General features: G+C 40.1%; 2 protein-coding genes across 6 annotated transcripts in view; both read right to left on the bottom strand.

The window, feature by feature from the left end:
- LOC118805267 (60 kDa lysophospholipase-like) overlaps nt 1-6,235 on the bottom strand; it is an 11,781-nt gene extending 5,546 nt beyond the window's left edge. The window contains exons 1-6 of the mRNA XM_036565956.1: nt 6,137-6,235; nt 5,694-5,786; nt 4,699-4,837; nt 1,269-1,407; nt 1,014-1,139; nt 418-513 (exon numbers count right to left, since the gene is read on the bottom strand). Coding sequence (XP_036421849.1) covers nt 418-513; nt 1,014-1,139; nt 1,269-1,407; nt 4,699-4,837; nt 5,694-5,763 — 570 coding nt within the window. The 5' untranslated portion in view covers nt 5,764-5,786; nt 6,137-6,235. The remainder of the gene's footprint in view (nt 1-417; nt 514-1,013; nt 1,140-1,268; nt 1,408-4,698; nt 4,838-5,693; nt 5,787-6,136) is intronic.
- An 18,996-nt stretch (nt 6,236-25,231) lies between these two features.
- Nucleotides 25,232-70,985, bottom strand: ptp4a3a (protein tyrosine phosphatase 4A3a). Of its 5 annotated transcripts, none has more exons than XM_036565951.1 (6): nt 70,878-70,985; nt 46,609-47,130; nt 43,058-43,150; nt 35,751-35,881; nt 27,824-27,898; nt 25,232-26,333 (listed from the first exon to the last, which is right to left on the bottom strand). In XM_036565951.1, the coding sequence occupies exons 2-6, from the start codon at nt 46,711-46,713 to the stop codon at nt 26,216-26,218; spliced, it is 522 nt and encodes a 173-aa protein (XP_036421844.1). In that variant the 5' UTR covers nt 46,714-47,130; nt 70,878-70,985; the 3' UTR covers nt 25,232-26,215. The 5 variants fall into 5 exon arrangements, with proteins under 5 accessions (XP_036421844.1, XP_036421845.1, XP_036421846.1 ...); XM_036565952.1 differs by having other exon boundaries at nt 46,609-47,127; XM_036565953.1 differs by lacking the exon at nt 70,878-70,985 and adding an exon at nt 70,740-70,861.
- Between the last annotated feature and the right edge of the window lie 1,104 nt (nt 70,986-72,089).

Genomic DNA, 72,089 nt, shown 5'->3' with positions numbered 1-72,089 from the left:
ACATTTTTCCAGGTGAAAAGTTCGTATTTGTACCTTTTCATAACTGAATGTTTTAAAACAGAACAGTAAAATAAAAGCCTGGAGACGAGACGGGGTGTGTGGAGTCAGTACAGCTTAGAACATATCATTTCAGTGGATTATGGTTCAGTTATGTTCCCTGACTAAAGGTACTGAGATGTACCCTTGAGGGTCCCACCCCAGTGACAGGAGGGGCACTGCCCCAGTGACAGTTTAGTACCTTTATTTCTGAAATGCCAGAAATAGCAAGAAAAAAATAAAGACAAACACTGCGCAGGAGCAGTTATTAAAGGACCTACATAATAAGCAGTCATGTGTTTTCAATATGGATGCATAATTCAAACAAACAAAACATAATATAAAACAAACTGAGGTTAATGTTACTGTTCTTCAGCCAACCTTATGCAGCACTTTTCTGTCAGAAAAGTACCCAGCCATGAGCATAGAACCAACAAAGTTATCCAGACCGTCAGTCCGAGGATGGAAGATGGGCATCTACAGAGAGATACAGTGGAAGAGAAGGAGGAATCACAGTTTTATATGAAGTATATGTGGCTTGTAGCTCCCAGAAACAAGAGGAGATATTGTTTGGAAAGTGCAGATTCTAATCCAGACCACATTGGTGTCTGTAAGTAGAAGAGGAGATATTATGATTTGAATTTGATGAAAAAAGTCATGGTTGTGTGTTTAGTGTTGTGTTGCAGACAGAAAAAAAACCCTCTACTCATTTTTTTGCAATCTTTGATGACAAAAAGTTCCGACTCAAGTCTGTCGATACAGAATGGAAGTTGAATGTGAATGTAACTGATTGTGTTTATGTGATTATGTAATTACATTTGAATCAAACTGCTAAATTACATGTTCTGAGGGCTAAAGGAACCCTGCACATACACCATGTCCTCCAGACTCACTCATAAGAACAAAAATATGTTAAAAATGTGCAAATATTTAAAAATGCATGATAAAAACAATTATTTGTGGGCTGGAAACCTGACCTGAGCTCCCGTCACGATCACAGGCTTGTGGAGATCCCTCAGAATAAAGGACAGAGCAGAAGCGGTGAAGGCCATCGTGTCCGTGCCGTGGATAATAACAAACCCATCAAACTTTTCCATATTAAGCTAAAAGTGAGAGAGAGATGAAAAGAGAAAAAGAAAGGGAGAGAGAATGAAAGGCAGATAAAAACCCAAACACAACTAAATGATTATAGTTCATGAGAAAATAGTGAAGGATGGGTTTTTGTATTTCACCTGAATTCTTTCAGCCATGGTTCCCCAATCATCAGGGACCAAACTTGAGGAGTCAATTGGCTTTGGTAGGGTATCAAGTTTGTAAAGGATCTTGTACTGTTTGTCTTTGGTTCTGGGGTCATCATCAGCCAACTGGTGACTGAGAAAACAAAGAACAAAGTGACTTTACAAACAAATTTCTCTCAGATAAATGAAAGTCCTCCAGTAGAACTTTCTCAGTTTGTGCCGTGTCCCCCGCTAACAACACAAACCCCAAAATACCAACCTTTATAATAATAAACTCTTCAGAAATAACCCAGTCGTTTAATCATGGCTGTGTCCATAGCATAAGCCCCCCTCTCTTTTTTTTTTTTTTTACAATTTTCAATATTGTACTGAAATTCATACTAAATGTGAGCCTCAAACAGCTTTTCTCGTAGGCTTTGTGGAAGTTTAATGTCACACTTTTACATCCTAGGTTGTATTCAGTGAGGTCATTTAACCCTTTTCTGGTCTGGAATTGGCCTTCAGCCTTTTCTCTGTGTTTCTGTCTGACATCTTTCTTCCAGGCTGATGTTTTACAGTGCGGGGGGTGGTCTACATGCAATGCTTGACATGGTTTGATCGTGCCTACTTGGACCAACGAGCAGTGGCTGCCTGGGTTCTTCAGTCTGACACCATGCGGCTGCGGCAGTTTGGGCTTTGAAATATTTGTTGTCCTTTGTCAGATTAATAGCCTTGTTGTTAGAATCATTTGCTGCCCTTTAGATATATAGGCCTAGGTATATAGGTTAAACTCTTAAACTATTTACTATATATTCCTGAAAAGTTGTCATAATCTTGTAAATCTATCATGTGAGCTTCCTATTTATATTAATATCAACTAAGACTTACTGGATGGGCACCGTTTGTTTTTTGTCCCTTCCTTTGTCTCCTGTTTTTATCATCTAAGGCCCATTCGCAAACACAAGGCCTGCAGGCCAGAAAGGCCCTAAAAATTATTTTGATATATATATATATATATATCATATAGATCATATAGACCCTCATATATATATATATATATACATATAAACATATATATATATATATATATATATATATATATATATATATATATATATATATATATATATATATGTATTAGCCGATTTCACCATGAGCAGCACTACAATCCCCAGCATGCACTGCAACGTAATTTCCACTGACAGCCCACTCCCAACAACAGTCTATGGGACAGCAGTTTTCTGCCCAACTGCACACATCATATCACCAAACACACCAGCTGCGTTCAGCTGCAGTTCAACCAGCATAAACACTGTAAATACTATAGACACTCAGCAGCTCAGAAACTGATTAAGAATTAATGAACTTTCAGACAGAAAAGATGTCGGGTGTTGAGTTCAAGCACACAGGTAGGTTTAAAAGAACTACATCCTGGGGACATTTAAAGAGATTTAATGGTTGTTTGGCGAATGGTATTGGGTTCATTTCTGACTGATTCCAGGTTGTTAACATAATGCATTATAAGTACTGTTCATAACAAATTATAAGAGCTCATATGTCGTATTTGTCCGCTCTAAGTAAAGTGAAGCGTACTGTACTAAAGCCTCCTCCAGTGTTCAGAGTGAGGCTTCAAGTTGAAGTATTTACTGAAGGATTTACTGAAACACTAAAACATTCACAGTAAAGCTCATTACAGGCTTCAAATGTCAGAGTTTAAACTAGAGCTGCCATCAGTGTTTTACCCAATGTGGGAAAGGTAATGTACACCACCGTTAGCTTGGTATTTGTCTTTACTTTACGCTCTCCAAGCTGGGACTGACTTCTTTGGCACTGACATTATAACATGTTATTAACACTATTTATAATGCATTATATTAACAATTCATAATGTATAATAAACATAATAAATACAATAAAGTGTAATTCATTTTTTTAATGTTTATAATCATGTTTATAATGCCTTATGAATGCATTATAACATGTTATAAATGTGTTTATAGATGCTTACAAATGTGACATTCATAGAAAGTGTTACCAACATTTCTTTCTACCGAAGCAAGTGGCTACAGTAAAAAGGCTCCGTTGGCTTAGACCTATGGCCACTTAATGTACTAATAGTGCTCTAAATCATACTTAAATCATTCTATAGGTAGATGCTCTCTAGACAACACATGTAAGGTAGAGCAGGACAGCTTAACATATTTAGATTTTTCCTAAATAATTTTGAACAAGGTTAATATATTATTATGCTACTACAATTCAGCCAAAAGCAGCGTGAGTGTAAATGTTACAACTCACCCCAAAGTGTGCCGTAGCACCCCTGAAGATTACTAACTGATGTATGTTCCCTTCCCTTGAGTGTTCAGGAACTATTAAGTTGTTATACATGATGTCCTGTTTAACTGGGGTATAAATATGAGATGACTGCAGGTGAAAATTAGTCATCTGGCTAAATGTGGTACATTTACATTAGGAAATAATGTAAATAATTAATGTGTACTTGTGCATTAATAAGTGCTATTACTCAAATTTTTAGCAACATACAAATATTAAAAGGACTGTAAATGATTTTCATAAATATATTGAGGTATAATAAGTAATACAGTATATCTTGAAACATTACAAAGTCACACCTTTATAATACAGGTCTAATTATTTTAATGATTAAAAGCAATATGTATTAATGATTTAATAATGATCAGCAAGGAAAAGTTTGCGCATAACAAACTAGCAACATAGATTGAATTCTTGTCTTATGCCCCACAAAAAGTCTCAAGAAACATGTAGCCCCACCCACTTAGATTGTGATTAGTAATTCACATGAAGGATCTCTTTGCAAATGGTGCTTGGACCCCTCTGATGATTTAATGATTAGGTTTTCAATTGAAACAAATTACTTTTTCATATGTCACTAAATAAATGGTTACTAGTTGAAACAGTGCCATTTATTAGTTTATATATAGCTTTAATATTGTTGTTAACCAAATTTAACAAAATACAGTATTAACAATGATAATTACATGATGATAATATTCAGGTTTATTAGGACCTGTTTTACAAACTGTTACCCAAACCTTTAATTTACTCGCAAACATATTGTGGTTGTTGGATCAAAACCTTGTATCCCCAAAATAATAACTTTAGGAGAAGGAAAAAACATACTTAATGTCACTACTTTTAAGTCAATGGATTCAGACTTTTTTCAAAGTCATTTTGGGTCATTTCTTTTGGTCCATTCATGCATTTAATTGTGCATTTAATTGTGACACCTGGTTTTGTTTTCTTAGACTAAATATACTTCAACTGAAGATTCACCATTTTTCCCATTTTTCAGTGAGAGATTTAGCTATTAATCCACAAATATATACAATATATTTTCATACATAATATATATAATACAATACATGATGTATAAAATAACCTTTTAAAATAAGGTTTAACTCACTATAGTGTGATGAGACCATCCGGGGTGATGATGCGTTTCCTGACTTCCTCCTCTGATTCTCCTGGGTTCCTCTCGTAAAGGATGGTGTGGGCGATGAGAAAGTCTTTGATCCCATCCAGACCCTGTGGAGCGAGTCTCCCTTCATACGAAAATAATGACATTTTTAAATCAATTCACCAGTGGATCACAAAATACACAACTCCTGCCTTTAAATGAATCAGAGATACTTTGTAAAATGTGACTCAAGGAAAAGCGGAATTAAGTACTTTAAAATGAACTCAGATATCAGAAGTCCTGTGAGTTAATCTGGCTGTTACAGAAAAACAGAGCATATAAAAAAAAACCTCTCTGCACAAACTCTGAAAGCTTCTTAGAGCTTGTCTGCATGATTGGTTTGCTTGGATTTAAGATATTGTTTCAGAAAATCCAGTTTTCTCTCATTTCAGTGTAACAATTAACACAAATCTGTACAGAAAGTATTGGAGTGTCATATCTGCCCCTGGGAATTCCGCTCCTCACCTCCAGAGGTCCCTCTCCCCTCAGCTCTGAGAGGCCCTTCACTCCTCTACTGTTTCAGCTCATAAGTAGGATTTGTAAGCAGAGTTTTGTGTGTTTGTCACTCTGAGTCTGAGTCTGCAGGTTGTCTCTGTTCTCTCGGTAACTGACCCTCTGCTCTGTTTAATGATTATCATGTTTTTGTTTGATTGTGTGTTTCTTCTCAATTTGAAAAGTATCAATTTTGACCCAATTTTGAGATTGACAAATAATAATGTCATGTACTTGGATCCCACTGATTCTGAGTGTGTGGAATTACTCAGAGAAAAAGTAGATATTTTACTGTGAAATGCTAATAACTTAATACAATTCAGACACTTGAATAAAGTACTTCAGTAAGTGTCCTTTATGGAACTTATGCTCATTTTGCATTCACTGAAACAAAGACTTGAGACACACAATCCAAAGAACTGCAAAGACTTCATAAATGATTAACTTACCAGTATCATCTTTTTTCATTCCAAATGTTCCTCCAGTGTAGAGAACATACACTTTTCTCTCTACTGCCATGGTGCAAAACTGGGAAAAGATCTCTACAATTCATTTAATACAACAGTGATAAGAAAGTTACAGTAAAAACATGATTTGAAAAATGGTAGCATTGTGAATAAGAGCAGGATTAAGACCCAACAGTATTTCAGTGTTTCAGTTTCATTCTTTTTCTATTGAAAGTGAAAGTAAGGACCTTTTTCAGGTAGCTTTCTTTCTTTTATCACATCTTTCTGTTTACATTTTACAAGGAAATTTCATTTTTAAAGGTCTATTTTCTATTTTCTTGCTTAGAAAATTAATGAAAGCATACATGGATTAAATGGGCATAAACTTACAGAACTGCACAGTACAGAAATATGAAATATGCAGAAGAAAAAATAAGCATTAATACCTTGTACCTGTGTCCTTGGTCCCACGTAGAATTAGGCTGTGTTGAAGGACTGTATGAGGACTTTAAATAGCAGCCTGCAGCTCCACCTATTTAAAAAAACAGAGGGTCATCAACAAACTATACACAAGGAGGCGTCAGCAACCTCATCATAATGCTGACTATTGATGGGTGGAGGAGGACAGCAATGTGACAATAGACTCTCTGGGAGTTAAAGGGGAATTCCACAAATTTTTAAGAAATTCTACATAATTCAATCGTTGAAATACAAACAAAGTCATTCAGAAGAGAGAAACTTACAGGCTCAGATTTCTTTACAGTGGTGCTGATAGGAACCAGGGGTCGCCACCCTGCTAGCAGTGCACTACACAGGTGTTTGGGGTGCTGGACATCTGGAGCAGTGTCAGACCCGGGTGATGTCATCAGGGTCGAGCATAGGGGCCAATACCTGTAGTAAGAGGACCAAATTCGGGCCACATCCGGCATGACATATGTGGCCCACATCTAGAAATAAAAGACAGGTAACTGTCTGGAAACTGGTAGAATTATTAAAGAAACAGAATTAGCACTGTAACTTGTTAAATACCACACAGTGAGGTACTATGTGATGAGATTAGATTAAGAGATCCTTATTAGTCCCACAACGGGGAAATTTCACCTCCACATTTAACCCATTTGTGCAGTGAAACACCACATACACACTAGTGAACACACACACTAGAAGACAGTGAGCACACTTGCCCAGGGCAGTGGACAGCCCTATCCACAGCACCCGGGGAGCAATTGGGGGTTAGCTGCCTCAAGGGCACTTTAGTCACGTACTGTCGGCTCAGGGGATCGAACCGGCAACCTTCCGGTTGCAAGGCTGGTTCCCTAACCTCCACCCCACGACTGCCCCAGTACTCTAATATTTTAGCCAGTTAAGATGCTGTTGTCTATATCAATGGCTGAGACATGAAAGACAAGACACAATTATGGAAAATAGGGCAGGTAGGGGAAGGTTAGAATGTGGAGACGGAGAATGTTGAAAAAAGAAAATGGTTATTTAATATTTTGAAAACGACTGACCTGGAAAGACGGCTTTAAAATGAATGAACACTGAAGGAAAATGACACTTGAAAGTGGCAACAACGCAACATTTGTGTGCCGACTGCTGTAAAAATCAAGAGTGTGATTGCGTGAGCAGTTTACTGTTCCACATAAAAAAACATTGATTATTGAAGAAAATGTATTGAAATGTGAACAGAACATGTAATCTTTCTCTATCTATTTACTTATATTGTTGGAATTCAACAATCAGGACAACTGCAGTGACTAGACTGACGATTGAACTACACTGCACGTCCTGAAGATCCTTGTTGCCCAGGCTGCCGGAGATGCGGTTGATGTTGCCATCATTGTTGAGGGCAATGAGGTATTGACAAAATGTGACAACACAGCAAGGCTTGCACAGCTGCAGATGTAACTGATGTGTGTCTTGAAAAGGAAACTAAATGTCACAAGTACATTGGATTGCATTGTCAACTGCATAGTTTTTATGCAATTATTTGTGTTTTTGTACTGCATATTACTTCTTCTGTTTATTGTAAACACCAAATTTAAACACCAGACAGCATTTAAACCAGAAAACTGCTCGGGTGTAATTAGATTTTATTAAAAGTATCAATGTTAAGATGATGGTTATGGGATAAGGATTTCAGGGACGAGCATGTGCCAAAATAACAACGACAACTAAAAGTTTTAAAAACTAACTAAGCCTGAAAGCTAAATGAAACAAAAAATTAAAACGTTATCCTATCTCCCTGTTTCAAAACCAGGAGAAAAGCTGATAGAAAACAATTGGTGCTCGTCCCCGACTTTTCACAGAGCTTCACAGAATCTCATAAAGCTTTCAGAAAATGAACAAGAACACCAAAGTGAAGTGAAGCCAATGTGACACAGGATGAGGGGATGTAAAAGAAAACTTGCTGACCACCGACTTGGGAGCATCCTGTTACTCTTGTATTTCTCCGGTACACATTCTTTTGCAGTGGGCAGTTGTGGATAAGATGATTCAGACCACAATAACGCTGTGAGTTAGAAAACAATCGAGATGGTAAGGAGGAGCGCAGCAAACCGAAAACAAGAGGCACAGTGAGAACAGTGGTCAGCAGTCGTCAGTGGAGCTCATGTTGGACTTATGTTCAGGTTGGTGAACCATCTCATGAGAATAAATGAGAAGAGACACTTTAACGTAGCCCATTTTGAATATACTGAATAGACTGTGGAGCCTGATGAGATCTGACTGGGTAACAGCTATGAATGTCAATATGTGTGGTTTTAATGTAGAATGATTAAATACACTAAAAAAGTTTATGACATGTTTATAAACAGTTAAATTCTAATGAGTTGGCAGTACAGTACATGCTCACTGTAAGACAAGAACATGCAGAGAAAAGGTATTTGAGCAGGTAAAGTCCAGATTTAACTGCCTACAGCATCTCCTAATCACTCCACAGGGACTGTAGGGAGAACAGGAGGAAAATGACAGGAGTTGAAGATTCATAGATGGTAGATCTGTGAGGAACATTGATTCACTCCCCATTTTTAATGCGCATGTTTTGTTAATGTCAAGAATTGTAAAGGCAAGAGGACAGAAAAATTCCCACAGTTCCTGTACACAGCAAATACTGCACAGGTTTGGGAAGCACACATTTTATATCCTTTATTTGCTTCCAAATACAAAATGATGTATCATTTCATTCTTTTACATGAAGTAACTCATTTTCCAACATGTTATATAAGTTCATATTGATGTTGCAGTTCAAGGTTGAAAGAAGCAGCATCTTTTCCAGATGCACACATGGGCACCAACTTGGGTTAAAAAATGGTTCGGATTTTCATCGTAATATGATGACCGAAGCTATTCCTTTTGTTTTTGTCATACATTTTAACTTTTGTGAAAATGAAAGTAGATAATGTGATTGCTGTCCTGATGAGATGGTCCTGACCACAATAGCGGTCAGTTAGAAAACAATCGAGGTGGTAAGGAGGAGCGCAGCAAACCGAAAACAAGAGGCAGCACAGTAGTGAGGAGAGTTTTGATGCCAACTTGAAATTCTTCTGAAATTAAATCAGTAATTGGTGTCAAACATGTCCCATCAATACAGCTATGTTTTTATTTTGTTTTTGTTTTTATTTTGTTCTAGTACTTTCCCACAAGAACAGTGGTCAGCAGTCGTCAGTGGAGCTCATGTTGGACTTATGTTCAGGTTGGTGAACCATCTCATAGGAATAAATGAGAAGAGACACTTTAGCGTAGCCCATTTTGAATGTACCGAATAGACTGTGGAGCCTGATGAGATCTGACTGTACATATGACCTACATGCGATAGGGTAACAGCTATAAATGTCAATATGTGTGGTTTTAATGTAGAATGATTAAATACACTAAAAAGGTTTATGAAATGTTCATAAACAGTTAAATTCTCATGAGTTAGCAGTACAGATGAGTACAGGAATCAGTCAGAAACTCACTCATTAACTGTGTGAACGTGATCTAAATCAAAGGTTTTCCCACAGTAAGGATGTTACCCTAATCACCTGTGTGAATGGAACTGTAATGGTTACTCGTTTCTGGCCTCCTGTGAGGGGTTAGCCAAGCTTTTCCACTCACACCCTATTCAGAATCTGCTCAAATGCAGAGAGTAGGTTCAGTCATGCTCACTGTAAGACAAGAACATGCAGTGAAAAGGTATTTAAGAAATGAAAGTCCAGATTTAACTGCCTGCAGCATCTCCTAATCACTCCACAGAGACTGTAGGGAGAACAGGAGGAAAATGACAGGAGTTGAAGACTTCATGAATGATAGATCTGTGAGGACCATTCATTCACTCCCCATTATAAATGCACATGTATTCTTCATTTCAAGAACTGTGCGGGCAAGAGGACAGAAACATTCCCGCAGTTCCTGTACACAGCAAATACTGCACAGGAAGTGGAGTGTGAGGCTACTCTTGACCTCCCTCTCAAGTTTGGTGTTTTGCATGTGCTCCTTTCTGCCAGTATGTTCAATAAAGAGCATTTCTTGCAGCAGAATCATGGCCATGCCTGTGTTTCTGCCAATGCTCCACTGGTGTCAGAAACAGGCTAGTGCCCCCCAGTTATCTAGAAGAGAATGGTGCTACTTGAATTCGAAGATGAACAGCAAGAAGAGCAGAGTCTGGTGAAAGACCACGATAACTGGGATGAGGCTGTGAGGCTCCACAGGGAACACGGCCTGGCGAGGCACAACGGCATGGCAAGACCAGAGGCTGGAGCAGGCGCGGGAAAGCTGGCCTGAGGAGGCTCAGTGGCGAAGTTCACGCAGTGAGGTACAGTGGTGGGGATGGTGTGCAAGAGGCCGGTGAAAGTGACAGTGACGCCATCAAAGGCTTCAGCATGAGAACGCCATAGCAAGCAGTGGAGCAGTTGGTCAGTCACTGCTGCAAGAGAGAAAGCATCGCACCAGGCAGTGCCATTAGCCTGACAGGTAGTCAGATGCAAGCCAAAGAGTTACAGCAGCAGCCACAGGCGGTAGGCCAAGTGTGGTGTGGACTACAAATGAGAGAAGCCGTCACATAGCTGGAAGGCGATGAATGTCCAGCTCAGGTCAGTAAACAGTGGCAGAGGCGGATCCTGGTATAAGTGACATCTACAGAAGACCAGAAAAGCAGAAACACTGCCAATTAAAAGAAAAACAACCCTCATCTTGCATCTGCAAAAAATAATGATGAATGAATAAATGAAAAATAAGAAAACACTGAGAAAATCCCTGAGGCCTTTGAGATAATGTTCTATGGGTAGACCAGACTGAAGTGTAACTTTCTGGACGACACAGTGGCCTCCTCAAAGTTTTAAACTTGGACCCAGCAGAGATGCTATGGCAGGGCCTCAACGAAGCAGTTCATGCTTGAAAAGCTACCAGTAAATCTCCATTAAAGCAGCTCTGCAAAGAAGAGTAACCTTAAATTCCTGATGTAAAATGATAGAAAATGGTTGCAGTTCCTAAAGGCCATGAAACAAGTTATCGATGTAAATGGGGCAATTTCTTTTTCACATTGGTCATTCACATGTTGGGATGGAGACAAAACAGATAAGGTTAAAGAAAATCAGGAAGGGTGAATACTTTTTCACAGCCCTTTAGCAGCCACGGAGCAAAATCAAACCTCAATGTGAAACCAGTGTGGCACAAGATGAGGGGATGTAAAAGAACGAGAAGCGAAAGAAAAATCTAACTGGCCAGACAGACATGGGAGAACTCTGTTGGCAGTTGTGGATGAGATGATTCTGACCACAATAGCGCTGTCAGTTAGAAAACAATCGAGGTGGTAAGGAGGAGCGCAGCAAACCGAAAACAAGAGGCAGCACAGTAGTGAGGAGAGTTTTGATGCCAACTTGAAATTCTTCTGAAATTAAATCAGTAATTGGCGTCAAACATGTCCCATCAATACAGCTATGTTTTTATTTTGTTTTTGTTTTTATTTTGTTCTAGTACTTTCCCACAAGAACACTGGTCAGCAGTCGTCAGTGGAGCTCATGTTGAACTTATGTTCAGGTTGGTGAACCATCTCATAGGAATAAATGAGAAGAGACACTTTAGCGTAGCCCATTTTGAATATACTGAATAGACTGTGGAGCCTGATGAGATCTGACTGTACATATGACCTACATGTGATATTATTAAAAACTATAAATGTCAATATGTGTGGTTTTAATGTAGAATGATTAAATACACTAAAAAGGTTTTTGACAGGTTAAATTCTCATGAGTTAGCAGTTTAGATGAGTACATGAATCAGTCAGAAACTCACTCATTAACCGCCTCAGCCGAGCTTTTCCACTCACACCCTATTCAGAATCTGCTCAAATGCAGAGAGTAGGTTCAGTCGTGCTCACTGTAAGACAAGAACATGCAGTGAAAAGGTATTTGACGCTGAAGTGCGACTGAATACATATTAATGACCTATTTTGTTTTCATAATCATATTTTGTTCTTTTGTGAAAATAAAAGTAGATAATTCGTTCACTTTGCTCTGCTGAGTAAAAAAACTGAGTAATAATGTAAAGTTTTTGTTTGTTAAGTAATATCATAGAGAACTAAGAGCCTTCAGAAATATCATTTTCCTGTTTAGATAGATAGATAGATAGATAGATAGATAGATAGATAGATAGATTCAACATTATTATCATTCCTCAGTACAAGTACAAGGCAACAAAATGCAGTTAGCATCTACCAGAAATGCTTTAATACATAAACTTCAGATCATTAGTGGGACGTTGATGGACGTGTTCATTCGCAACATAAAAAAGACGGTAACACTTTCTATGAATGTCACCTTTGTAAGCATCTATAAACACATTTATAACATGTTATAATGTATTCATAAGGCATTATACACATGGTTATAAATATTTATAAACAAGAATTACACTGAATTACACTTTATAGCCATGTTTATTATACATTATAAATTGTTAATATAATGCATTATAAATAGTGTTAATAACATGTTATAACATCAGTGCCAAAGACGTCAGACCCAGCTTGGAGACTGCAAAGTAAAGACAAATACCAAGCTAACGGTGGTGAACATTACCTTTCCCTCATTGGGTAAAACACTGATGGCAGCACTAGTTTAAACTCTGACATTTGAAGCCTGTAATGTGCTTTATTATGTATGTTTTAGTGTTTCAGTAAATCCTTCAGTAAATACTTCAACTTGAAGCCTCACTCTGAACACTGGAGGAGGCTTTAGTACAGTACGCTTCACTTTACTTAGAGCGGACAAATACGACTTATGAGCTCTTATAATTTGTTATGATCAGTACTTATAATGTATTATGTTAACAATTCATAATGCATAATAAACATGGCTATAATGTATAATGCATTTTTATAAATATTTATAGCTATGTTTATAATATCTTATGAATGCATTATAACATGTTATTAATGTGTTTATAGATGCTTACAAAGGTTACATTCATAGAAAGTGTTGCCAAAAACACACTGTGACATCTGTCTTTATTTTATGTTCCAAAGAAGATCAAAAACATGTAGTTCTGCTTGTTTGTCACTCTCTCTGAGGCTCAGTTATACTTTAAATCCTTCTAACATGGACACGAACAAAAACATTTCCGATATGTAGGTTTCATCACATATTTACACAGGAATGAACCAAATACATTAAGATATAATAACGTAAATGTATCAAAATAAACAGTGAGTGGGGTTTTAGTTGCTCATATTGTGTATAATTTGAGTTAAATCAAACAATTAAATCATTGTCAACAACCTATAATAAATGACTTGAATCCTACAATTCAATCTAATTACTTAATAATTATTATTACAATATATTAATTATTACAACTATTAAGCAATTATTACAAACTATTAAATGATTATTAATTTAGTGTTTACTGTTATTATAAAGTGTTACAGAGGTTTTTTTTTATATTATCGAAGAAGAAATATTCTACACACTAGTGGAGAACTTTCATACCCAACGCAACCTCACTGTGCTCAACACAGAGCTGAGAACATTTTGGAACTGCCGTCAAAAACTACACATCAGGTGAAAAGAACACAGTCATCACTGAGACCCAATAACCTTCAACATACGTACATGTAACGAGAAGAAGTTCAATTTACCAAAGAAATTAATAAAAAAAATCATCTATTTAAATTAATCAGGTCGAGAAGGGTCAGTTTACAGTTACGTGCTCCTCATTGACGAGGATATAAGAGATAATATTATGCTGATGAGTGAGACGCCTCTGTTTGGGGTAAACTCAGTGCTCACACACCAGGACTGAGCAGCACTTAAGATCATATATAGATCATTCTACTGAACTGGGTCAAAAAACATTTGGGACTTTTAACTGATCTTGGACTTTAGACTAAAATCCTTTTGCTTTGAATGACCCTATATGTGAATTATGTTAATTTTATTCAAACACATATTTGAACATTTCAATTTGTTACTACCAAAACAATCATAACACCTAAACTTTACCAAATGTTTCAGTAGTGACTGTTTTAGCTCATTTTGAGCAGAATTCAAAAACACCAGCCAGAAGATGACTAGCAAACACAGCTTTGACCAGTTGGACATTTATAAATTATCATATTTTAATTGAACCTCTTAACTGCAGAAAATATGTGTTTCTGTAATGACAATTCTTAAGGTTCCACATTGATCTTGAGATTTTGGGACACATTCACTTCAAAACAATGGGATCTGCTCACCATGTGGCCATGAGGGACAGAGATGCAGCCTCACTTCCTGCTCTAAAATACAGGGGCATGACTAAAATATGACTCCGCCTACAGATTAAAACTCTTTGTGTTTCGATAATAACATAAAAACATACAACAGTGTTTTTTTGTATATAGTTTTTTTTATTAAAAGGCATAATAAATCTAATTCTTACAACTTCACTTTAAAAGAAATCAAAAGTATGTTTTAAAGAAACAAAACAAAAACAAAAAAATTATGTATCATTTTCAGAAGTGTAAATTTAGGGGTTAGGGTTTCCCAACAGAAAGAACCTTATAAATTATGATTTTGTACATCGTCGCTGTCCAAAGAAAAACACGTATCTCCAGAAATGGTAACTTTACAGGAGAGGGCAGAAATATTCTTCACTTTTAATGTAAGTTAATGGAAAGAGATTGTTTTCTAAGCAATTGTGGTGCATTTTAATTGGTCCATTCATCTTGAATTTTTCACACAATGTAAAGAATGGCTGTTCGGCTCAAATGATGCAAAAAAGTGAAAATCTCAAAAAATGGAGACATGTTTTTTTTGGACAGTGACAATATGTTTAGTTTATTACTATCTCTATTATTGCTTTGGGTTTTGATAAATCAGAACATTATAGTAAATGTCTTTTTTTATTACTGTGGGAGTGCAGCATGAATTAAAAGACATAGAGAGAGAGAGCGAGAGAGAGAGAGAGCGTGATAAACTTAGACCAACATGAGAAATGTACACAAACAAATTTAAAAAGCTGATGCCAAACTTTGAAAAACATACACAAATAAAAAATTACAAATAATCCTTGGAGAGGGCCACTGACCACTCCCATGCCCCCACCCTAGTGACCTCCGCCCTCTCTACATCCCCACCCTAGTACTCCCCACCCCAAATACCCCCACCCTTCTGACCCCCACCCCACATTCCCCCGCCCTTCTGACCGCCACCCCACACACCCCCACGCTTCTGACCGCCATCCCACATACCCCCACCACTTTGACCCCTACACATATGTATAGATAATAAAAAAAGAAATTGTTTTCAAATTCGTATAATTAATAATCATACAATATTTTTTATTGTTTTTATTTAATATTAATATATGTTCATGTTGGCAATACTGGACCTTACAGTCATGCCAATGCAGCTACACTGAGCTTGAACTTGAACTTGAGAGAGGGAGAGAGAGTTTCAAATTCTGAGCAGCAGTAAACGGTTGAGCTCCTAAACAAAGACAACAAAATTCAATACTTTCTCTAGAAAAGAGGAAGACAGATGAGGAAAAGGTAGACAAACAAATTGGAACCCAGAGACTGTCCTGAAACTCAAAAAACAGGGTAAGAACTTCAGAAATAGTGATTATAGACTTTGCTAAGGAGTTAACTGTCAATTAAGTATCTGGTGTTACCATAGCAACACTCCATTTAGATACAAAGCCAACAGGCCAGTCCTAACTGACTACGCCCTTTTCACATTTCTGCATTTGTTCTGCTGGAAGTCGTTGCAGGGTCACGCTGCTTCCGCTAAAGCAACAGCCATAGCAACTGTGGCGAGTAGAGCGTGTGCAGCTTAGCCAAGTGTCCGAGCTTAAAGCAAAAACAGGCTTATCTCAGTTTTAATGGTTTGTCAGCTGACGATGAGCAGAGGAAAACAGGCTTGTGCTATTGATAAAGGAATTAACTTTGTCATACGGAGGAGAAGAACCTCTGTGTCAGCATCTCACCACTGCTGACCAACGTTATACTGAATGTAGTTTGTGCTTTAAAGTTGCTGCTACAGCAACTTTTCATTTTCATTTTCTCCCTCAAAAACTGTCAGTATCTGAGAGAGAGGTCAATGACAGTCCACAAGGCAACAGCGGAACTTGTTTTACTCAGCGTTTCTGGTAAAAGAGCCTATTTAAAGCTCAAAAAAGAAGAGGAAGTACAACCCCATTTCCAAAAAGTTGGGACGCTGTGCAGAATGTAAATAAAAAAATAGAATGCAATGATATGCAAATCATGTAAACCATATTTTTAAAGGAAAATACTACAAAGACAACATATCAAACGTTGAAACTGAGAATTTTTTTTTGTTGTTTGAAAAGTTGGGACGGGGGCCTGTTTACCACTGTGTTTCATGATCTCTTCTTTTAACAACACTCTGTAAGTGTTTGGGAACTGAGGAGCCACTGCTGTAGTTTTGAAAGTGAAATGTTTTCTCATTCTTGTTTGATACAGGATTTCAGCTGCTCAACAGTTCAGAGTCTCCTTTATCATATTTTTCATTTTATAATGTGCTAAATGTTTTCAGTGGTGACAGATCTGGACTGCAGGCAGGGCAGTTTAGCGCCCAGACTCTTTTAATACAGAGCTATGCTTTTGTAATACGTGCAGAATGTGGTTTGACATTGTCTTGCTGAAATAATCAAGGCCTTCACTGAAAAAGACGTCGTCTGGATGGCAGCATATGAAACACTTTAGAAAATTCAACAGAACTGCCGCAACACCCTCTTTCGCTACCCCATCACCAGAATCCAGTGCACAAATGACATCAGAGCCATCTCCTCATCAACAAATCTCTGAAACCCCAGAATCTCACATCAAAGATCCAAAACACGCTCAACTCCAAAATCCCGTTTGCCTTAAAACGTGACTCGAATTGGAAATTTCTAATTATCAATCAACTTTTCCATGGAAAAGGAGCCATTAGACTACGGGGCCAAACAATCCAGTCAGCCCTTGATCTGATGGAGGACAAGAGACTTTAATCAACTGATCAATAATCAATCAATTTAATCAATTTCTCTCTCTGTCTCTCTCTCTCACGCTCTCCCTCCCTTTATTTGAGCCCCTGAGCGACGCCTGTCTGAGTCGCCACATGGGAGCCACCAGAGCTGTTAGAGTCACCAGAGCTTCATCTCTGCTGGCTGATCTGCACCGTTTTGACTACCATGGAGTTTCATGCTGTACAAAGCTGTGCAAACCTCACCTGCATGAACTGACCCTCCTGATGATGCTGCTGCTGCTGCTGCTGCATAAACTCAAACTATCTAATTAATCATTGCTCCACCTGTTTTTCCCCGTTTCTGTATTCTAATATTTTATACTAATGCTGTTTGCTATCCGGTGTCGACCAGAGGAGGATGGGTTCCCCTTTCGAGTTTTGGTTCCTCTCAAGGTTTCTTCCTCTTGCTCTTAGGGAGTTTTTCCTTGCCACTGTCGCCATTGGCGACGCTCATGGGGGCTCAGTAGGTACTTGACTTGGCTTTAAGACACAATACATGTCCTCATACACACTGGGACCAATGACCTATCAGCAGGACAGGTGTGGCCAGAGGACTTCACCTCACTTCCCTGAAAGCTTCCAGTAAGCTGCCTACAGCCAAAGTGACCTTGTCCACACTGCTGCCCAGAAAAGATGTGCCCCAGCAGGTCATCAATGGCATCAACTCGGAGGTGGAAGAGCGCTGTAAGCCCCTACCCAACCTGCACTTAGCACACCACCCGGACATTCATCAGAGTCATCTATATGATCGTGTGCACTTGACAAAGAGAAGAGTGGGAATCTTTGCAAAGACACCTCTATGAACAGAACATCCTCCAAAACCATAAAAACCACCAGTTCTCAACATATAAAATCCAGTAAAACAATGAAGAGAACACTAGAAGTCAGTCAAGCTACTTATGTTAAGCCTCCAGTGAAGTCTGATTACACCACAGAGCCACACACAGCCTCAATAATAACTGGACACACACAAAGATAGCCTTCACCTCCTCCCCTCGATAAGGCAGCAAGACACCCTACACCAGCTGTCTATCAGCACTGTCCCTCACTCTACTCCAACACACCACAGCAGCCCTGTCCCCACATACACGTACAGCCAAATCAGAGACAAGCTGGCATTCAAACTCCTGAACTGACCTAAACTGATCACAGCTACGCCAACCTGTAGTATATGTGTCAAAGTGTTTGCATGTGTTTATATGTAAATATGGAAGATATAGCTGAATACAAACAAACGCCTGCTGGTGACATCCTGTATAAACAAAAATACTACGTGGCCTCATCGTATTAACATGTGGGAACGAGATCCTAATGCGAGGCCACGGCTTAGTAAGGCGTGGGAACGAGATAATTGAGTCATGGCCACGACTTAGTAAGGAGTGGGAACAAGATCATGCCTTATTAAGCTGTGGCCAAGGCTTAATTATGTCATTCCCACGCCTTACTAAGTCATGGCCACGCATTAATGTCAAACGAGCTCACGCGTGGAGCAGTAATAGCTTCTAGCTCCTGCTGACGGTCACATGACGTCATTAAACTCATTAAACATTCAGTATCAGACTGTGCGACATTAATTTATGGCAGATTGTGTGATTCTCTGACTGTGGAAGGAAATGAACCCCGAGTTTGATTTCAGACTCTTACGAGTTTTTTTTATGGGGGGGGGCAGAAAACAGTGGCGGTTCTAGACCATTTGAACTGGGGGGCCAGGCTGGGGCCAGTGGCTATGTTAGAGGGGCCAATTACTTTGTACCTTATTGTGCAATGCAGGCATTAAGAGGCAAAAGTCAATGTTCAAAACCACTGAACATTTTACATTCAGTTACATTTTCAGTATGTTCTGTGTGCCTCTGGGAGGACGAATATGTCTTCACACAAAGCAAGTCGATTTTTTTTAATATTCAGGTCAGGGGTGGATGTTGTACCAGGCCACCTTCAAACTCCTCCTCCTGTCTCCCATCAGAGTCCTTGGGCACATTTTCAAAATTGGCTGTGCTGGAGGATCATCTCTGCATCTCCTGATATCTGGAGTAAACAAAAAAAATAATTTTGAGTACTTCCACAGACATTTTCCGTAGCAAAGTAACTCTACAGCAAACTTCCATCAACTTTACATACATCAACATATTACCTGGATGTTTAGGTTACTTTCAAGCAATCACCTACAAAGATCTATAGACACCATATGAACTGACTAACAGAGCTCTTTAACATCACAAACCTGATGGTGCAGTGGTTTGGGACGCAAATGGCCTTTTTTCTCTGTATCTCACACTCAGCTTCCACCTCGCCCTCAGCCTCACTCCCAGAGCGTCCATCTGTCTCTACCTGCTCTACTGTGTCCCCACTGTCTGAATCACTTTCTCCAATTGACCGTCCTTCCTGCTCATTCTGTGCAGTCACCTTGGCTCTTCCCCGCCTGAAAGATCTGGCTCTGTCTGACTTTCTGCACGACTGTCTTTCTGTTTCTTGGAAGAACTGCAAATACACCGATCAGGCATAACATTATGACCACCTCCTTGTTTCTACACTCATTGTCCATTTTATCAGCTCCACTTACTATATAGGTGCACTTTGTAGTTCTACAGTTACAGACTGTAGTCCATCTGTTTCTCTGCATACTTTGTTAGCCCCCTTTTACCCTGTTCTTCAGTGGTCAGGACTCCCATGGACCCTCACAGAGCAGGTACTATTTGGGTGGTGGATCATTCTCAGCACTGCAGTAACACTGGCGTGGTGGTGGTGTGTTAGTGTGTGTTGCGCTGGTCTGAGTGGATCAGACACAGCAGTGCTGCTGGAGTGATCAGTGTATATCAGCACTGTCCAAAGAAAAACAAGTATCTCCAAAACAGTAACTTTACAGGAGAAGGCAAAAACACCCTCACCTTTCAATGTAAGTTAATGTAAAGAGATTTTATTCCAAGTGATTTTAGAACATTTCTATTGGTCCATTCGTCATGTCATTTCCACACAATGTAAACGACAGCTGATGTGTTGAAATGATGTGGAAAAATAAAAATCGACAAAAAGAAAATACATGGTTTTCTTTAGACAGCGACAATATATTACTTTTCTTCTGCATTTTGGAAATAACTATAGTGCAGAAAACAAATGTCATGCCAGCACTACAATGGGATTTCTGCGTTAGCTAACTAGCTAATAGTATCCATATACGTTTAAGCAATAGAACACATAAGGGGGTGTGTTATCGCGAAATAACATCACGCATTTGGTTGTGATAACACCTTCCTCGAGTGTTCTGTTGCTTTTCTACAACAGTTAAATAAATAAAGTAATAAATTAATAAACTGGGCCGTGAACGCGGCGTTTAATATGTTTTAATGTTCGCAGTTCCTTCACCAAATTATAGTTCCTTAACAAGCAGCTTGTTGCTACGTCAGAGTAACGAACTCCGCCCACTCGCTGCTCAGCCGGCAGTTCGTTCTCCAGCTCCTTACACTAAATTCCCAAACTGTCATCACCACTGAGCAGCTTTTCAGTCGGCAGCTGTGACAGAAGAACACAAACAACCTGGAATCAGCCAGAAATGAACCCAACACCATTCACCAAACGTGTAGTCTGATCTTCAGAGTCTGACTAAATCAGACTGAGGCATAAAACTGCCGCAATATCAGGTTCATTTCAGTTTTGTCAGTTTTGGCCAGATCAGTATTAATGTTGTTTTGTTCCAGCTGGTCTGTAAAGCATCTTACAGCCCATTTAGTTTGGCGAATGGTGTTGGGTTCATTTCTGGCTGATTCCAGGTTGTTTAGCTGTTTAACAGCGTCTCAGCGGAGTGATACAGTGTTTAGTGAATAAACCGTGATGTTATGGCGAAATAACAGCACGGTTAGAACGCCTCTCAACCAATCAGCTCGCGTGGCCGGAACTAACAGCTGTATAATGTTCTATAACGCAGTTCGTAATGCAGCAGGTTCTCAATAACTGACTGTTAGAACTATAGAACTTAGAAATACGGAGAAACATTGAACTCACCTTTATCTCTGCTTTGCTTCTCTCTTTATCGCTTTCTGCTCTACAAGGGAAACTCGGCCCCTCACCTTAAAGGGTTCGCAACAGTGAGGAGACCCAGAAACGCCCCTGGCAGTAAAGCGAAAGTACATGTATAGAATAGTGATGTATAGCGTGCGCGCGCGCGCGCTGAACCACGTGCCATGTTTAAGTTTCACTTTCGCCTCCTCCACTGCAGAGGCGGACTTTGGCCACTTTGCCACCCCCTGCTGGCCACAGCTGGAAATGCTGCGCAAAGTCTAAACAGCTTTATAAAGCAAAACCAGCTCACAGTCTGTTTATGTGCGGTGATAATAGTCTCTGTTTATTCATACGCTGTAAAATATTAACCTCTTATTCTCCGGGGTATATTTTGGTTGGTCCATCTGAATTTACATGACCAAATCGTGAGGCAAATTATTCAGTAACTCCATGAAATAAATGTAAATTTTTATTTTATTTATTTTATTTCTTTCTAACACTAACTTTACTCGGCCTCCTTATTTATTGCATTATTATCATTATTAGATTTAATCGAACTGCACATAATAAGTTAATGTAACTCATGTTGGTCTTGGGTTAACTTACTTTTACAGGTTCAGCTTAAATATTTTAGTATTCAAAAATTAATCCTGCACCTGTTTTATTTAATTAGACATACTTTAGCCACATTACATTCCCAGCCCAGACAAAGAGAGAGAGAGAAATTTGTAGATATATACATAACTTAATGAAAGAATGATTAAACATATTTGACTTAATGAAGGATATAACAAAGTTTTGATTTTGTTCCTGTTACCAAATATGCAAAAGAAGAGCTTCATTCCAAACATATTTCAATATATTTTAATGTAAAATGCCAAGTTTTAGTCAGTCGCTGGTGTTAACCCTTAATGAGTCATTCTTTTTGTCATAAATGTATTTTCTTTCCATTTAAATTTAATGTGACTGTATTTAGTGAAGAAATTGAATTTGAATAATCATGTTACCAAAGCTCTTTTATTCACATGCACTAAAAAATACAAAAATACAGATACTTTTATATATTTTATAGTGCCGCATATACGGTTAAAAAATTAAATTGTTGTGCAATAAACACGGAAATTGAAATACTGAAATAAAAAAAATAACATTCTAACTTTTCAAGTAAGATAGTCCTAATACAGACAATATTTCAGCAAATTTAGCACCTCATCAAAACAAATCTGTAACACCAGTGACAATTTAATGTGACCATTTAATGTTTTAGGAGCTGTTCATGCAGAAGTCCAAGCTGTTCAAGTCCAAGAGTTCAGAAACTTTTTCATGCACTTGTTCATACAGTAAACAAAGAAAAAGTTCAATGCTTGCTTTGTGTCTTGTTATTTTGGTGATTATAAACGTTAATTTTTCAAAATCTCTTGCATTTTGTGTGCAAATGTCCAGTCAAAAGTTCAGTTTCCCAGTAAAAAATAAATAAATAAATAAAAAAGATTACATTTCCATATTTACTAGTTTTTAAGTGCTCTGATCATTCATGACATTAACATTAGTCAATGGTGTCACGACATGTCACTGGTGTTATATGAATGTGGTGTAACACCAGTGACTGTGACACCAGCGACATTCTGGTTAAACTGAGGATTTTCTGAATCGGCTGCCCTATTAGCGGCCAGGTGACCTTGTATAACTGTTAAAAATCAGTGATATAAATGATATTTGACATTAATTTGACAGAAATTCAATTACCCAGCCATTAAAGCACACAACACCAGTGACATATAGAGTTGAAGTGCTGCCTGATAAACAAAATTATAGATACATTTATGAAATATAATGAGCAAATATAGACTCACCTTCTCATGCAATCAGATGCTTCCTCTCTGAATAACCTTGAGCCAAAGAAGCAGTTTAACAGAGCTGAAGATACTGTGTTAAAACGTAGCATAAGGGTCCCGATAACACCAGTGACCAAAATCTCTGTGACACATATTTGTTTTATGTAGTATAATGTTCATGATGAATATAGGAAAAATTAATCTGTTTTTAATAGAATTACGGCATTTGGCAGACGCTCGTACAATTTGATCATTTTACACAGGGAGGTGAAGGCAGTGTTAGGAGTCTTGCCCAAGGACTCTTATTGGTATAGTGCAGGGTTCTTACCCAGGTGGGGATTGAATCCCAGACTACAGCGTAGAGGCCAGAGGTGTTACCCACTACACTATAGACAATTACCTATACATCATACACAATTACCTAAGTTAAACCTTTTAAAAATATTGTTTGATATTAAAAATGGTTTCTCATATGTTGAAAACTGGTTTTGTGATGAGCTGTTTTACAGATGTGGAGCGACTATAAAACAGAATAAAAAAAAATCAGAGAAATCATGAAGGAAATGTGTTATTTAATCTCAGCTCAACTGTGTAAATGTATATACCGACTTTTGGAGCTGTGCCTGATATTTTAAGCATCTTTTTGAGACATGGTTTCCCCTCCAAGTGGAGAATGACACACATGCTTTTGGAATGGAAAGTGATGATGACGGTGAGCCAATCATTTGGATACCAATACCCTTTGCTAAGCCCCGCCCTCTTTGGTTACTGTTGCTACCACTGATAAGCTTTTGAGTCTGGCTTTTCTAAGTTGATGGCAGGGTAGATGGTTCATCCCACTGAATTCTTACCCATTTTTAGTCGTTCTTAAATTCATACAAAATTCCACAAAGAAAAAGATGAAAAGGTCTCCAGTGTTCATGAAGACACACAACTACAGCCTCAATATTTAACTGTAAAGAATTTGATGGGGAGAATTTTCAGCCATGCTAACTGACAGCGAAGGCCTAACAACAGCATGGTGTCGGGTTTATGGTGTTGGGTTTATGGTGTTGCTGAGTATTCTATCGTTAGCTTAAGCTCCGCCTTCACGAGACATTGGATTTGTTTACAAATTTCAGAATTCAAATTTTGTTCCCACCCCAGTAAGTGTAGACCTCCCACCTACATTTATGAGGTCACGTCTGGCCACGTGAGAATACACACCCTTCCCACGTGCACTTTTACACTTTTACAGGACTGTACCTGTAATAAAACGGGACGCGTTCTGTGTGAACCGAGCCAGACTGGAAATCTCGGTAAAGGTGACGGAGCAATTTACCTTTAAGATGGTTAAGAGGTGAAGATGGAGCATTTGAGCAAAATCAAGATTCTGATTAACTCCACTCGAGACTAGCCAACATCTATCCTTCTGATTGGAGAGGTTTCAGATGGTGCCCACCTACCTGGCATTACATGCACACAGTACCCAACATGGAGGTCCAGGACACATGGCTGCCCTTCAATTTGAACCTTGATTACACCTGATTTTCATTCTTTTCTTCATAAACTGGGATCTTCTATTGTTTCGTTAAAAATTAGCAGTCATGCCACGTTACAAAAAAAGGTTTTTTTTTTAATGCAAGAATCACATTTTTACATACTTGTAACTCAATCTCACCATTAATAAATCAAGTCCAACACCTAAACTTGAATTTCAACACCTCAAAATTTAATTTTTACTCTTTAATCTGCTGTTCAATTTCAAAGCCCTTGGAGTCTCCTTCACTGAAGTCTGTTTATAGGTTATTCGGGACGGTATGACAAAGACACTACATGAGTTAAACATTATTATCATCACTATTATTAGTGTTATCTAAATTATCACGTGCTAAAATTGAATTCATACTATTCCTCCCATTAACATGAAATGGGAAAAGCCTTGAATTCTTACATTATAAAATAAAAACCCTATTTTTATTTTGACATTAGACCATTTTTACTTGCTCAGACTGAATTTCTGATAAAGAAACTTTAAATTAGAGAGTCTGAAACTGATACTGAGCTGACTTTTTGCTGTAGGATGGGTGTTTGCCCAGCAGATGGCAGTACTCACATCTACACCGAGGTCCAAACACGGCTGCGATGAACGAGATGATGAGCTGGCAAGTCAGAAGTGTCTACATGAGTCACGTCTGCATTCACACACGATGCAGTCATCTCAAATGAAAGCAAAACACACTGATTCATAAACAGCCTTTATTATCATTATCTCTATACAGCAGGAGGTACGTGGTGTTCAGAAGCAGAGAGAGGCGTCTTCGAATCCAGACACCAGTTCATGATGATCTCTCCAGCATAATTCAGCCACATAAGGCCTCTGGTGCGATATCAGATGTCCGCTGACCTGTGTGCACGTGGTAGGCAATATTGTATTATCAGTAACAAGGACATGCGCCTCTCGATCATGAACAGATTTCGGCTTTACATTTTTACATTAAAGTGACTCCTGGACTAACGATGTCCATTTAACAAAGAGTTTAACTGAGAAAGAGCATCAGCACATAAACAGCCCACGTGATAACAAGCGATTTCCATACTAAGTTCACAGAAGCCTTCATTTACTGCTCATAGACCGTTAAGTTTGAGGGCCTTGGCTTTCACTTAGCAGTTGCAAACATTTTCATGTCCAAAGAAATATGAGCCCTTCTTCAGCTCCTCTCAGTCCAGTTCTACCACTGCACGGGAAAAGCCTACAGTAAGCAACAGTGTCCGAGAAGGATAACAGGCCGAGAGGAGCCGTGGCCGAAACATCAGGACCTGAGTCTCCAGATGGAGTAAGAGACATGGAGAAAGAAAGAAAGAACGATAAAGCAGGAAAAATATATATACACACACAATTTTCCACAATTTCCACCCGGTTCACATCAGCTGGCTCAGTCTGGCCCACAACGATAAATTTGAGGCATTATTTTTGGGTCTCCTGGTGCATCTTACGGGAGGAAAGGATACCTTTGGTGCTGGTGAGGCACTGAGCCCTCTGGGGATCTCAGAAGGGCGTGGCAGTGTTTACTCCACGGTGGGAGTGATAAGTATTAGGCACCAGCTGGGATTTAACCACACCATATATCAAATCAGGTCCTGCTTTAACGGCACATCCGCAGTGGCGCAGTCCGAGACGTCCAGATCAGTTCAGGTCCGAAAGGCAGAGGTCGCTCGACATCAAGATTCACATCATGCAGCACTTGTTCTTGAAGATGTGCGGGTGCTTGTAGCGCAGTCTCTGTTTGGGCCGGTACTTCTCCAGGTAGGTCAGCTGTTTGCTGTTTATCGCCCCCCGTCGCTTCCTGTGAAACCGTGAACGAGACCAATCAGCACATCTGGTAGCAAAAACAGTCGCAGTTTCACCAAGAAAATGTTTTTCTAGTGTCAGTATCAAAGTAAGGGCCTGGTTGAAAAAATGTAGGTGGAGGAGGAGTCACATGTTTTCTTTTCAGGAAAAGAGTGAATCAATTTGACCTACATCAAGTTTGTTATGGATCATTTGATCAAAAATATAAAAACGCACGCACTAATTTAAGCACATTCTAAGTCAATAATCATAACAAGTCATAAGTCGTCAATGCTTATTAGCAATTTGTCTATAACCACAAACCACTACTAAAAACACTAAAAACTGAAAAATAATAATAATAATTCTAATTATAAACCAAGTTTAAAAGAGACAATAAAGAGGGAAAAGAAGAATTATTTAAGTTAAAGCCTTTGAGTGCATTTTAGTCGATGCTTATTAGCAATTTGAACACAAACCACTACTAAAAATACTAAAAACTGAAAAATAATAATGATTAGTAATAATAATAATTCTATTTATTAACAAAGGGTTTCACTGAGACAATAAAGAAGAAAAATTAGTAAGTTTATGTTAAAACCCTTGAGTGCATTTTAGTCTATGCTTATTAGCAACTTGTCTGTAAACAGAACTACTACTACTAAAAATACTGAAAACTAAAAAAACTATAAATAATGATAATAATAATAATAATAATAAAAGAGTTTAACAGACAATAAAGAAGGAAAAGAAGAATTATTAATAAAGTTTATGTTAAAGCCCTTGAGTGCATTTCAGTCGATGCTTATTAGCAGCTTGCCTGTAACCATAAAGCATTATTAGTAGTAGAAGTATAACTACATTGTGTATTTTAAGTAAACTTAGATTTAACGGTACTTATATGGGACTCTTATTGTGAAAGACCTGGCGATCCTGGAGAACATGAGTAAAGTTAGTTATACCTTACATACAGCCATACCACTCAGTGTAGGTCTGAACGGTTCCTCTTGCTGTTTTTTTCCTTTTAAAATCATAATTCGCTAATTTTATATAGTTCATGTTAGATAACCCGTCAGGGTGTTTGGTGAGTGAAGCAAATCTACCCGTCAGATGGAAACATTTAGCTGTGGTGGAGGAAAGATTTGGCTGGATTGAAGGATAAATTGTCAGTATGTGATGGGCTGTATGAGGCTGCCTCACAGGCTGGATAAACAGAAAAGTGGAATTTTTGAAAATCTGTGTTTAAAAGGAGCCAAAACAAAGGCTTCTTTTTCCACTACATGCATCCAGACTGCTCAACAGGGTGCCCCTGATCTAATTTTAGTCTCATGTACCACTGGACAGCACAGGGTCACCTAGCTCTGCAACTGAAAAGAGACATGATCCAACTGAGAGTGCATTTAAATCCACCTGATGCTGATTTGAGTGTAAACATGTGAGGTGCGGTTACAACCAGGCCTCGAGTGCTGCCTGCGTGAGACAATGGAGAGAAGGAGCAGCACGTACTGTCTGATGAACTGGATGGCGTCTTCATACTTCATCCCACTCTCAATCAGAGCCAAAGCCACCAACACCGGAGCCCTGTAGGGGGAAAAGCACACACTCTGAACTCTCTCTCAACACGTCCAGTTTGCTGACCAACATACAGTACTGTGCGCAAGTCAGAGACCACCCTTTATTTATTCCATTTCTAGTCACCTGTGCGTCCACCTCTTACCTTTATTACAGCTTCTAAATTTGACCGTGATGTTGGTGAGCTTGTAAGTTAGCTATTTTGCCAAGGATCAGATTTTACTGACTCATATTTAATCATACACTCTCAGACTCATACTAATGGCAAAAAATGTAAACAATGCTTTTGTCTTCTTTATTTAGGCATATATATATTATAATATACACCAATCAGGCATAACATTCTGACCACCTCCTTGTTTCTACACTCATTGTCCATTTTATCAGCTCCACTTACTTTATAGGAGCACTTTGTAGTTCTACAGTTACAGACTGTAGTCCATCTGTTTCTCTGCATACTTTGTTAGCCCCCTTTTACCCTGTTCTTCAGTGGTCAGGACCCCCATGGACCCTCACAGAGCAGGTACTATTTGGGTGGTGGATCATTCTCAGCATTGCAGTAACACTGACGTGGTGGTGGTGTGTTAGTGTGTGTTGTGTGGATCAGACACAGCAGTGCTGCTGGAGTTTTTAAACACTGTGTCCACTTACTGTCCACTGTCCACTCTGTTACCTTGTTGGTCCACCTTGTAGATGTAAAGTCAGAGACGATAGCTCATCTGCTGCTGCACAGTTTGTGTTGGTCACCCTCTAGTCCTTTATCAGTGGTCCCAGGATGCTGCCCTCAGGACGCTGTTGGCTGGATATTTTTGGTTGGTGGACTATTCTCAGTCCAGCAGTGACACTGAGGTGTTTAAAAACTCCAGCAGCACTGCTGTATCCGATCCACTCAGATCGGCGCAACACACACTAACACACCACCACCACGTCAGTGTTACTGCAGTGCTGAGAATGACCCACCACCCAAATAGTACCTGCTCTGTGAGGGTCCATGGGGGTCCTGACCACTGAAGAACAGGGTAAAAGGGGGCTAACAAAGTATGCAGAGAAACAGATGGACCACAGTCTGTAACTGTAGAACTACAAAGTGCACCTATACAGTAAGTGGAGCTGATAAAATGGACAATGAGCGTAGAAACAAGGAGGTGGTCAGAATGTTATGCCTAAATCAGTGTATTTACAAAATATATATTCTTTATTTAGCTTTCTATTAGGTTGCATACTGTGGTCCTATATGTATGTATATTTTGAGTCTAGTTGTGTTTATACTAAGCATTTAAAAGACACTAAATCAATGTGATTAAGTCTATTTTTTTTTAACAGGACCCTCAAAGTCAGTCACAAAATTTTCATATCAATTGAGTCGAGGACAAACCGACAGCTATGCTTGAGTGAACGAATGAGGAAGAGGGAAAGTGAGAGTGATTTGTCTACACATTAGGGATAAGTCAAAATTTTCAAATACATGGAGAAGACTGAGCTATTTTTGATTGGCAAATGAGCTTCTCTCTAACATTTTACATTCTCATAAGAACAATGAGATATCTGGACTCTATACTTCACCAGAGGGCAGTGAAGAGCCAAAGAAAGAAGCATAGAAAGACCACCGCAGCTGGCTAAAGGCTACAAGCACACCGAACGAGAAGCCCTGCGTTGTGCTGACAGAGGGTCTCTGGCGCCGGGTAACAAAGTACAGAGTGCAGCAGTAGCACATAGGAAGCATCACAGAAAAGCTCAGATAAACAACCTCAAGATCTTTTTACACCCTATTAAAACGTTCAACATCATTTAGTGAATTTATCACATTTGGTATTAGTTAAACTCTTCACGAGCTCGACAGAAGGTACGAGAGGAAATACAATGAGACTGAGCTAGTATTACTAACTGAGGTGAAAACAGACATCTGTCTGTTTATCTTGACTTTAGACGTTAGATGGATACATTTCTTGGTGTCAATTTCAAGCCATGTCACCTACTATGGATTTGTGGTCTGGGTTTAATACAGTACAATAACCGAGATGCTGAGTGATGTCACTGTCTACGACATTACTGCCCTGTTGTGGCTCCACAGCAGAATTAGATTAGATAAAATTTAAATAAAATAATCCTCCTTTACAGTAAAATAAAGCTCTGCTGATCGTTCAACACAGTTTAACAATAAATGATCTTAAATGCTGGTGTTAATGTAGCCTACAACCGCTAATTCACTAACTTTTGACTCTGAAGGTTGGCGCGCAGCTGGTCACCACAGCAACGCAGACAATCTCACCTAGCTTGAAGCTAACAAAACGGCAAAGAGAGAGATTTAAGACGAACATCGATAATTCGGAGATGAGCTGACTTATCTGCATTTATAATCACTCCAGCTGGTTTCCTGCTACGTTTAATCTGCAACAAGAAGCTGTCAAACACTAAAAAGTCCAGATGAGGGCAGCTTCTTGACAGCCAGCCTCTCATTTGAATTCTCCCATTCCACCTTAAAGTGGTGCAGCGGTTACATTCTCACCTCAGGCACCATTTAAGGTGGAACGGGAAAATTCGAACAAGAAGCTGGTGAATGAGGAGCGACTTCAGCCTCATAAAAAGTAGAACGTTGAGAGAAAATATTCTACTTTTGCAGAAAAGTCTCCTGCCAGAGAAGTGAGAAAATTGGCTATAGCTGAGCTAAAGCTTAAAGCAGAGCAAAGTGAGTCTTTATATTTTTAGTCTATACTAAGACATACTGAGACATATTTACAGCCAAAATGGTAAAATGTATCTTCAGTAAAATGGACGTAAAAGTGTTGTGGCTCCCAAGTTGGTTTGATTTTTGTTGAAAGGACAAAATGGCTCTTCTTAACATTTGGGTTGCCGACCCCTGGTCTATGGTCACTATCTCCGAAAGCGTCCGGTTGGCAGTAGCGTGTACCTTTAAGATTCCTTTGTTTGGGAGGGTGGTGGTGTTACATAAATACTAATGATGCCTTAAATGTCTTAAAACGTCAAATTTGACTGAAATGCACATCCCAAATACACAACACACATTATGTGGTATCAAATAAATGACCTGATTCACAGGACTGGTGCTTGGGAGAAGTACAAGTACATGGCTGTAGCTTTAAAACATTGCTGATTAAGTAACAGGACCTTACGTCCCTCATCCTTCTACACGAAGTGGAGCTAAGGGGTCACAGAGAGGACATTAAATCATATGTTTAGCTTTCCAATGCTCTTAAGATGGAGACAAGGGACAGCTTTCTAAGAATTGCAGTGAGGTTGGGCTTCTGAGAAGATTTCAAAACAGTAATTTTCCCCCACTAACCAAACTTCCCTGTCTAACATATACAGTTCATCACGCAGTAAGGCCCCCGCGCCCTTCTCAAGTGCTGAAGAAAGTGTTTGCCGTCTGAATTGGATGAAAATAAAGCCGAGCCAAGAAAACATTGGCGCTCTTTCAAGAGTCGAGGCCGATTCCCTGCGGGAGGAAAAGAAGTACGTCAGAGACGGGATTTTACCGCCCCGCAGACGAGAAGAGTACGGCTAGTCCTCCGCCCACCCTCGCGTCACTCCCTCCTTAACAGCAGATCTGTCTTTTGTTTCGGATGTGTCTGCGTATCCGTGCCAACAGAAAAGCACAAACGCATTACCTATAAAGATCTCTAAATACAGGCGCTGCCTTCGCTCCATATATAAACACGCTTGGAGCGAAACGTCTAGCACTTGGTGGAAACCATGTTCTTTGCTATTTCTGTTGATACTTTCAGGGATTTGAAAGCAAGAGAAGTTTATGAGCCTGGAAAGCTGTAAAGGGGGTGAATTGTGTGAACTTAAGACTTACCGGAATGTTCACTGAATATAGCGGATTACCCAAGACATGTTTGGCGTTAAACGCTTGCTTCTTGGGTTTTGGAGAAGGGATACGAGGCTAATGTAACAGACGTATGTGCAAAAGTTTTGGGCACCTCGGTCAACTGACCTGTTTAGTTGATTTTAAGTGAAAATAAGTGAACACATCCTCTACAGAGACACTTCTGCACACTTTAACCCACAATTACTGTTTATCTGAGTTTAACAGCTCTGTAGACGATGTGTTAACTTATTTTCAGTTAGAAAAATCAACAAAGCGTGTCATTTGACCAGGGGTGTTCAGACTTTTGCATATGACTGACATTTATTTGAGCTGGTAAGTGCAGCCGGGAATGGACGTGAGGATGGGTGGTTTCGCTTGATAACAGGTGGAGGTGGAGGGAGGTGGAGAAAAAAACCACGGTAGAAAATTACTGGTCATATGACTTTTGCCAATGATGTAACCAAACGGCGGACAAGTGTCACTACCCTTCGATTAGAGATTATAGACAAACAGGATTTTTGTCTTTTGAATGATATGACACAATGGATAGTGCTTAAAATGACAAGGAACTATAAATAATGAATTTTGCTTTGAAAAAAGGTCCAAAAGACTACATTTTAAGAGGAGTCAATACATGGCCAGAAACAACACCTGATGCCATCAGTGTTGCCCAGATTAACTTAGAGGAAACCAGTACTGGAAAGGGTAGAATTCCCAGTGGGCTGGTAGGCTTTGGGCTGGTTACTGTGAGCTTTGCTGACTGTAACCAAGTCTAGTCCAGCGGTCGGCAACCCAAATGTTAGAAAAAACCATTTTGTCCTTTTAACAAAAATCAAACCACCTGGTGAGCCACATCATTTCATGTCCATTTTACCATCTTGGCTGTAAATATGACTCAGTATGTGCTAATGTCCTAGTATAGGATAAAAATGATATAATATAAAACGTAGACTTACTCTGCTTTAAGTTTTAGCTCAGCTATAGCTGCTTTTCTCGTATCTCCGGCAGGAAACGTTTCCACAAAAGCGGAATAGTTTCTTGTGAAATTTCTCTTAACGTTCGTCTTTTTACGAGGCTGAAGTCGCTCCTCATTCACCAGCTTCTTGTTCGAATTTTCCCATTCCACCTTAAATGATGCCTGAGGCGCTAGAATGTAAGTGCTGCACCATTTAAAGTGGAACGGGAAAATTCGAATGAGAAGCTGGCGAACAAGAATCTGACTTCAGCCTCACGACTTTTTAGTGTTTGTCAGTTTCTCGTTGCAGATTAAACGTATCAGGAAACCAGCTGGAGTTAATATAAACACAAATCGGTCCATTCATCTCCAAATTATCGATGTTCGTCTTAAATCTTTCTCTTTGCTGTTTCGTTAGCTGCTAGCTAGGCGAGATTGTTACCTGCGTTGCTATGGTGACCAGCAGTCTGCGCTAATCTTCAGGGTTAAAGGGTGAATTAGCAGTTCTACATTAACTCCAGAGTTTAAGACCATTTATTGTTAAACTGTGTTGAACGATCAGCAGAGCTTTATTTTACTGTAAAGGAGGATTATTTTATTATTACCTACAAACCTAATTCTGCTGTGGAGCCACAACAGGGCAGTAAAAGAGCCAGCTTTTCAGAAAGTTGGAGCGTCAGTGTTGTCTCTTGCTCTGAAATCACTCCATCCCACGAACCACACAGTCCATTTTTCCCTACACTGACAACCTCTACGTGACATGAGTGACGCAGCATTGACTGCTACAGCTCACATACGATGACTGTTCATACACAGCATCTGCACTGTGGAGCTGCTCAGCCAATCTACATACTGGAAATTCACAACCAAGCATTAAAGACATCACACAGAGCCAGTACTCGCCTGTACAAGTGTTAGCATGTAACTGCTACGCTAAAAGGTGGAACGGAAATTTGAAGTCTCGAGAGATCAGCGTATCAAATTCAGAATCTGGAACAAGAACTGCAAAAAAACAAGCTGGCACTACAGCTGGGAAATGACTTATAATTATGTCATATCACAATGCTTTTCAGAGCATAGATTATATCAGTATTTAAAAACTGCATGATCACAAAGAGCATAATTAATCCTGCTTTATTGGATTTAGTGCAGCACAGCATGTGACGTTATTGTATCCATGGTGATTTTTTTTTAATGTGGGTCTACTTCATATCATATATCGTAAAAAAAAAAAACTTTCAGTATTGTAATATTATTTGTTATTATTGTTATTATATGGTCCACCTCTAGGTGGCATTGAGAAGACAAGAATGAAGAAGAAACTTAAGGAGGATGAGGACATATCTGAGCAGCTGGGAAGTGAGAAATGCTGACCTTAACTTGACTGTTATGATTATGTCTCATGCAAGATTTCACCAGTTTTTATTTTATCACTAGTGATCCACCTTGGTTCTCAATGTAGCGTAATTACACAATGATACTAATATTAATTATTATTATTATTATTATTATTATAATAGTGTAAGAAATGAAGTTATTACTGAGCTGAGGAAATGCTATGTCTGTGTGTGTCTGTGTGCGTCTGTGTAGATTTTGGGTGGGGTGGTCTGCATCATGTAACTCCTGGTCCCCCACTCCAGCGCTGGAGGCGACAGGATTTGATGTCGTCAGACAGGGCGATAAAGAACAAAACCATGGGGAAGACCAGATTCAGAGAAAGCCCCTTAAACCCACCCCGGATGCGGGCCAGACCTTAGCCTCGCGTCGAAGGTCATGGAAAGCGCGCGCTGGAGAGGGACAGTAAACACAAACGCTCATAAAAAAGCTACTTCCTGTTTTGTCTTCGGCCCTCACCCCAGTGCCTCTAATAACACTGCAGCAGCATCACAGCTGAGCAACTGCGCTGTGGGAGCTGCTGACTTTGGCCCAGCTTTCGGTGCACTGTCAGGGCTTCAAATGGGCATCTCCCACTGCCTGCTGGGACACATGGTACGAGGCCAAGGAGACTCATCTACATTGGCCACGGTCACTAGAGAAAATCAGCCTCCTGGGAGAAAAGAGGTTTATGTTCTATAGTGCACACAGTTCACATTCCTCTACAGCTTAAGCTTCCAGGCGCAGCAGAAGGGAGGCCGTTGCTTATGGGGCACCAGGCAGGTGTATATGTATGAACCCAGAGCCCTCTAAAGCACATCTCACATATCGATATTCACACGGTCAGCACGGCCAAGCCATACTGGCAGGTAGCCAGCATCTTCTGTAGCTCCATTTCTGTGGATTTATCTGAACTAGACCTTACAGCTCTCTTCTGTTTTTATTTTTAGTGATTGCTTAAGTTATGTCCTCTTCATATTAACGCTATCTTACATTTTCCTTGCATTTTATTTTCTTTCCTCCTGAACTCCACTTGTGACATTTGTGTGGTTTTAATTCTTTATCTGTTGCCTAGATAAAAACAAAAATCAAATCCAAAAGTGTTACATTGAAAGTAAGAGTCATCTGGCGGTTTAGCCCAATGAGTCGTGTATAATTATGCTGGTATTTGCACTTAAGCATTGATTTTTTCTCAGTAATACAGCAGAGTCATGTTACCAACACTAGCAATTGTGATGACAGATGTTATGTTTGATGTCAGGATGGCTACTAGAGTACACAGCAAAACATTAGCATGACATAAGCTGTCATGACATAAAACAATAATAAACTATGGCCTCTGTCATGACAATTACCAGTAATGGGAGCATGACACTGTTATATTACTGAACAAAGCTCATACTCAGATTGCGTATGAGCCCTGCCATGACAAGCTTATGGCATGGTAATGTCAGTGTTATCTAGTAGGGTTCAAGCAAAGCACTACCATAATATTCCATTATTATGCACTTATTGTTTGGCCAAAATAAAACTGTTGAACTTTTTTTCTAAAGTAAAAATATCTGAATTAAACTGTGGTGAAATCATGATGAACTGAACTGTTTCATAAAGAATCTTAACTGAAGGATTTGCACTCCTTCCTTACATAAAAGGATGAAATAATATCCAATAAACCACAAACAAACTAAACCACGCTGACTGACCTCCCGAGGCCGGCCACGCAGTGCACCGCCACGCAGCAGCCGGGCTCTTCCATGAAGCGTCTTCTCAGCAGGCTCAGCCAGTCGTCCACCACCTTAGACGGGGGAGGAGCGCCGTCATCAAACTGCCAGTCCTGTGGAGGGACACTGTGGTCAGCTTAGGGGTAACTGTGGTGATATGCTTCACACGTTTTAGGTGGGAAAACAGATTTTTCATTTTGAAAATCAACAAATTTGAACATCAACACAAGGGATGTACAATGAAATCGAAAACATTAATAACCATATCAACTGTTAACACCTTTAGAGGGCGACAGCGAGTAACATCGGTTTATTTGATGTTTGTAAATAATGACTTTAGAGGGCAGCAGTGAGTGACTTGTTTATTTGATGTTCGTTTACACCTTTAGAGGTCGACAGTAATGTTTATCTGATGTTTAATAACACCTTTAGAGGACAGCAGCAGGTAACGTTTGTTTATTTGATGTTTGTTTACACCTTTAGAGGACAATTACAAGTAATGTTTGTTTATTTGACGTTTGTTAACTCCTTTAGAGGGCAACGGTAAGTAATGATTATATGCTGTTTGTTTATTTGATGTTTGTTTACACCTTTAGAGGGCGACAGTGAGTAATGTTTATTTGATGTTTACACCTTTAGAGGGCGTCGGTGAGTCATTTTTGTTTATTTGATGTTTACACCTTTAGAGGGCAACGGTGAGTAATGTCTGTTTATTTGATGTTTGTTAATAACACCTTTAGAGGGCGACAGTGAGTAACGTCTGTTTATTTGATGTTTGTTAATAACACCCTTAGAGGGCGACGGTGAGTAACGTCTGTTTATTTGATGTTTGTTAATAACACCTTTAGAGGGCGACAGTGAGTAATGTCTGTTTATTTGATGTTTGTTAATAACACCTTTAGAGGGCGACAGTGAGTAACGTCTGTTTATTTGATGTTTAATAACACCTTTAGAGGGCGACGGTGAGTAACGTCTGTTTATTTGATGTTTAATAACACCTTTAGAGGGCGACGGTGAGTAACGTCTGTTTATTTGATGTTTAATAACACCTTTAGAGGGCGACAGTGAGTAACGTCTGTTTATTTGATGTTTGTTAATAACACCTTTAGAGGGCGACAGTGAGTAACGTCTGTTTATTTGATGTTTACACCTTTAGAGGGCGACGGTGAGTAACGTCTGTTTATTTGATGTTTAATAACACCTTTAGAGGGCGACGGTGAGTAACGTCTGTTTATTTGATGTTTAATAACACCTTTAGAGGGCGACAGTGAGTAATGTTTGTTTATTTGATGTTTGTTAACAACACCTTTAGAGGGCAGCAGTGAGTAACGTCTGTTTATTTGATGTTTAATAACACAGGCCTAGACGACAGTGTGTACTGCCTGTGTTTGGGGGTGTGCCCGTGTGCTTCTGTGACCTAAAGACGAGGAGAGGGGTCACTTCACAACAGCCTGGGGAAAACTGGGCCATCTATTCTGCTCACTTCCATCAGAACAGCACGTGGGGGCTTTGATGTAGCCCAGCTGCCACAGACAACGTGGCAGGTGTGGACTGACACACAGAGCAGCACGTCCACGTAGGCACGCAGAGATATGACACAGAAAGCCTGGGCAGAGGCACAGCTCTGATTACAGGGCTTACTCACAGGACAGAAACAGATAAGCAGGCATTCCAGTTACAGGCCAAAAGCCTGAGCACGGCGCTTCTATCACTGCACCGATGAGTGAAAGAAAAAACACAAGTGTTCAACACCACACCCACACAAAGCCCTCAGGACACAGCATTCGGCAACAGCAGGAGTCAGAGTGACACCTCTTCAGGACGAAGGCTGGGAGAAAAGGAGAAAAATAGATGCACATAGGGGAATAGATGATATCTAATATTTTCATGTCTGCTGAGGTTGATACATAAACATGTATACAATGCAGAAACTGACTACAGCTACTCAGAGGTACAGAGAACTGTAACATGTATTTCTATAGGGCTACTTAAGCAATAAGCTTTAGTACCTTAAACTCCCCTGACTCGTAATAACATCACTGTAACGTACGACCTTAAGTGGCTAACTGCTTTTATAAAACAGTGAAGGTAAAAATGATAAAATAGAATTTTTTTCTAATCAAAGCATAAGTTATTGTTAATAATAATAATCAAGAAACAAATCGATGTTGCCAGAAGAAAATCTCGTATCTCCAAAATGGTAACTTTACAGGAGAAGCAAAAAACCTACTTTATTTTCAATGTAAGTCAATGGAACCAGAATTTTCCCCAAGTCATTTTGGGCCGTTTCTTTTGGTCCATTCATCATGAAATTTACACACAATGTAAAGATTAACAGGTATTTTCAAAATTATAAACTAAAAAACAACAAAAATGGAGATAATTATTTCACCAAAAACTCCAGCAGCACTGCTGTGTCTGATCCACTCAGACCAGCACAACACACACTAACACACCACCACCATGTCAGTGTTACTGCAGTGCTGAGAATGACCCACCACCCAAATAGTACCTGCTCTGTGAGGGTCCATGGGGGCCCTGCCCACTGAAGAACAGGGTAAAAGGGGGCTAACAAAGTATCAGAGAAACAGATGGACTACAGTCTGTAACTGTAGAACTACAAAGTGCACCTATATAGTAAGTGGAGCTGATAAAATGGACAATGAGCGTAGAAACAAGGAGGTGGTCAGAATGTTATGCCTGATCGGTGTAATTATGAACATACCAGAATATAACAGTGTTTAATGCAGAAACAAGAAGCGATTTCCAGTCTTATTTAGCACCAAGCCAGTATGTCCCTTTTCCCACTTTGGGGATGCATCTCAAATGGCTCCCTGCTCCCTACTTAGTGCACTATGTAGAAATTGAAATACAGGCTCCTGTGCCTAAACAGTACATAATATATCTAACAAACAGTTCTTTGGGACTCAGCCACATGTGCACAAACCCGTACTGGACAAAACAATGCACTGAGTGGAAACGGCAAAATGGAAGCTCCAGTGATGTAACGCTCAAAGTAGGCTGTGCCCTACTTTGTGAATTAGGGAGTAGAGATAGGGAGATCTCTTTTCATACAGAAAAACAAAGAAAGCAAGCACATAATCAGGGTTATTAAAGGCTCTGAATGAAGCACAGTGCGATCAAGCAGCTCATTAAATCAGACAGGTATTCAGCTCTAAAGAACAGACGCAATCCTCTCTACATTTGCTCCCTAAACACACGCACGCACCAAGCGCTGCTGATTGTCCCCATGAGGGCTGCGTTCACCAGCAACCGATGTGCTGAACTGCTCCTGTCTCAGGAGTGCTAGCTCTCAGTGGAGACAGGTACACATACAGTCTAGATGACAATGTGCCCCGAAAACATGCTCACGTGTCTCACACATACAACAATAAACAGAACCCCACCCCCACACAAAACCAATTCAAGACCCCTTTCTACAGTGAACACAACATTTCAAGGCAGCTACTATGCTACATACTTGTGTCCATTTTCATAGACAACAGTATATCACAGAGGTGTAGCTATGGGGGGGTGATGCACCAAAACGAAAACCCTTGGCCCAAAGTGAAACCCAACTTGAGGAAAACAAGAAACAAACATAAAACCTAAAAATATTACATAAAATAAACACATAAAACAGAGCAAACTGTGCTGCTGTGTTCTGTGCATTCCACAACATGTTATAAGTGAAATCAAACCTGTAATGGAGTTCTTGGCTGTTGTAGCTCTTAACAACCGGCAATAAAGACAGATCATAAATCTCCTGTGTTCCTTGTATAAACGGTGAAAAAGTTCCCCAGGGTCGGCATTTTCACTGCTGATCTGCTGCCACTCAATATTAAAGAGTAAAAGGAATAAACAACACTTTTAATTAAAGCCGCACTATGTAAGTTTGGTGGATTTGGAGACCTCTCTGGCGGAAATGTGTAACTGCACACAATATGTGGAAGAACATTTCATAGCATGGGTTGTGCTTCGGCCCCGTTCCCCGAGCGGATGAGTCTGATGAACGAAAGAGAATTTAAAGAGAACTCGGTCAAAATTTGATGAAGGACACATCTTATTATCTACCGTCATCATCAGATCTTCATCAGTATAATGCTGACTTTGCATTTGAGACCTAAACATCAAGCTGGACCTCCTTTTTGTGCCATTAATATGTAACGACGTGGACCCAAAAAACTCCCAACTCGACGACTCTGATTCTTAAATGATTTCAGGCTTTACACTGCGGCTAACAGCAGCACACACTCACCATATTTTAGCTCGTTTCCGTTCTCCTGACTCAGTAATGACAATTATTTCAGTTTTGACAAAACAGTCTTACACACAGCAGCTTAAGTTCTCATTTTCATTACCATCAAAACCATTTGTAAAGTCTTTTTGACTCTTTGCTACAGATCTACTTACAATTTGATCAAAATTTCTTGCTGTTTTTCTCTTTTGGCCGCAAACCAAAAGAACTATTTTTGACCAAAATCTTTGGTAGCTTAAATTTTAATGTCTCCCCAGAAAATGCTATGAATTGTAAGGTGGTAATGGGCAACGCCGTAAAGCCTGTTCATCTTTAAGATATTTTTCTACCTTAATTAAATAAAGCTCTCCTTAGATCACCTTACAGTTTTCAGTATACGCCCTGGCAGAGCTGCATGCTGCCGTTGCCGAGGTCCTCTTATTTTATGTTTCTTTCCAATGGCAACATGTAAGCAGTATTAGCTTGCTCCACTGAACTTAGCTGAGCTGTGCTTGGCGAGTAGCAGTACGTGACCATCAAGAACATGGTCACCGTTGACCTTTCTCTCTAAATATGTACTCCGAGTGCTGCGAAAGGTAAGACTATATACTATAAAATACCGAACACCCCACCTTTACATCATCAAAAATGACCATTTCCTGTAAGCTGTGTAAAACTGCACTCACCTTTGACAGCAGCGCAACTGTCATGTGTGAGGATCCAGAGAAACACATTGGCGGTAGAAAATGCCGAGAGCTCAGCAAGGTGAGTAAACCGCAGTAAAACTGTAGTCAAAGGCTAAAAACAGTGATCTGCTTCTTCAAGCTCTGTTTTGGTTTAGTAAAATAAACGGCGCTGGTTGAAGAAATGAGCCGTGTTTCCATGTAAACGGCAGAGCTAAGCTATACTTATTCTAGTACTGTACTTACTGGTTGTGTGCTAATGCACCTAGACCTGCTCGTCGCCACGGAAACAGATATTTTAAAGTTTTGGCCTCCCGCCTGCACAAAAACAGTGTTTTGGGTCACTGAAAATGGAGCTTTAGATGGAGATTTAAAAACTGTGATGGATGGATTTTTTGAAGATGTTGACGTCACACAGCACTGTTGTGCATTTAGTATTAATTATGGTAACTGCTGGGTAATTTTCAAACAATTTAGCTATAGTTTTAGAACAGATTTAGCTATTTAGTTTCACCGATACCATATTTGTATCAGCCCTGATAGTGCCTCTTAAATACTGCATTGCAGAGAACGCCAATAACAGGAAGCAACTGCTGATGCTTGCATGCCGGCAGATGGAACTTAACTGAAGCAACCAACATGGCGGCAGGGTGAGATTATTTCACGCTTGAGACAAGCAGCACTAAAAATATGCAAAACCTGTCGGAGCAGCATTTCAAGTGACCAGCAAATGATTTTAATACATCACCCTTAATTAAGCTATTAAATGTCTACCATTCTAAAAAGCACAGCAGATTTTCACAGCTCTGAAAACATTCAAATGTGAAGTTATCCAATCAATAAGTGCCATTCACAGGGTCCGGATCAGGCACTCAGTATCAGCAGATATTTCAGGATCAGGTTTTGGTTTCTGAAGGGAAAAAGTGGTACTGGTGCATCACTAGCTGTGAGTCTTTTACGAAACAAATAATTATTATTCGGATTATGAATCGCTCATTTACCAAATAACTTAAGCCTCCATCAGCTTTTAAATTTAGCTTGAGGTTGTTTTATGCATTTGCTAACTAACATTCCTGCTAATACAGCACTGCTGTGTCTGATCCACTCGCACCAGCACAACACACACTAACACACCACCACCACCACGTCAGTGTTACTGCAGTGCTGAGAATGATCCACCACCCAAATAGTACCTGCTCTGTGAGGGTCCATGGGGGTCCGGACCACTGAAGAACAGGGTAAAAGGGGGCTAACAAAGTATGCAGAGAAACAGATGGACTACAGTCTGTAACTGTAGAACTACAAAGTGCACCTATATAGTAAGTGGAGCTGATCAAATGGACAATGAGCGTAGAAACAAGGAGGTGGTCATCATGTTATGCCTGATTGGTGTAATTATGAACATACCAGAATATAACAGTGTTTAATGCAGAAACAAGAAGCGATTTCCAGTCTTATTTAGCACCAAGCCAGTATGTCCCTTTTCCCACTTTGGGGATGCATCTCAAATGGCTCCCTGCTCCCTACTTAGTGCACTATGTAGAAACTGAAATACAGGCTCCTGTGCCTAAACAGTACATAATATATCTAACAAACAGTTCTTTGGGACTCAGCCACATGTGCACAAACCCGTACTGGACAAAACAATGCATAATGTTATGCCTGATTGGTGTATTAGAAATGACTTAACAACCCGACAAGCTTTGAGAAAAACAACCAAACGTGTGAGCTCCTGCTTTGGTGGAGTGAAAACCCTCAGAGCTCCAAGGCTAAATCTAAAGAAGCAATCTTCAGACACCAACGTGTCTTGGCTGATTTTCCACCTCCCCCCGAATGTAGTCAATTATGTAACTTAGATTTGTGGCCAAACGTATTAAATAAATATACAGATACTGATTTTGACTGGGTGCTTTACATCTATCCTAAGGAGAGGAAAGAGGGACGGTGGTACGTTACAGCACCGTCCATGTGTCCTTCAGCTTCACAGAAGGCAGCAAAGTCTGGACTTGTGCAACAGCCTGTCTTCAATCTCTCTTTTCTGCACAGCCCCACTGTGAGAAAGTCAGAGAAAAGAAGAACAAGAAAAAAAAAGGGACGGAGGAGGGGGCTGCTGAAGTGGAGGCCACACGGACGGACCAGGCAATGCTGCTTCCATGGCAACAGAGAAACGTTGACGTTAGTAATAAGAAACACGTGTAGAAGCTTGAAGGAGAACAGCCCTGTATTACAAAGACAGCGCGTGTACGTAAAACACGGGGTACGTGAGGTCTGTGCCTGTTTGATAACAGTTGCAGAGCTCATTGTGGACTCTCTGTTCCCATCTCTCTCTGGTGGAGAGAGGTGTGAATAGTGTGACAGCACATACTCACCACCACAGTGATGCCAGCCTTCTCCAGCGAGGTTTTATCATAGGTCACCTCACATACGCGCACCACCGTTGTGGCTCCGTACTTCTTAAGGTCCTACGATAGAATGAAAAGGAGCAAAGGAGAAAATCAGACTTAAATGCATACATCCGAATGTAAAGGCTCATGGCTATGTTCTACACGTACACTGGTGTTGTCAAAAAAAATATCAGAAAAGATATGGTGTAAAAGATATATCTCAGTACATATCGATTCGGAAACTTTGAATTATTCAGATATTTTGAAAATTTGGTGGACTTCCCCTTAAAGCCTATTTATCCCAGCAGCGGAAATCGAGAGTCAAACTTGACTCCAGGAAACCCAGAATGGAACGAAAACAAACACCTGTTTAAAAATCAACTGTTTATCAGACAAAAAATTACATTTTTGACCGAAAGCATTGAACATTTATGTATTTGCAAGTTAACAGCTATTAGGTCAAACTAGTGCTGCCCCGATAACGATACTGTATCAGTATCGGCCCTGATAACGACACTGTATCAGTATCGGCCCTGATAACGATACTGTATCAGTATCGGCCCTGATAACGATACTGTATCAGTATCGATGCCGATACTGCGTTTAAGTATGACCGATACTGCGCAGCAATTTCTGACAAGCAGTGGTAAAAACGCTCATGGCAGAATCTGTAACGGCAGTTTTTGGCATTAAAAACATGCTAACGGAGCCGCTGAGCTGCTTCTCTCAGTAATCGCTCGCCTGCCACTGTGTGGTCACTTACAGTCCAAGTTAATGTTATTAAGAGAGCCGAAAGAACCGCCGGACTCTCGGCATAATGCAAGCATTTAGCCCCTAATTTAGCCTTTAGCATAGCAGCCGCTAGCCGGGCCTGTGCCTCCAGCAGCCCCACCTGCGGTGCGCGTCCATCGGTCAGCTGTATCACTTAGCAGCGGGGTCTCATGGCCCATCGCTTCAGCCAAGCCAGAAAAAACACTGAAGAACGACGATTTTTTACTGAACTGACGCTCAGAAACGCAGCACGAGTGAACAAGACGCACATATGAGCCAAACGACTCGAGCAGTTTGGATGTGAAACAACTTTTAGCTCCGTTTTCGAGCCAGAGAAGCTGCTGTGTGCTGCTGTGTAAACACCCCAGGTTTCTCTGTTTACTGTTCAGCTCTGTTTTAAACTGTTCTGGACAATTAAGATATTTTACATTAACTTAAGTTGTTATACATGCTTCTTACTTCTAATTATATAATAGTAAATACTAAATACATACAGTAACTAAACAAGTTTTCTTAAGCATCTAATAAATATAATCCAACCAGTAAATGCCATCTAGCCATGCTGTGTGTTACTTGTGATGCCTATCGTAGATACAAAAATAAAATATTTTAACAATGTAACTGTAGAAATATCAGGACTTATATATGAGTTAGGTTAGATAGAGTTAGTATCGGTATCGGTACTCAGTATCGGCCGATACTAAAGGATCAGGTATCGGAAGAGAAAAAGTGGTATCGGTGCATCTCTAGGTCAAACATTAAACATTCCAAGTCAAAACTGTTGTTAAAAGCAGATATTGAAGCTCTTTTGGCCCCAAATGTGGTTTAAACACCTAAAAGGTTTGAGTGCTGATGAGTCCTGACAACAGCGAGATAAAAAGAGTGATCCTCGGCTTCAATCCGAACCCAGCACTGTCACTAATATTTACATGTGATACTGTTCCCCAATAAATAAGCCTGATTAGGATTCTGTTAGTCACTGCAAACTGACAAAGGAAACACGCTCATTTATATTAAAGACGTTCGGTAAAGATCCGCACGTCACATCATACTGTAATATAACAACGTAATTCGGAGAGAAAGATGCTTCAGGCTGAGAAAGGGAAGCCCATCAGGCCTGAAGACGGTTCCTTTCCGATACCGCATGCGCTGCCCATGTGTCAGCAGGGGCAGAAGCCCAAACGCACGCTGCCTCCATCTTCTCTGCCATGTGACAGCAGTCCAGGGACGGGTTTCCGTGGCAACGGGGGCTTTGTGGATGCAGCGTTATGTGCACTCTTTCTCAGGCAGATAAGAACGAGTGGGCTCTGACGGTTTTCTTAAGATAGAGCATGTGAACCGAGTCGACATGCGCTGCCAAAGGATATTTCTGCGTGTGTTTATGTGTATATGTACGCGTGTGTGTGTGTGTGTGTGTGTGTGTGTGTGTGTGTGTGTGTGTGTGTGTACACACATGAAAACGGAGATTAATTTAAAGCAGAATGAAAGATGAGGGCACTGAAAGAGCGTGAAAGTAGAGGTCAGTGATTTATCATAATATTGTCCAGAAAGCGACAAAAGATGACACCCCTCCACTCTGTTTGTTAAAATAATAATAATAATAATAATAATAATAAAAAACAGGAGCAATAAAGGAAGATTATTTCACATCAAAGTAATCTGCACCAACAATCTCAACAGTTGTGTAAGCAGTAGTGGGCAGTATGGGCAAAAATTTAGATCAAGGCATAATTAAAATTTCAGTTTCGGTATATATATCACAGTATTTATTTTCTTTAAATAAAACCATTTAAAGTGCTTAAGTAAACATTTTTGTAACAGCAGCTTATTATTCTGGGATGCCCCTTCACTTTTAAATAAGATCCATTTTCAACAACCAAAATCAGAAATATTTTTATTGTGCAAAATAGTAAAAATGTCAGTTTTGTTGCAGACCCAGCAAAAATTTCACATTTGAATTTCTACAGGCTAAAACTGGCTTCTTGCTCGGTAGCTTTTTTTCCGTTGTAGAGTGTACGGGACACACATCCCTCCAACCATCAGACACTGGAATTTGGAAAATATTTACGTCATTTACGCTTCGGCACCAGTTGCAGTTGTGGATTCTTACTAGTTGTGGCTTGTTGCATGAACAAACCCCATTTACAGTGAATGAACCAAACATTTTTAAACCTGATACAGCTTGTTTTACTCTGTTTTCTTAAAACTACACCAAAAGGAATCTTACATAGTGCACTTCTAAAAAAAAAAAACGTAGTTGACAACTAAATCTGAGATTTGGATTAAGCAGAAAATGTAAAACCAACTTCTAAGACTGAACTTTGGAGGGGTGTCTGCAGATTTCTTTGAAAAACTGAAAGTGAGCCTCCTGAAACGAATGGATGCTGTAATAAAAGTAAAGAGTGGACAGACTGAATGCTGAAAAATAAAGTTACATTTACTTGCTGAACCTTCTGAGTAAAATTCTGTTAAATATATTCCGTTTTCTGCCTTTTTTCCGGACCAAGAAAAATGAATAACTTGGCTGTTTTTCCTGAAAATTAAATAAATGAAAGAATGGTCTCTGACCAGGGCCATGGCCAGCATTTTTGGGCTATCCATGATACAGTAATTTCCATATCATGGTGCATCATCACCCTGGTGTTCAATTTTACAGTGGTGTACCTCCCAAGCCCCAGCCGAAAGAGAAGAGTGAGACAGAACGGGATTATGGGAAGAGAAGGAGAATGGGCTGAAAGCAATAAAGCCAAAGTGAAAGCTGTTACCTCTATGAAGCTGCTGAGGGTGGAGTTGGTGGGATTGTGAGTGATCAGGAATCTCATGTTCTTGTAGCGAACCTCTACAGGAGCCGGCCTGTTCATCCGGGCCATACTGCCTCTTCCGAAAGTCCAAACTTCAGGAGAAACTTTAAGCACTGCAAGTGATGAAATGGACTCTCCAGCTCCCCACCAGGGTCCGCCTTTGCTGGTGCGTATTTCAGTCCTTTTTTATTTTAAAATCAAAATAAAAGAAGACAAGGACACTCAGCGTCCTTGAGTCCTATCCCTTTGGCCGAACAAGCCTCTATGATGGCTTCCTTTTGCAAGGAATACCAAAAGAATCACCCCATTAGCTGCTGAGAGTGCACGTTGGTTGCGCTGGGATCACAGATAGTAGCGCCTCACAGCATCCAGAGATCAGCGCAGGGCATCCTTCCCTGGTTCAAATTTGGAAATGTTGTGCGTGGCAGTAATCTCCAGCCCTCTGCAGGAACGCCATGAAGTACAGTACTACAGGAACACGAGCTGCTGGAAGGCAGAAAGAGAGAGAAGGATGTCATTCTTGACTGAAACGTTAACATAATTTGGTCATTATGAAGGAGCGAGCCTTTGGGGTTCAGCTGATGCTTTCAGAGCCAGAGAATGACCTACATAAACTTCAGTATTCACCGTATACGACGTTTACATATATATAATATTTTATTATTATATCACTGTTGTCGGAACAAAACCTCGTATCTCCAAAATGGTAACTTTACAGGAAAAGGAAAAAACATGGTTTACTTTTAATGTAAGTCAGTGGAACCAGACACAATGTAAAGAGCAACAAGCATTTTCAAATTATGTCAAAACCTGAAAACCAACGAACATGGAGATATTATACATACATATATACACTGATCAGGCATAACATCCATTTTATCAGCTCCACTTACTATATAGGTGCACTTTGTAGTTCTACAGTTACAGACTGTAGTCCATCTGTTTCTCTGCATACTTTGTTAGCCCCCTTTTACCCTGTTCTTCAGTGGTCAGGACCCCCATGGACCCTCACAGAGCAGGTACTATTTGGGTGGTGGGTCATTCTCAGCACTGCAGGAACACTGACGTGGTGGCGGTGTGTTAGTGTGTGTTGCGCTGGTGCGAGCTGATCAGACACAGCAGTCCTGCTGGATTTTTTAAACACCTCAGTGTCGCTGCTGGACTGAGAATTGTCCACCAACCAAAAGCCAACAGCGTCCTGTGACCACTGATGAAGGACTAGAGGATGACCGGATTGTCTGTTAAAACGCTTTTGAAAATGTAAGAGATGATGAAATGCTTCGCATGCATTTCTAGAGAGGCTGAATAACAGGTTTACCCTTCTTGTAACCCACCTCAGTCTCCTCTGGGAGTAGTACTGTCATGCAAATGTGTCACATGACTACTGGTAATTATTTTAAAAATAGTTAAAATTAGAGCATTCAGCCTTAATTCCTTCCTCTCAGCTTCTGAAAAGAATAGCTATGCAACTAAACCCTGTATTTTGCTCCATCTCAACTTCAACCTGCCCCCCAAAAAGACGTCTCCGCATCATCGCCGGTTTGTTTTTGTGTATGTGAAAAAACAAAACTGCGATCTGCTGACTGCTGCGTTAACTAGAGAAGAACACAGAGGGCTAAACATAGGCCAACCGCCCTCATGCATATAAACAGCTTTTTCACAGAAATCTAGCTGTAAATCAGTGAAACAATGGCAGCTGCTCTTGGGACTACACCATCATGAGACGGATGAAGAGACTCTTAATGAGGTCCTCTGGGGAAGGATAACCACCTACACTTTGAAGAAAGCTTTAGGGCTGAACGTTTAGTAAAGGGACACAGTTCACTTCTCTAGCTGGGCAGACCCATCAGGAACATCACACAAGGCTCAAGTGGGAAGAAATGGATGGATTAAGGCTGCACGATAATAAATGATCACAATTATTGTGTCCAATAAACAGAAGAGTCTACAACACCTTTGGTGTCCAAAAAAACAAAAACATGCATCTCCATTTTCTCCAATTTTCACTTTTGTATATAATACAAGCATGGCAGACGTCCTTTATATCGTGTGAAATGTTCATGATGCCTGGGTCAACAGAAGCGTCCTAAAATAGCTTGGAATAAAACCTTTTTACATTAACTTGCATTAAAAGTCCTGTAAAGTTACTATTTTAGAGATACTTGTCCAGGCCATTTGACTAATTTCAACACATGGCCCTTTTACTGCCCTGTTGTGGCTCCACAGCAGAATTAGATTAGTATGTAAAAATAAAATAATCCTCCTTTACAGTAAAATAAAGCTCTGCTGGTCGTTCAACACAGTTTAACAATAAATGGTCTTAAACTCTGGAGTTAATGTAGAACTGCTGATTCACCCTTTAACCCTGACGATCAGCGCAGACTGCTGGTCACCATAGCAACACAGACAACATAAATAGTTGCAAAGCTGAAGTCAGCCTCTCGTTTAAATTCTCCCGTTCCACCTTAAAATGGTGCAGCAGTTACATTCAGGCACCTCAGGCACCAGTTAAGGCGGAACGGGAAAATTCGAAAAAGAAGCTGGCGAATGAGAAGCGACTTCAGCCTCGCAAAAAGTCAAACGTTTAGAGACATTTTACAAGAAACTGTTTAACTTTTGTGGAAAAGTTTCCTGCCGGAGATGCGAGAAAAGTGGCTAAAGCTGAGCTAAAGCTTAAAGCAGAGCAAAGTAAGTCTGTGTTTTTGTTTATATTTTTAGCAAACACAGATATTTTTACAGCCAAGAAGGTAAAATGTACATAAAATGTTGTGGCTCCCAAGGTGGTTTGATTTTTGTTGAAAGGACAAAATGGCTCTTCTTAACATTTGGGTTGCGACCTCTGCTCAATACTTTACTTGCATGTCCAAGGTGTTTTATTTATATATATATATATATATATATATATATATATATATATATATATATATATATATATATATATATATATATATATATATATCTTGTTTTTTTTTTCCCCTTTTGAACTTTGCTGGATATTTAATTCAACATTAAATTTTATTATCATAAAATACCATTTTTCCTCTTTACGCTGTGTTTCTTGGGACTTTAAATCATGCAGCCAGAAGTCCTGGATTGTGCATTAAACACACGACACAAGAGGCAACGCAAAACAAACAGGCGAGCGTTTATCACCCTGTGGTGTCTGCAGGGGACGGGGCAGCACTCTGAGGCACTGCACTTGCTGATCCTCAGCAGAGGGAGGTTAATTGGGTTAATTGCTTTGCTTTCTGTTCACAGGGGTCACAGCCATTCGCTGCAAACACAGATGCACACTTGCTGGGATCAGAAAAACAAACAGCCGAGGTTTCTGTCCGAACTCCTCCTGAGCTGAGCACGGAGTTTTCTGTCCGAACTCCTCCTGAGCTTCGGACTGACCGCTGCTGAAACTTGCGCTGCATGTCTTCTTCCACCGAACAATTACCCGGCTTTTTCCCATAAGAGTGAAATAACAAGTAAATATTTGCACTGACGATTTTAAGAGCTGCTGTGGGCATCTGGGACTTTTGGATGACAGTACTTAAAAATAAACCACAGGGAGAAAAAAAGAGAACAGAAAAGAGAGAGAGAGAGAGAGAGAGAGAGAGAGAGAGAGAGAGAGAGAGAGAGAGAGAGAGAGAGAGAGAGAGAGAGGGGCAATAAAGTTTAATTGACAGCAAAGAGGGAAAAGATGGATTTCTCAAGGATTGGGGGGCCTCGTTAGGGGCTCGATGCTGGCTGGTTCAGTTCCGCTGCTATATGGAATCAGACAGGCTAAAAAGGAAAAGTAGACCCTTGAGACCACCTGCATAGTGAAGCCCACCCAACCCTCCAATTTCCCACCCTCCCTAGAGTCCCCTTCGTGCTTACACGTGACTCCCTAATCACGCTGAGATGGTCCATAAAAGCATACAGAGCGAGCTCACAAACAGAGCTGAGTGATGCATCATATATTCGCCATTTATTTGATAATTTTTTGGTGATGCATCGTGAACATCATAGTGATGTTAATGAGCAATTTATGGGTGCAGCTGAGTTTCCTGAAAACCATGCAGACAGCTGCAATCGATCCATGATCAGCGTTTGGCTTGAGCTCAATAATAGCATCAAACAAGATGGGCGGTTTAACTGAAAACACGCTGTAGTCCATCTGTTTCTCTGATACTTTGTTAGCCCCCTTTTACCCTGTTCTTCAGTGGTCAGGACCCCCATGGACCCTCACAGAGCAGGTACTATTTGGGTGGTGGATCATTCTCAGCACTGCAGTAACACTGACGTGGTGGTGGTGGTGGTGTGTTAGTGTGTGTCGTGCTGGTACGAGTGGATCAGACACAGTTTTTAGAACACCTCAGTGTCGCTGCTGGACTGAGAATAGTCCACCAACCAAAAATATCCAGCCAACAGCGTCCTGTGGGCAGCGTCCTGTGACCACTGATGAAAGACTAGAGGATGACCAACACAAACTGTGCAGCAGCAGATGAGCTATCGTCTCTGACTTTACATCTACAAGGTGGACTGACAAGGCAGGAGTGTCTAATAGAGTGGACAGTGAGTGGACACAGTGTTTAAAAACTCCAGCAGCACTGCTGTGTCTGATCCACTCGTACTTTGTGTTTATATATAAACACAAAGAATAATGCATGTAAATAATCATGTCCACCAGGGTGTTTCTTACAGTAGCAGAGGACAGTGAGCTGATTTGGACTGTATGATCTTAAACTTACATTTGTACCGCTTTTGTTGCCCGTCTTCATTTTTTAGGGTCTACTCATCATTTCAGACATTATTCTTGGACGCAGTTATTTGCAGCAAGTATTTTTCTCAACAGTTTAGGCGACAGACATAATATGAGTTCACGAACTCCTCATGGCTTCTATGGTTTAATGGCACCTTTTAGCGGTGACCACAAAGGTGGTCATAAACAAGCCCAGCGAGAGCCCAAAGCTGCCCCTGTTCAGCGCAGACAGGGCTGAGACCATTTCCAGCAGAGTCTTTCACAAACACCTTACAGTGATGAGGCGTGTGGACCTGCTGCTCCGTCTGGGGCCACCTGCACAACAAAAATAGGCCAAGCAGCTGCCTTGTGATGCATTTAGCCCGAGCGGAGCCAGACGGCTGGATATGAGGTAGAGTTGGGGGGGTTGTTTTCAAGTGCGTCTAGCTTAGTGAAGTTTGTTTGAAAGACTAACTGCCATACTGAGCCATGGAAAATCTGTAATTAAATCTTGACCCACGAAGCTGCTCGTCTGGAAAAGGCAGCATCATCAAATCTGTTGGAAAATGTGAGATGAATTTCACTTGTAGCCATGATATCAAAAACAGCAGGATGAATTAGAAGCTACTACAACTCGCATCAAAGAAATTAAACGAGTTAACCCCCTACTGCACGCATTAGGAGAGAATATATTTAAAATGTTCATCTTTCTTGAATAAATGGACCTGATTATTTATTTTAAACGTTTTTTGAATTTAATAGTGTGCAAAGGCTCTTATAGGGTATGTTGCCTTGAGGCAACATTGTGCTATTCCACTTTCACACAAATGTTGCTTCTAGGCAAAACATATTTCTGCAAATTATCATAACAAAAATGATACTGAATATTAAAAGAGGTTTAAAAATCTCTTCCCTTTGTTGACGTATAATGTTATTGTAAAGTGAGGAAAATGGGTTTGTTGCCCTGAGGCAACATTGTGCAGTAGAGGGTCAACTGTGCCTTTAATGCATATTGTAAACACTGCAAATAGTCATACAGCACATACATATTTCAATATAAACATAATTTTATTTTATTTTATTTAGTATGAATAGTCACTGTCCATTTTATCAGCTCCACTGACCATATAGGACCACTTTGTAGTTCTACAGTTACAGACTGTCGTCCATCTGTTTCTCTGCATACTTTGTTAGCCCCCTTTTACCCTGTTCTTCAGTGGTCAGGACCCCCATGGACCCTCACAGAGCAGGTACTATTTGGGTGGTGGATCACCCAGTGACACTGATGTAGTGGTGGTGTGTTAGTGTGTGTTGTGCTGGTCTGAGTGGATCAGACACAGCAGTGCTGCTGGAGTTTTTAAACACCTCAATTTCGCTGCTGGACTGAGAACCAAAATTCTCAAATTTTTATCAAAATTTCTCAAATTTTCATGACTGTTTATCACCGATAATTGCTTACATTTTACAGCTTCCTACAAATGATGAGATCTATAAAAATCATATTAGAATTGTTTTATACATTTATCTCCAATGAATGCAATAATAGAACTAAAATAGAGTTTATCACTGCATTATTTGAACAGTAAACCCAAACGTTTGAACAGCAATGTAAATAAATCTCTCTTTTATGGTATATAGTGGTGCAATTGTGTTATTTTTGAAGTTTTCAATATACGTGACCTAATAAATGACCTAATAATTAGTTTCATATGCATGTATAACTGATGGTCAGCCACACTGTGTCCTAGACAAGCTTCCCCATGAGGTACAATAAAGTATATTAAATTCATTTGCAGACAGAGCTCAGCACTAAATGCCATCATGAACCAGACTTGTGTCTCTGATCTGGTACACAGTGTTCAATACTGGAGAATTTATGAAAGCAGTGAAAACCAGACGTCCCACTCGGCATAATGACGCTAGTCTTTTCTCCGACAGCCAGTGGATCAGTGTCTGGATAAGCGGTTGTGGCCCAGCGTGCTGAAGAACGGGACACTTAATGCGGCGCAGCAGCTGAACACTTTCCCCCCTCAGGGTGCAAATCTGTCACACCACGCCCACAACCGCCCCCCCCATATAACTGATGGCCTCCCAGGAATTTCAAAGGCATGAAAATACTACAGCCGTACATATGAGCTCTGCCTACGTGTGGCTTTTCACGACGGTGGTGCTGAAGAGGACAGGTAGCTAATACAGGTTCGCATGGAATTCATTCTGAATCACGCAGCATTGTAAATAGTGTGAGGGGCACAGAGCCTTTTAAAAGAAAATGGTATTTTTAGGTGCTTTGGACCAAAATCAGTTCCATTTGATGGCTAGTGGAACAAAACTCATACAAGTTTTACTTTTCTATATAAATACTACACAAGGCACTAAACTTTTGCCCTTAGTCTCAGCATTAATACCTTTAATATCACGGAATTGGAAAGGGACCAACACTGTTGTCAAAAGAGGAATGCAGAAAAATGTCAGCTCTGACATTTTCAAATGACAGAACTTGAGAACTTTTTGTAAACAAAGGACTAAAGCATTTCAGGGGCCTCTCTCACAAAAGTTTAACTGATACAGGGTTTCAACCTGTCAAAATATGTTCAAAATATCAATATCAACGTTAATAAATTCACTTTTACACTGAGCATGTACGATACTGTATTCGAATCCACAGAATACACTGTAGAGCATCCAATGCATGGTAAATGTATAATAAAAGCTATAACAGTTTAGCTCTTTATTTATTATTATTTGCATTAAGGATGCACCAATACCACTTTTCCGCTTTGGCAGACTACGCAAACTCACAAAGCGGGTCGGGAGTGCTGAGAACTATGAGTCAGGAGCTTCGTGAAACGGGTTTCTATGGCCGAGCAGCTGCACACAACCCTAAAATCGCTATGCTCAATGCCAAGTGTCGGCTGGACTGGTGTAAAGCACGCCACCACTGGACTCTGAAGTAGTGCAAATGATGAATCACGCTTCACTATCTGTCAGTCTGATGGACGAATCTGGGTCTGGAGGATGCCAGGAGAACACCACCTACGGGAATGTTCAGTGCCAACAGTAAAGTTTGGTGGAGGAGGGATGGTGAGCTGGGGCTGTTTTTCAGGGTTTGGGCCCCTTAATTCCAGTGAATTCCCACATACAAAGACATTTATATGCTTCCAACTTTATCGTAACAGTTTGGGAAAGGCCCTTTCCTTTTCCAGTATGACTGTGCCTCTGTGATCCATAAACACTTCAAGCGCTGAAACTTTAATCTGGTCGAGTGCAAACAGCATTTCAAGGAAATGGCCACGTGATGAACCCAGAGAGCCCCCATGGTTCCTGCAGTGACATTCCTCAGTGATAGCTACCAGTCAGCAGCTGAAGAGGTGCTCTGAGCAGCAAAACAGGAAGAGGCCAGCAACATACACGCCTCAGGCCAGAGCGTAACATGTACACATGCCAGAGGTTAAAGTTAAAAACTACTCGATCAGTCTTTAATGAAAGCATCTCACGAGGAAGACGTCACCAACGTACCTTAGTTCTTTACCTACACAGTGCGATTCTGTTAACCTTCTCATTTCAAACGTCCAGTACACTGGACTTTTTTGGTCTGCAGTTCTAGCTCCATAAAAGCAGCTATGCCCCCACACTCATTTTTACAGGTTTCTACAGAACTCTGTCTTTGTATTAGTGGATCATTTTAATGTTTTTATTTTTATCTTGTCATAAACAAAAGCAAATATGGCAGCTGGCGAGACTCCCACCACTCCCACGACCAAATGAAACAGTTTCTAAATTATCTTGTATTTATTTCAGAAATGTTTTTGTGAAGTTAAAAAAGGAATTTGTACATATTTATTTCTACATACACAAATTTTGAGATCAATTTTAAACGTGCAGTAATCTAAACATTTGGACTGAATTGTGTTTTGATCAGTATAACAGACTTATGCATTACAAAATGCAGTCGTCCATTTTTGTTTACATTGTTAAAAGCAGAACCTTATGTTTACTTAGGAGTGACAGATGATGATGTTCTATGAAAATATTGTTTTTAGTGATTTCAGTGATGGATTTCACTGTCCAGTATACTAGACATCAAAATCAGACACATTTAACAGAAAGTTAACATATTTATTCTAACCAAGATAACAGAAAAAAAGAAATCAGTTTATTTCTGTCAACATCACTGGGCTATTGTATAAAATGTACGTAATAAGTGTAATATTACTACAAATTAGGGATGCATCAGAACTGATTCTGGTATTGGGTATCAGCTCAATACCGCGCTCATTCACTCATACTCGACCTCATTAAAATGCACCAATACCTGCTGATACCGTGTGACGCAAGCTGAGTGTTCGCTGCCACACTGATGAACAAACGACTCAGGCTGCCAGTGAAGCTCTGCTCACACAGTTACACGTTACTCCCTGGCAGTTGGACACAGTCACTGGTCACTTTAAACATTCTGCCTTGGCAAATTCCCACCAGGAATATACGCTGTGCTTTTGGCATGTTTTGTAAACACACACAATCACAACCACCTCCTCAGTACAGGTGGAGACATGTAGGCTAGCAAAACAGAGGCGAAAAAGTCAACGTTTGCTACCAGAGTCCATCTATGCCGACTTTACTGTTTGAATAGAACTGTGAGCCACAAACATTAATATGATGATTTTTTTTGTAAAACAGGCTGTAAAGAGTCCAAACTGTCCAACCCGTGTTCAACACTGCCTGCTTAGCTTCAGTGCACAATGTCAGCAAAGCTGCTCAGTTTCTTAGCATGTTTACTGAGTATTCAGGAGCGCAGCGTGTTATTTAGAATGAAACAGATTTATTAATAGTTGTCCATAGACAGAGCTGTCTGCATCATTTCATACAGTGAGAGTATATAAATCGTAGGTTTTATCCGTATACGACAGTCTATTCAAACGTACAGTGAGAGTCACCAAAGAACAAGATTTCAGGCTTTAGAGGACATTCAACTACTGCTCAACCAGCCACACAAAAGACTGAAAAGACCAACTTCACAAGTAAGTCCCTCGGACAAGTTAGCTTTGGATGTAATTCATGCGGTCACAGTGCTACAGAGACTGCTGCTGAAAGAGACAGATGAGGATCAAAACTATGAAATGTACTTTACTTACAGGTGTACAGAAGCACTTTTCTGATGTGGAACAAAACCTGCTAATCTCCAGCAACGCTACTCGATCAAAGTTCAAACTAGATGAAAACTAATGTAGCATAGCTAGCTAATGCACTTCTTAAAATCAGCTAGATTTTAACTGTTACGGTACACTGCACACATTTACACTAACAACTTCTTTCTAAATAGGTTATTCATTACGGTACAGGAAAATACTAAAAAATGAACTTGTACTTCTTGTTCTGGGAAAAAAAAAGTATCGATGCATCACTAATATAAATTTATGTAATACATAATACAGCTTACATAATGACTTTTTGTAATATAGCTAATGTAATGACTGATTATGCATCGATAACACGGACTGTTTCAACAATCTGTTCATTTCAGATATAGTAAAATCAGTGTGCTTTGTGTTAAATGCTCTTTTTTTATTATTATGACATGTTAAGTTATTTTCATAGCCAGCTTAATTTTAGGAGCCATTCATGCGGAAGCCCAGGTGGCTCCAAGAGTCCAGAAACTTTTTCATGCAACTGCACATACAGTAAACACAGAAAAGGTCCAGTGCCTGCTTTGTGTCTTGTGTCAATAATTATAAATATTTTTATTTTTCCAAAAACTCTTACATAATAAACTTCCAACTCTAATGACGCAGGATTTACTGCTAACGTTACTGTTAATGTTAAGCTTAGTTCAGGCTAACCCTGGATTGTTCCACTGGCTCACGACAGTGGATCACCTTTTACCAGAATACATCACAGTGAAAAGTCGTGCTGCACATCTAAGCTGTTAAATTCAGGATTTTGGATCATAAACAGCTCTTGGACCAAATCGCCTTTTCAACAAATGTCAAAAGTGAATGTCATCATAAGGCAAGTGGTTGCATTTGTTAAATTTAGGGAAGCTGAAACAGGAGACCTCTTAGTCAGTGACTCTGAGCTTCGTGAGACAAGCCCCAGATTCTTATCTACACAAGAATAAACCTTAATATGCTTGAAATGCTGGCTACTGTGGTGCACAGTAAGCTTTTTTCCTACCAGGTGCACAACAAACAACTGTTATGAGAAGTTTACAAATTCTCAGATCTCATTGTGTACAGTCTGAAATTAATCAGGTCAAACAGGACAGCTGTTTAACTCAAACATAACATCAGCTCAAGCGCACCGTGCGGCCTCGTCAGCAACAATCTCCCGTTTCTGAAGCACATGGCAAAATTTCACAGTAGGCCATAATGCAGTTCCAACACACAGAGTGGATCTGAGGTGAAAAACAAAAACACTTCATGCGGAACACCTCAAAAACACAAACCTCCATATTATCCCAGCAAAATATGGCCCAACAAATCCCCAAACAACTCATTATGAGCTTTATGAGCAATTTACGAGCCGTTAGCGCGCCAGACGCCTACCTTTAGCCGAGCTGAGTCAGCGAAACGCCGGCCGAGGTGGAGAGAAACTACCCTGAGGTGTTTTGACTCATTGTGTTTTGTAACCCGCAGGATCGCTCAGCTGTGAAGTGTAACACAGGATGTTGGGGTGGTAGAACAGGTGTCGTTCCCTGACAAACACCAGGGGACTGCCTGTTTGTCTTTGATTCAACAAAAGTCGCGGACCGCTAACCTCCGTTTGCATCCTCCACTTGTGAAAACATGCGGCGGCTGAAGCCGAATAACCTGGCCTCCCTCTGAACCACGAAGAGCAGGAACCGCCATTCTGACAGCATTCAGAAAAGGTCAGGAATGCCCAAATTTGGCAGAGCCATGACGGGGAACAACACAACACAGGAAATCCCTTATCCTGTCTCCTAAGTGTCCACATGCACAAAGCAAAGCCTTGAGCAAAGTCTGAAGAAGACAACATGGTGTCAATGAACAGTCAGAAAGGAGCAGGATTGGAAAATATTAATGGGAATAAACATTTATGTATTGTTATATTTTGAAGAGGCAATATTCACAATAGTCCACTTTTACTGCTTTTATAGAAAACTTACCTGCTAAAACATAAAAACATAAGACACAATCTTTAGAAGAAACACCATCAGCGCTTATTGGTAACGTTGTGCATCGTTCTGTTGTCGGTATCTTGCTCATTTTAGCAGTTCTGGGTCTAAGTTGAATTTCTCAATGACAAAAATCGGTGGGGCTTCCAAAAAAACTGCTGCTATCCGACTCGGTGGTAAACAAAGCTTCCAAACGCGATAAATTTTGTCCTGTGTAAATCTTCTCTGCACACTTAAAAGTACTTGCCTCAAACTCTATTAAACTTCAGCACTGTTATTATATAACACCAGCTACTTCACATGTTCTCTACTACAGCCAAAACAACACCCACACTTGACGAGGCTTGCTACTTTGTTTTGGGGTATTTCTGTGTAGTTGCCCATCTTAAATCAGTTCAGTGGACAGCAGTGTTAGCTTACATGTAGCAAAATTCTTATTTCGACTCCTTCCTGACCACGAAATCAGAAGATCCAGAGATTCAGTGGGAAAATGCATGTAGGACAAAACTTAGTTTAGGAACCTATTTTGTTTACCACAGAGCACAACAGCAGAAATTTAATTGTTATGTGAGAGAATTCAAATGGGCATTACGCTAAGGTACGCAGACTGATAAATCAATGTGATCGGTTATTAATCTCAGTGTTACTGAGCTCTGCTAAAGCCTGAGTAGACTGATAAATCAATGTGATGATCAGTTATTAATCTCAGTGTTACTGAGCTCTGCTAAAGCCTGAGTAGACTGATAAATCAATGTGATCGGTTATTAATCTCAGTGTTACTGAGCTCTGCTAAAGCCTGAGTAGACTGATAAATCAATGTGATCGGTTATTAATCTCAGTGTTACTGAGCTCTGCTAAAGCCTGAGTAGACTGATAAATCAATGTGATCAGTTATTAATCTCAGTGTTACTGAGCTCTGCTAAAGCCTGAGTAGACTGATAAATCAATGTGATCAGTTATTAATCTCAGTGTTACTGAGCTCTGCTAAAGCCTGAGTAGACTGATAAATCAATGTGATCAGTTATTAATCTCAGTGTTACTGAGCTCTGCTAAAGCCTGAGTAGACTGATAAATCAATGTGATGATCAGTTATTAATCTCAGTGTTACTGAGCTCTGCTAAAGCCTGAGTAGACTGATAAATCAATGTGATCAGTTATCAGTCTCAGTGTTACTGAGCTCTGCTAAAGCCCGAGTAGACTGATAAATCAATGATGATCAGTGATGATCAGTTATGTTACTGAGCTCCTTTGAGGGGTAAGCTTAGCAGAGTGTGTATTGGACTCGTTTGTTTCATGGCATGACATCACAAACCTGTCATTAACTGGAAAAATATATATCAACCCTTTTCATAGTTGAACTTGCAAGACTGTGTTATTGTAATGTACAAGTCACTAACTGCATGAGACAGTTCTGCTCAGGGGACTGTAGAAGCAGCAGAGATCAAGGCAGAAAAAAATGTTTTGCATTTCAGATCATCATTCAAATCATAAGCAAATTTACAGCAAGTACAAATTAAAACAGCAGTTTTTTTCTAATGTGCCTTATACAGATGCGTTCTGAATACATGACCGTCTGTTTTGTATCAGAACACATTACTGAATACATTTAGGACAGTGTATACAGTGCTCAGTCACCCTTTTACTAAGTCTGATCATCTCTTATTGAGTCAGAAATAAAAATGCTCAGACACATGATGTGCGAACAGAACCCAAGGCTGGACTGCTAAACTGATTCATCACAGCAAGCTGGAATAACTTTTCTCTCTGTTGCCTCACTTCAAGCGGCCTAGATGATAAAACACCACATCCCCAGACCTAACACATACTAGATAACTGTATTCCTGTTTTTTTCACTTTTTGGTGGGGCTTGCCCTGCTTCTGCAGCTGGCAGATTTCAAACGACACACTAATGTTATTCTGATGTCAGAGGGTTTCCTGTATGAGACTCGCAGCTGGACCATCAGTCTTGTGGAAAAAAAATAAGAGGAAAGATAACAGTTTGGGTAGTTGGGGTTGTTTAATTCATCAGAGACACTCAGAACACCCACATTTACAGCCCCTTCTAGAGTGGTCTACACAGTGTTGCCATTTTATTAGGCATTTTGTTGGTTTACAGCTAAAGTCTGGAGCCCGTTTGTTGCTGCACAGTTATCAGCTGCCCCCTACCTCATTCATAAGAGAGAGACCACCAATGGACCACTGCTGACCAGGATGACAGTGAGTGAAACTGACATGGTAATGGTTGTTGCACTGGTACAACTGTATTAGGCAATGTGTACCAAAGGTAAACGCGTCCAACGCGTGTTTCAGACGTACTGCTCCTGCATGACCATTATAGCTCGCACACACTGGCCATTCACACATACAGCCGTAGTGCTGAGAAGTGGTGCAGCTAGAGAGCTCTATGGACGTCTTTTTTCTAAATAGACAGTCAAATCAATCACTTCAATAAAAATATAAAAAAGTATGAAAACATTCTGACTCGTGATTGGGCAATCGCTGGACCAAAGGGAAATCGGAATGCAACAAGGAATGTTTAATTATCAGGCTAGACTGTCATGAATTAATTTGCTTTTTTAAAAATTGTTTTCTGTTTCATTTTTATTCATTTTAACAAATTGTTTTTTTTTTTTTCCAAAAGCAAACGACTCCTCACCTACACGTACAACACAAGCCCCAAAACACCGCTATACCAGAAACACTGATACCAACACCCCACACTCCACCGCATTGCTACCATGTCAGCATCACTGTTGTGCTCAGAGTGGACCAGCACCCAAATTATATCTAGACAAGAGTGCTTCTGTGCTCAGAAACTGACCAGTGATGAAGAGGGGTGCTGATAAACTGTGCAGACTGTACTTGTCACTAGGGTGGTACCCTGAAGGGTCCATGTCAGTACCTTTAGTCAGGGAACATAACTGAACCATAATCCACTGAAATGATATGTTCTAAGCTGTACTGACTCCACACACCCCGTCTCGCCTCCAGGCTTTTATTTTACTGTTCTGTTTTAAAACATTCGGTTATGAAAAGGTACAAATACAAACTTTTCACCTGGAGAAACTTATTTAAGGTTCACAATCAGACCTTAAAACCACTGTTGTACCTCTAAGGACACATTTTAACTGTGTGTACCTTGATGAACGTAAAAGTACCCACACAGTGCCTTTACTTAACAGCGTACAGTCTGTAATTATAAATTCTCTCCTCTTAATCTCTGGTGCCGCTCTCCTCATTCAAACTCAACCCACCACTGAAAGCCATGAATCAAATTTTCACCATGTCTTCATTCGATTAATGACCTAGAATGCTGGTGTGAAGGAATCAGGCTGAGAAAGTCTCTTTGGGAGCTTGAAAGGAAGGTCAAGCATGAAATACGTAATTGGTGACACAAATGACGAATCTCAAAACTCTCTCTGTAATGAAACGCCTCAACCGGCCACGCAAACAACCGCGGTAAAGTCTGGACCCTTTTAACATTCTGCAATGTGACAAGCATCAGAGGGACTCGCGCTGCCCTCCTGCCCAAAACCTCCCGAGCTCAAGTGGAGAGAAAAGTCCAGGCACAGAAGAGCCCGAAAAGGTCAGACAGATCTAAATATGGTCCTTACAGTCTCTGGGCTGTAGTTTAATGGCTTAATTCCACAATACGCCCACTCCTCCACCAGAACTGTGGCCCTGTTCAGGCTGAGGGCTTCTCTTAATTCTCCACCCCTCCGACGTTTGTGTGAGTGCATGTACTAAAAATGGTCATGATTCATTTTTTTAACAGAGCCATTTTCCAACCTCTTCTTATCCCTTACAATTAAACATACTGGTTTTGTTGCTGTTCCTTTGAAACTGATGTATGTAAATGAGCTCTGTTCTGATTGGCTGCCCTGTATTGAGCCCTGAAAAGCAGTCCAAGCTGTGCAAACTTTAGAGCACATTTTATATTTTACGTTTCATTTTTTTTTTAAATATGTTAAGCTCAGCAAATAAACAGAAATTGTGCAGTAAAGGTTGGCAGATAAATACAATGTTGACATTTGTTGCCAGCAAAAACATGTTTTGACTGGAAAGCAACAAAATATTTAGCTTTCAAATGTTTGCATACAACTGTACTTTTGGTAAAATATTCTGAGTAAAAGTCCAGCATCTGACCTCTATTTTTACTTGAGAACAAATACAAAGTACCTGTTTGTGAGACCATCAAGTCTCAGAGGTAAAAGTCCTTTTAGTTACTGTACATCCTGAATATTTCGATGAACAGGTTTTATTTTGGAGACCTGTGTGACTCCAGAACTACCAGCTCAGTGTCTCTCGTCTGCAGTCATGGAGGTCTACTGAAAGGAACTCGCACTCCTTCTCGAGTAGAAACAGACAGAATATCTGTATAGTTACTCAAGCAGTATTTTACTAAGAGTACTTCCACTTTTACTCAGGTACAGAAGTACTGTACTCCATCCACTTTTGCGTTACATACATTTCAAAGCAGAGGTAATCTGATTTTCCATGATACGGGCCCTTTAACTTTCCCTGCTCTTTCCTTTAATTCCCAGGCCTACGTCATAACAGGCTCGAGCAGCCATCCATGGGCCTCAACTAGATTAATTAAAGCAGGGCGCTTCATGAAATGGGAGCAATAATCTGCTCTGGAATGGAAAAAAGAAGCATGACAATACGAGGCTGATGTTGCAACAATTTTCAGAGAAATCCCATTTCCAGCCTAAGACTGTTATACATGCTGGGATTGCTTTCCTTTGTGTGAGGATAGAATAAAGGGCTCTTCTTCAGCTTGTCCTCGGTCCTCCGCTACCTCATCCCAAAAAAGCACCCGCTGATCCTGCTTTATTAAAACATACATCAAGGCATTCATTACACTGGAGCAGCAGCAAAGAATGGAGCATGGCAACCTGTACATGAGGAACACTGTCTGCATGGGGTTAATGCTGTGGAGTCGTCAGAGTTTCTGACTCATTCTATGGAAACGTCCATTTTTGCGTCCCTAACATTTACAGATATATTATACTTTTAAAAAAAAAAAAACATGTTAGGGTTACAATTTATTTATATTTTAAAATAAAACAAGTTATTTTAACAGTTACACCTTCTTGAGCCTCAATTTAGCAATATTGGTTTGTAGATCAATTATCTAGAATTCCAAGCACCACAGAAGAGCTCGTCCCCATAGTCATGTGTGAAGGCTGAGGCCATATTTTGAGGTAAAAAAACATGTTTTACTGCTATTTTAACTGCAATAATCTATACATGACTATGAACTATATGAATTAAATGACAAAGAAAACAAATGGCAAATAAATATTGTAAAATATATAATGAAAGTTCCCCAGGAGTCGTGTCACTGGTGTTACCGCATAACAAAAATCTCTTTTTTTGAAATTAAAACCACACTGATGACATTACAACTTCCTTTTACCTGTTTTCTGAGGATCTATGAAGAAAAGCTCATGGTGAGTCCACTGAGTCTTTCAGTTATCAGAGATTTTCTCATTTAGCTCATGATTTCATATGAAGCTTTTAGCTGAAGTCACTGGTGTGACCGACTTTATTCTGAGGTAATTGTGGAAAAATAGAATACAGGTGGATTAAATTACATATTTTAGTGGATCTTCCATGACTGACAACATGTGGTTTGATGTTCTGTAGCAACCATTTTCTAAAATGCATTGTTCATTAAAAATGTCTCTGGTGTTTCCTTTCTTATGTGTAACACCAATGACTCCTATGGAGAGATAGAAAAGTGGACATTTCTATAGAATGACATTTATACAGACCTAAACTAAATGTCACTAACTAGCTAACAGAGCAATCTCGCTATATTTCACAACATTCTTATTAACTACAGCAACAGAACACATTAAAGGCTGACCTGCTCAACAGATTGCTAACAAGCGACAGGCTGTAGCAGTGATATTTAGAAACAGGCTTTCAGTTCAAATCTTAAAGCACTAAAGACTGAAATCTACAACATTTATAACATCTAAATGTCTGTTAAAAGCTTCTACTCTCAGTGTTTAAGCTGTAATATGCAAAATGGAGCGCTGCAGAAAAGGTACGTTTAGGATAGGGGTGCCCATAGTTTTGTGGCTTGAGATCTACTTTTTCCAATAGACAGGTCATTGTAATCAAAAAAAATAATTAAAAAAATAAATAAATAAAAAAGGTTGGCCTTAGGGCTGGGCGATATGCCCAAAAATGTCACCGCGAAAAAAAAAATCATATTAGTTGATATCGATACATATCGCAATAAATGTCAAATCATTATTTCGTTCAAGTTTGAAGGCTGATCTCTGCTCCTGAGTGGTTAATTGTGGATTTAAACTGTCCTTTATAGTCAGAACATGACAAACACTCGCCAAACAGTGGAACATCTCACAAATCTGTCATGGGACAGCGAGAGAAAGTTTCTGGAGAGTTTTTATCAGCTGGAAAAAAGCACGGCCGCAATTTTGTGATATTCATAATGTAAGAAAGAAAACATTATTTTTTAGCTGCCTTGTTACAAGTGCTAAACTGCTTAGTTTGTCAACAACGTCAGGTTAGTACGAACAGCAAACGTTAGCTGGCTCGGGACGTCAGTGATGGATCACACTGCCTTACTGCCATCACAGAGCATGTCACAGCATTCAGACACCAGCAGAGGACTGGATTCCTCTATTGTATCGCAGTAGTTTGAGGGATGAACTGCAGTATATCTGACGCTCGCTGTGTAAAAGGTTTAACTGCAGTGTGATTCTCTCACACCAAACAGAGTCCTCCTTTTAGGTACGTTTAACTGAAATCAGTGCTTTTTTGTCTTGTTGTAATTACAGTAACTTCAGTTCGCCATATTGTGCGAGTGACAAAGTGCTGCTTCAAGTTAGCCAGCTGCTAAAAACAGCTAGCCTGGGAAGCTAGCGTTCTCCCACTCTCCAATACCACACATAAAACATCACATCCTCAGTTTACTTTCGTTTAAAATCAGTGCAGTGCTCTTTCACAGTTGCTGCTTGGGAATGCACCAATACTAAAATATGACTGAGCGCTGTAACAGCGCTGTAGTTGTGAGGAGCAGACGTGATTTAACGCTGCTAAAGCTGGTTAGGATGTTAGTAAAGAGGTGAGTTCACTGTAGGACAGTACAGTTACACCACTGACCTCGTCACTCAGACTCAGTCACAGGAGAACAGATCGCCGGTCGCTCCACTCAGACAGGGAATATATAACCCCACATTTCAGATGTTGCTAAAGCATATTTGGCGACTCATTTCACTTCTTTAACCCCCCCAGTCATGTAAAACTCGCCCAGAAGTGCGCCCTCTCCTGGCAATAGCAGAGTAGTGTTGCTTTCCTTGCAGCAGAAAACGCCACCAGGGCTGTCGCTGAGCGTGGAAGTGTGAGAATGGTCTATTATATCAAACATTAACCGAACATTTATTATATTTCTATAGAGGAAAGTTATATCGCGATAATTATCGTTTTATCGCACAGCCTCAATTGTGATATTGTATTTTTGCCATATCGCTCACCTCTACATTACCCAAAAATAAGTTCCAACCCCCAACCACCTATCTGGGAGAGAAGACGTTCCTCCTTGATACTATGATCCCATTAAGTCTCAGTTCAGAAGGAGAATGAGTTATGATTTCCATCCAACACTAATTATATCAAATAAGAACAACTGCTCCAAGTAATTTTCAACTTTCAACAAAAATGAAACTAAATAAATACATTTAAAAACAAAAGATAAACACCACAGTGCCCTTTCACGTTGTTCCTTCATCAAACGAGCTGCTCTGGCCTTTATGTAGTGTAACGCTACCTGCAGGACTCAGCCAGCGGAAAGCGTGGAGGGGTAAACAGCCCTAGTGAGTAAAAGTAGACCAGAGCAGACTGACATTTAATGTCACTCTGTGCAGTCATAAAGCGCTCAGTCTGAGGATCCCCTGCTGGGTAAAACAACACCATCAGCGAGCTCAGTGGGCAACCGTTATGACATTAACCACTGGTGCATGTGTGCTTTACAAGTAGGCTACAGAAAACAAATACAGGCCAATTATCTTGTAGAGATATAGGTCAAATATGATTTCACATAATTGACTGATGCTGATTTCTGATGGGAAACTGGTTCAAAACCACAATTAAATCTCTCTAAAATATGGAAAAAAAATCTAAGTTGTCTTTTACAAACACTGACACTTTGGAGAAACAAGTCCAAATTCATGCATGAGGTTTGGTCCCATAAAAACCTGACTCAGTCAGGAATAACAGATCACAAAGAGGCAACTCTCACTCACTTAAGACTTTCTAGCTTTGACTCACCCAAACCTCAGCACTTTCATACAATCTGAGCAATCTGACTATGTTATTGTGATGGATTATGTGATAATACATATTCATAGGTATATGATGGGTCTTGTGAGTACTTCTAGAAGTCTATAAAACCTTTAAAGCACAGATTTTGACCAATGAGAGCCTATAAACAACAACAACAACAACAACAACAACAACAACAACCTGTTTATAGTAACTCACTGTACTCAGGGTTTTTGGGTGGCACTACTGTATTGCTCGTGCACTTATTATGATACTTCAAGACACTTTCTTGATACATGACCTGCATCATGATATTGCATTTTTCTGAGGTTCCAAGACTTGAAACCACGCTGGGCAAAGATGCTGTTTTCTCGCACTCTCGATTTTATTGAATAAATAAAAGACAAAGCGCTTCTATATGTATTTTTTTTTCCAATACTAACATGTAAACACGGCATTAACCTGCTCCACTGCTTCTCCTGATAGTTGGTTCCTATCGGCTACTTACCTAGTCAGTGTAGTAGCAGGCGACTGGATACGGGCCCTTTAACGCTTGCTAGCTGCCTGTCAACCTGCAATAAGTGGCCACTAAAATAAAATTAAGGCTATGCAATACACAATTAAATGCAATTAAACAGGGCTAAAGATGCTCTCTGTGAAATGAAACACGCAGTTCAGTCAGTGTTCTTTAAGTACTTATAATATCCACAACATGTTATTTGTCACTGCAATAAATGCTGCCATATTGCCCACCACTAATTTCCAATCTCAGAAAAACTAAGTATCACCAACACAAAGCCTTTTGACCTTTCCTTCTCTAAAAACACATCTACTGGACCTCCTCAAATTGCCCCATCTATTGGAAATCACGGGAAAAAGCGGATGAATGCACGTATCTTACAGTAAAACTCCCAAAACCCAACAGCGTGTGGCTAACAACTGTTTATCTGCAGCCAATTATGTGCCCAAAACTGCTTTGAGGGTCAATTGCTTTGCGATGCCCATCGATCTGGGCTCAGGCTTCAAAGCCACTGACGGCAGGCTGTTTATTTACGCTCATTCTGCGAAGGACGATAAGCATTACACACGAGAGAAGAGGACGGATGCCCCAAAACCACAGAGGAAAAGGAAGAAAAGGTCTTCAGGCTGGTGCAGTTTCAGCCAAGCTTCTGACTGTGGCCTTAATGGCACAGGATGAGACAAGGGTCACTGTTACTCAAGCCTTTAGACCCCGGTGGCCTTTTACACTGCCAGCTTTGGCAATGTGGAGCAGCAGGCCCGCTTCCTTCTATGGATGAACTATTTGATGAGGAGGGCAAGCTTTTAGTTCACATTAAGTCGGGCTGCACAATACAGATGAAATAACAAAACAATTCTGATACGCCTTTTGATACATTAAATACATCATGACATAAGGTTAAGCTTGTAATGCAGAGATAAAAAGACAGAAATTCTACATAATTCAATGGTTAAGATGTAAACAAAGTCATTCAGAGTGGTTTGACGCTCTAGAGAAACTGATTCAGAACAGCTCACAGTGGTGGCGATAGGAACCAGACGTCCACTCTCACAGAAAGTTATTACATGAAATTGTTTTGCGATGGTTTTGAGAAGGTTTTGACCTAAAACATTTTTTTAAATACAGTTAAAACAAAAAAAGAAAACTTTTTTTTCCGATTCATCACTATTTTACCATCATCAACATTCCATATAAACCTTAGAAGACTCGTGTAGGTTCACTGGTGGGTTTGGATAGTAAACAAAATGGCTATATTTGTGTTGTAGTCATGGTGACCCCTGGTTCCTATCACCACCACTGTAAAGACATCTAAATCGGTAAGTTTCTCTACAATTAACCATTTTAGATTAAACCACTCTGAAAGACTTTAGATCTCAACCACTGAATTATGCAGATTTTTTAAAAAATTGGATAGAAACTGCCTGTTAACTGATTGCAAAGGGTGGAGCCCTTTCTCTGCTTATACTATGTGCGTGTGGTCAAGCTTATTTGAGTGCAGCCCAGGGCAAAGAACGATCCCAAGAAATTTCACAAAACGGGGAGCCCCACAGCCAACCCCCTGACCGCACCCTGACCGCAATAAGAACCATGGAGTGACATCTTAAGAGTTTCTGGACGTCACTGGGAGTGCAGAAACAGCTCCTTCTGGCACGGGGACAGGGGGTCATGTGGAAGTATTTATTTGAGGCTCGGGACCCTCTTGGGGAAAGCTCCGTAGAATTCTCGGTCCTGAGAATCCACTGGTCTTTTTCTCACCGCATGTGGGATCAGTGCCGAGAGTGGGCGAACTAACTAGTGGCGAAGGCAAATCTTTTTTGAAAAGCTAATAAAAGGAGGCCGAGAACATCACATGGCTAAAACAAAGTGAACAGATCTCTCCCATGGTTGCACTGTTGGTGAAAAAACGAAACATTTGATATGTTCCTGCTGAGAACTTCATGGGTTAACTCCCGCAGGCTCTGTGTTGTCCTTTGTCCAATAGCTCTCCCTCCATTGGCGCTCCTACAGCTGGGCTGTGTGATTGACTTGCTTCTCCACTGGAGGAGCCCAAAGAGCTTGAAGGGAAATTCCTCCAATTTTTCTACTTTCTACATAATTGAAGGGTTGAGACGTTAACAGAGTCATTCGGAGTAGTTTGGTGTGAAACGCTCCGTTCTAGAGAAACTTACCAAGTCAGAAGTGTTCCCAGTGGTGGTGATAGGAACCAGACGTCTGAAGAGTTTAACATTTAATGCCTCTTCAAGCTCCCTTACAGAAAGATATTACATACAATAGTTAGATATATCGCTGTGGTCGGAAGAAGTCTAGAAAACGGTAACTTTACAGGAGAAGGAAAAAACCTACTTTACTTTTAATGTAAGTCAATGGAACCAGACATTTTTCCACGTCATTTCGGGTCGTTTCTTTTAGTCAGTTCATCATGAAATTTACATAAACTGGAAAGGGCAGCAGGTTTTTTTTCAAATTATGTCACAAACTGAAAAACGTCAAAAATGGAGAGGTCTTCTTCCGACAACAGCGATACGCTGCCTGATGTATGACAATGTTTATGCTAGTTTTTTTATCCATTTATCTTAATCCATTCATGGTGCGGGGGTTCGTCTAGGCGCTGCGAGGCAAAATAGTCCACAAAGAAAACTAACTTTTTCAGACTTTCCACTATTTTACCATCATCAACGTTCCATATAAAAACTCAGAACATGCATGTAGGTTCACTGGTGGTTTTGTGTAGTAAATAAAATGGCTATATTTGTGGTGTAGACATCGCAAACCCTCCTGGTTCCCATCACCACCACTGTTAATAAATCTGAATCTCTACAATGAGCCATTTCACACCAAACCACTCTGAATGACTCTGTTTACATCTGAAGGACTGAACTGTCCAGAAAATTTTCAAAGCTGGTGGTATTCCCCTTTAACAAATAATGAATAGGTGAGCAGTTTTTGTCAGACACATGATTCAAATCTCTCCATGGCTTCTAGGGTGGGGAAGGTTGTGAGGCTACCAGCTTATCTAACCATGTCATGCTCCAAACGTGTGTGTGAAGAAGGAAAAATGGACCATTAGCTGCTCCATAAGGCTTTGGGGTCTGCTGGCCTCCTGTGGAGGATGAAGCTCGCCGTTTTCTGCCATGTATGTGCTGGCTGGCTTAAACCGGCCATGCAATACCAGAGCGGCAGGACAGCTTACACAAGGCTCGCCTTGGCTTCCTATTCTCCAGCTTCTTGTTCGAATTTTCCCGTTCCACCTTAAATGGCGCCAGAATGTAACCACTGCACCATTTAAGGTGGAACGAGAACATTCGAATAAGAAGCTGACTTCAGCTTCGTATCAAGAACAGACATTTGAGCTGCAGTTAAGACCCCAAATAGGACGCCATTCACTGGAAGTGTGAATTATAACCCCCATCTCCCATTTATAGGTCAAATACCTGATGGAACAGCCGGCTGCCGCGCGCCCTTTCACGTGCGTGGTGAGCACAAAAAAAGCCCTGAACACTCCCTGCGCGTTCCCGAAGACGCTCTACGTGCCACATACTCCAACATACACGCTATAAGCCGCTACTCACCCTTAGGACGTTTCCAGAAAACAGCCTGCAGAGTCGGCGCCGCACAAAAAAATCACAAAACCTCTCTGTCCACGTGAGAGCGGCGTCTTTCTTCTTTCTCTCCTTCGCCCCGCCCACGCCATTGCGTCACAATCGCATCAGAGGCGCGTCATAGAAGGGAGATGATTTTGGAGGGAAAAAAACAATGAGTTCTTCTTTATGGTTAAAAACAATGCAAGTTATATATGCGTAATATATACACACGTAAATATATATAAACAAAACGAAACAAAAACAAGGAACAAAACCTCGTATCTCCATTTTTGTTGTTTTTCAGTTTTTGGCATAATTTGAAACTGTCTGTCGCCCTTTATATTGTGTGTAAATTTCATTATGAATGAACCAAAAGAAACGGCACAAAATGACTTGGAAAAATGTCTGGTTCTATTGAGTTTAAAAGTCAGCTAAATTAACGTTTAATTAAAAAAAGTCAATAAAAAAATTAAATAAAAGTCAATTAAAGACATTAAAAGTAAAGTATGTTTTTTCTTTCTCCTGTAAAGTTACTATTTTGGAAACACAAGGTTTTGTTCCAACAGCAGCGATGTGTACACACATATATATATATATATATATATATATATATATATATATATATATATATATATATATATATATGCATAACAGTATGCATGGGTGGGTGAATAAATAGTTAAGTGGATGGATGGAAGTACGGGCAGATTTGGGTGAAGTACTGATTGATGTGTAAATAGATGGATAGGTGGATGGATGAGTAAATAGGTCAACTGATGTGTGTATATATATATGAGAACTTCGGCAACTTTCGGATTAAATAAGTCTATTGGCTGAAAAAACTTGTCACAGTGATTTTTTTTTCAAAAACACCTTTTATTTATTTTTTATGTAATGTCCTTTATAGTGGACAACAGGACGTTGGATAGTAATTATGTTTGTGTCCTTTTTCTTGTTTCCTATGCTGCATCAGACCAAACCCAGCTGCAACATAAACAACAACTTCAAAACCCTTATCACAAGTGCTGATCATCAATGTACAGCTCAAAGTAAATCCAGGGCCCCCAGTCAGTACAACTTTGGGTGTCATTTAGCAGCAAACTGTTCCATGTAGGGATGAATCTTAGGTGTAAATGGAGAGGGAAGAGAATGAAGTTATTTTACATTTTTTAAATTTTTAAATGTGCAATTATATAAAAG

Source organism: Colossoma macropomum, unplaced genomic scaffold, assembly GCF_904425465.1.
Source record: "Colossoma macropomum unplaced genomic scaffold, Colossoma_macropomum, whole genome shotgun sequence".
Lineage (NCBI taxonomy): Eukaryota > Metazoa > Chordata > Actinopteri > Characiformes > Serrasalmidae > Colossoma > Colossoma macropomum.
This window is presented reverse-complemented; position numbering and strand designations above follow the sequence as displayed.

Bases quoted from the DNA above. Each gene is read 5' to 3' on its own strand.
- ptp4a3a (XM_036565951.1), bottom strand. From the start codon at position 46,713: ATGGCCCGGATGAACAGGCCGGCTCCTGTAGAGGTTCGCTACAAGAAC. The intron at 43,151-46,608 runs GTAACAGCTTTC...ATTCTATCGTAG, and splicing joins CCCTCAGCAGCTTCATAGAG to GACCTTAAGAAGTACGGAGC. The intron at 35,882-43,057 runs GTGAGTATGTGC...GTCCCTCCACAG, and splicing joins AGGCTGGCATCACTGTGGTG to GACTGGCAGTTTGATGACGG.